Source organism: Ambystoma mexicanum, chromosome 5p, assembly GCF_040938575.1.
Source record: "Ambystoma mexicanum isolate Mex_15411 chromosome 5p, UKY_AmexF1_1, whole genome shotgun sequence".
Taxonomy (NCBI): Eukaryota; Metazoa; Chordata; class Amphibia; order Caudata; family Ambystomatidae; genus Ambystoma; species Ambystoma mexicanum.
The window spans coordinates 1,184,256,707-1,184,328,795 of record NC_090930.1 but is presented as its reverse complement, the minus strand read 5'-3'; positions in this window follow the sequence as shown (position 1 = coordinate 1,184,328,795).

Below are 72,089 nucleotides of genomic sequence, written 5' to 3'. Positions count from 1 at the left end.
GACTTGATCCTTCTGACATCACACCCAAAGTGCTTTGCTCTAGAGGAAGTGGAAGGAGTAGGAAGGAGAGAGAGAGGCAGAAAGAAACAAAACGGTGGAAGTCTCCTTCCACTGAACAGATCACTCATGACTACTCTAACCCAGCCCTACCCTTCCCACTAGGATCAAAGGCCTTTACAAAGGCAGGTGTGAAGCTCCTCCCTGTGAATAGGTGTACTCCTTTGATGCCTGGGCCCAGGACAGCTGCCTGCTGTGTGACTTTACCTGGCAGAGCGTGTTACCTACCCTCACAAAGATATAAAAGAAGTGGCATTGCCATTCAGGCTCCTGTCCTGTCATTTTTCAGGTTCAACCTGTTTGGCCTGAATACACATCACCTCCCACAGCTGAGCCTGACTCACAGAAGCTAACACACTTGTGATAAAAGATTGGATGTGGCTATAATAATTATGGAAATACTATCCACCATACCTTATCTCGGGTATGGTTTATTTTTCCAGAATATTCCATAATATTGGGTTTTGGACATGGGGTGCATATCATAAATGCAGCACTTGCACTGCAGAGACCTGGCTGTCACTACAGCTGTCAAATGGGCACCTGTGACCTCTGAATCTGCTCTGTGCCACTGGTAGGCCAGGCGTAGTAAATTATGATACTGATGCAGCAGACACAAGTACACACTATGCCTTTGACATGGAGCTTATGAAAGCGGAATCTGTTCAGCAGATGTCCCTTTCAGAGATGGAATTACCCGCATCATTCCCAAGTAACCCCAGGACTGCGTCTTTAGAATTTGCTGAAGCACAGACAATGTATCCACTTCTAGAACAAGCCCATAGAAAGCTAGTCTCTGAAGCTGAGAGCCGAATGCTGAAGCCGAATGCTGTGTAATAAAGACTACACTTTATCGAACTGAAGGGGCTCCTTTACAGGGTAGATGTAAACAGCAGGGGAGACAGGGTAAACCTTTAATAGCTGTTGGTTCTAAAGCAGTTCAGAGAAGGCATAATGGAGTTGGCCCACTGAAATCTGAGGACTGGACACCTGGTTGTAGAATAAACTCAGAGAAAAATTCTCAGACAATTTGATTGCCCAGTATACAAGTTCAGGTGAAACAGCACTTGCACCCACATTCCCAGGGCATGGTTAGGTGAAACAGCTCTTCTCTGCCTTGGATGCCTTCTATCTGCACCTCGCTGTTGGAGGACCTTGGAGTGGACTACACTCCCAATGGAAGTCCAGCAAATTATTCTTGTATTTTTGAAAATCTAAATATGAATCAACGAAGAATGTGGGGACCCCTTCCTTATGAAGGCGCAATGACACAGGGTATTGGTCCAAAACAAGCCTGCTGTAAGTGGCCTTCTGATAGCCTACACAGAGTTCCTTGTCTTGCAGGAAATGGAAGGGACAGAAAAGAAGAGAGCCCTTTCAGAAATAAAAGATGGTGAAACACCCTCTCAGGCTTATTTCCCTCTCTGGCTTTTCTAACTCTACCCTTTTCCCATGCCTACTGACTTGAAAGGCCTCATTTCATGCTGCGCCATGCTGCAAGGCTGACTGTTATGTCAGTGCTGCCTTTGATGCAACAACTTGTAGGAGATCAGTTGTTGGGAGTTCCTGGAGGGAATATATTACACCTTCACCATTGTTTCCCCTCACTCTCTAGCCGGCCTCCCTTGGCCCTCCTCCTACCCGTACCTGAAAGGCTAAAGAATCTTGGGTCCATCTTTGACTCCACACTTTCCTTCTCCGCACACATCTCTGACTACTCTAAAAAGTCAAACTTCTTACTGCACCTCCTTAGAGGTACTCTGCCTTTCCTCTCCTTCCCTCAGAAGCTCACTGCCTCCCACACTCTGGTTCTCTCCAGGTTGGACTACTGTAACAGCCTCTTTCTAAATCTACCTGCCTCCACTCTCCGCCCTCTACAACTCATCCAGAACAGGACTGCGAGACTTGTCCTTGGCCTCAAGCCCTCGGATCATATCTCTCCAGCTCTGTAATCCCTTCATTGGCTCCCAGTGGATGCAAGGATTACATTTAAAACCCTCTGCATTGTACACAAGGCTTTCTGGGGCCTGGGTCCTATCCCTCAACAAATACCTCCCCTCTCGAGCCCTTCACTCCTTTACTTCTAACTCCCTCAGGGTCAGTCGTTTTTCAAAGAAACGAGCAGGGGACAGATCTCTGTTTCCGGCTGGGGCCTCCCTTTGGAACAGCCTCCCGGCCACCCTGACACCTGAGGAGAACCATCTCTGGTTCCGGAAGCACCTCAAGACCTTCCTCTTCGCTTCCGCCTTCGCCCCTCTTCTCCCCTGCCGACCTGTTTTTCTCTCTCGGCACTGTGAATCTGTGCACCCTCTGTCCTTCGGGCCCAGGTAACTGCTCACCCTGCCCACCTCCAGCACTGCCTCAGGGCCACCCCTTGCACTGGTTTAGGTATCTGTACCCATACAGTCTCCCTCTCTTCTTCCGCACTTGTCAGATATACACTATCTGACTAATCTTGCACTTGCCACTTGCTGGCTGCACTACCACTTTTCACTGCCTTTATTTATTTTGTGCACTTAACCTTTATTCTGTTCTTTCCTCTGTTCCACACTTTCCACTTCTCTCCCTTCCACGCACTTTCCCTCTTTTTCACTTTTCCATGTACTTGCGCGTTCTTAATGTCATTGGGCCTAGTAAGATTGTTGTTTATTTTGTTCTCCCCGTTCCCCTCCCTTTGCTTGGTTGCGCTCTGAAACACTTGTGTATGAGCGCGATATAAATAAAATATATCATATAATTTCTACCCAGGAATCAATACAGGCAGCTACTGGCTATTTTCTTAGTGGGCTGAGTGGAGAAAAACAGCCTATCCTGAACCTACCTTGCCCCGACATCACTGGACCTTGACTCATATGGTTAACACATACATGCCATCAAATTGGTGTAGCTCTTATAATTACTGCCTCTCAATTGGCCACCATACTATATCCAGGCATAGAGATTACCCTGCCACCACACTGATAAGACACACAATTCTTGTAATGTACAACAATGGTGCAGAAGTAAAAATGCTGCCTCTGGCCCAGGGACATTGGGTCCAGGAGCTGTCAGGGATGCACATGTGCCCGTTGAACCTGCTATGTGCCACTGGAGAGCAGGGAGCTGAAAATGGTGCAGTAAAAGGCACTAAGATGCACTATGCTATGGTTTGGAGTTTTGATGAAAGGGGGGTCTGTTTAGGAGGTGTCACTTTCATAAACCGGATTATCCACATCATTTTCTTTTAAAAGAAAGCTAGTGCACTTGTGCCCTCTACAGATGACATTCTGTCACACAGGCCTTTTACTGCTGTGGATCCTCTGCCTGAAACAAATTACAATTGCAGATAAGTCTGTCCCTCTCCGCCCTAGACATCAGAAAGGACCTGTAGACCCTTATCTTCATATAACGTATCTGCAGTTGCTGATCACTCCACTGAACCCTATTTCTCTGCCTACTCTTCTTCTATCACCCATCCTAGCTCTTCTACTACTACTGCACCCTGCTTGTAACCCTGTATGTCTGTCTTCTAGATATAGAGCTCTGCTGTTTCACAGCTAGGTTTCCGCTTTATATATCACATACATACATAAAAACATTCAATAATATTTGAAACATTTATTCAGGCAAGGAAGCAACTGAGTGGTGTATGTAAGGGAAGCATTCCTGGGGTTACAGGTGTGGTGCAGGAGTAGAAGAGAAGCTGAAATTGGCAGAGGGAACAGTAAAGGGGGAAGCCGTGGATGGGGAGAAGTTGGGTTGAGTGGAGCATTCAGCGATTGGTGAGATATCCTATGAAGTGAAAGATCGTCAAGCAATCTAAGTACAAAATCCATGCCTCCATTGTTAGCATTTTCAGAACTCATGCAAACCTGAATAAAATAAGAGTTTACAAAATAAACATTACCAGTTTAACCAGCACAATTTAACAAGACATTATAACAACCTCCAATGCAACGGACCTTCCCCACTTCATCTCCTTTCCTGGCTCATCTTTTCAAACACTTTCCTCTCACACCCTAATATTCTCTCCTTAGAACCATATCATCCATTGTTTTGTCTTTCTTCCTTTGTCTGGTTGACACCCCTCTCTCATCTACATGCCCAGGTTATATTGATCTTTCTTTCCCAAGATCATCTATTGACCACCCACCACCCCCTCAGCACTGTTGCTTGCCTTTCATTTTACTATGAACACACACAGAATTAACACTCCCTTTGCAGGTCGTGTATTATGATTTTCTTGTTCCCCTTTAATTGGTGTGTGTGGATGATTTTTAAAATAAAATGCTAACACAGCACAGCGGCTGCAAATTAAATACAAAATACTATTTAAATCCAAATTAAATAAAAATCCAATAGGCACAGGCCTCTAAAAGGAGTGGGGCCCAAAGGCCGGTGCCTACTTGGCCTAATGGGTAATCCGCCACTGTTGGAGACAATGGTTTCCAGCTAGCAACTGTATACATTTACAGCAGAGCTAAGCACAAAGTGATAGCCCACATTCAGAAGAATTTCGTGAGACACAGACCACTGGTTTGGAGCTCACAGAACAATGAGGCAGGCAGCACAGAGAGTGGCACGGATGACAGATGTCACGCTGATGCTCTGACACTTCCTGGACCTCAGGGTGCGCAGGGCAGAGTTGAGTGTCTGTTTCACGTGGCCAGGCAGCGCAATGCCATCAATCAAAACGATGGACATTAATACGCCCACCTTCAGGATGCTGCTCTGGGCCTCAGGCAGTCAGGCCTTCTGGAGTAATGATAAATGAAAAATCGGTAGGTTTTGACAGGAATATAGATAGGCAGTAGGACTGCTTAAAAAGCAGTAGACTACCACCTGAATCAGTTGGGTTGGCAGTTATGGAGATGCATGGTGCCGGTTGATTAATGTTTGGCTCAGGATGGAGGTCACCCCATTCCGGGGTGCAGGCAAGCAATATTTTGCACTACTCCTAAGGGGCAGACATCTGGAAATTGGCTCCCACTGGTTTTCCTCACACTGCACTATTTCTACAGTGTACTGGGATGGGGGTTGACTTACACTGTACCTCAGTTCTCCTGCAGGATACACTTTCCATCTCATCCACAATGGAAGAGCCCATTAAGTCAAAAAGAAATAAGAGGAGTCACTTTAATGACACTGCTACAGAACAATGTCCACAAATCTTTCCACCTATCCCCAAAATTGAAATCTGTAAAACTGGGTCTAATACATTGAAGCCAATACAGTATGCATCACATCAATTAAACTAATTTCATTTCATTGTTTCATTCAGCTAGCACTTACAGCTTTAATTATTCTTATTGGTTCAAACACAAGGTTCTCTCTGAGGTACATAATGTCCCATTGGCGACATCTTCCCCCATTCAAGTGTCTCTTGAAAAACAGTCTGCTGTGACAAGAATACATACTGATATTGGGTTTCATTACTTCCTCCTTAATACAATATCCTGTTATATACAAATCAAATCATACCAAATACACAAAACAGTGATCCAACTAACACTGCTCAGACCTCCAGTCCATACCCATAATCTGAATCAAACAGGACTAGGAAAGTTAATGCAACAGCCCAAACACTCACAGGTTTAATCTTCACAATGAGGAGAGACCTAGCTATGGCCACCACTGTCCTTGGAGTGAGAACAGAACATATTGAGGACCAGAGCTACACCATGAAACCTTCACAAAGACATGTTCTACTACAATGGAGTTCTACACAAAGAAAACCAGGGGCTGATCTTATCCTCTACCCCTGGCTCTTCAATATATACCTTGCTCAGCTGGCACTCCTCATCTCCTCCTTCTCCCCCAACATCCAGTGTTATGAAGATGACACTCAACTCTTTTTCAGACTTCCTGTTGACTCACTCTACCTTCCTTCATCTCTGAGTGCCTATCTGCCAGGCATGGTGCATTTTCAACAATCTCTGTCTCAATGCCAGCAAAACTGAGATCCTTTCGATTGGGACCCCTGCTCCCTCATTTTTCCCTTCTCTCTGGCCTCCCACCTTGGGCTCTCCCCTCGCTCCTTCGTCTGAAGCCAGAAACCTTGGAGTCATCTTTGACTTCTCTCTCTCCCTCCTCCCTCACACTCAGGACATTGCTAAGAAGTCCAACTTTCAACTGTTTGTTCTCAAAGGAATTCTCCCTTTCCTCACTTTCCCCCAGAAGCTCAAGATTTCCAGAGGCCTGGTTCTCACTAGGCTTGACTATTGCAACAGCCTCCTGCTCAATCTACCTTCTTCCACTCTGCGACCCCTTCAACTAACCCAAAATAGAGCAATACGATTTATCCTTGGCCTTAAGCCCAAGGTCTGCATCTCTCCTGCCCTAAAAAGTCTCCACTGGCTCCCAGTTGCTGCACGGATCAAATTCAAATCCCTCTGCATCATCTATAAGGTTGTCTGGGGCGGGGGACCAAACCATCTGCAACTCTCTCTTACAAAATACTCTCTTCTAGACCTTGACGTTCCTTTGGCACCTACTCCCTGTGTGTAAAGTGTTTAGTTAAACAGAGAGCAGGAGGTTGTTTGCTTTCCACAGCTGGACCGTCTTAAGTTCTAAAAGCACTTCAAGACTTTCTTCTTTTCCTCCTTCTTAACTTCTTCCCTCCTCTGCTAATCTCAAAGTTGCTGTGATTGGTATCTTGGACCCTTATGCATCCTTGGGGCCCCTAACCACTCATACCCAATCTCCCCAGCTTCTGTCTACCTTTAGCACTTGCCTTGGCACACCCTCCGCACTGGAGACTCACACTTTTCCACCCAACACGGATCCTGGCTGCATAGCACTTACCATATCTTGCACTTCATGTGTGGCTCAGCCTCGAGCAAGGAGACCCCAGCATCTACCCTACTCCCCACTTCCTTGCTGCACTTGCACGTTCTGAATACTCACAAGGCATAGTAGATTCGACTGTCCCTTCTCCCACTGTATTTTTCTGCATATTTTAATTGTACTGCAAACCCATGTTCCCTCCCTGGTTCCCTGTGGGCGCTTTGAAACAGAATGTATTTGCTGTATAAGCGCAGAACAAGCAAACAATAAACTAAATGAAACTAAATGCGAAAGAAATGTATTGAGACCTTAAACGTCGTGCCCATTTCAGTAATATTAACAACACCCCCTCAGCCCTACACAGTGATCAATTCTTACAAACAGGAACAATAAGACTGTTGCTGTTTGTAGACGGCTGCCATTTCTGAAATGCAGAGGACCCGAGCCACATAACGGGCTGTGGCTAAAGCCACTATAAATGCCTGTACTCAACTTTGACAAGTCCCGGGAGAAAAGAAGCCAGCATTTGGCCAGGAGAACCAGGTGGGGGAGGTAGCCAATGGATAGAGAAGGGGAGGATATAAGAAGGAACAGGACGCAGGAAGGTGTGGGTTGTTCAGGTGAGGTTGAGGAAGGAGAAGGAGGCATACTAAGCGAGTAGGTAGAGGAAGGATGGTAGAGAAAGGTGTGGAGAAGTATCCAAGGGGTGTGCAAGGTAAGGTATTGGATAGAGACAGAACATGGTACAGGGTTGTGATTGTGCATGGGAGGTGAGACTGATAGACAAAGGAGTGCATGGTAAGGTGAGTGAAGTGGTGAAAGTCTGGGAATGAAGGTGTGAGCGTAGTAGTAGTTTGGAGACAGGGGTAGTAGTTGAGTGAGATGGTGTCGTAGTAGAGTGGAGATAGGGGTAGTAGTAGAGTGAAAGAGAAGGAGTGGGAGAGAGACGCATCAGAGGGTTGCGGTAGGTAGTTGAAAAAGGAGAGGTGAACATCTGAGGGAGAGAGTAGAAAGTGATAAGGAGAGAGAGGGAGAGATGGTGGGAGGAGGGATGAGGAAGGAGCACAATAGGCAGAGAAACTGATAGTCACAGCAAGAGGTGAAAAAGGGCACAGATGTTAGAGACCAAGTGGTACCTGAGTGTCTGAGAGGCACCTATCTTTATTGCAAACTTCCATGGGGATTCTAGGTTAGGGACTATGGACATTGGTCCCAGAGGGAGTTAGTGATATAAAGTATTTACCTTTAGGCCAACACTGTAAATCAGATAGCTTAAGGTAGTGGAGGACACCAATCTCTAATGGCAAACCTGAGGTTGATGGATACCTGGGCAAGGGAGGGAACTGCCCATAATTAACTTAGGTAGAAAGGTATGGCCCTTCGAGGACCCCTTAAATAAAGATAAAATAAAACCCTTTACCTATTTTTGAGAGTTGGTGTGTTCTTGAGGCCAAGTGGTGTCATTGTGGGATCTTAAGGACCCTGATACAGAGTTCACCCTCAGCCAAGGTGGATGTTGAGTACAGTGAGGTTAACCAAAATAACACATATTCCCTCCACAGCAATGTCTATGGCAGCTGGATGTGATCTTCATGCTGTCTAAAAAGAAATAATTGCACCCCAGGGCAAGGTCCTAGTCAAGACCGTCTTAAAGGTACAAACACCTGTAGATATGGATGGGTAGCGCCAAAATCTGGATTTACTCAAACATTCTATTAGAGTTTTATCATAAATATGAGTTTTTGTTAAGATGCAATGCACATTCTTTCAGACATACTAAACATGTGTCTGTTCAGTGTTTTTTCCTCTCATTTTATTATATGTTATTTTGAATAATGGTTGCAAAACCTGGTCTGTATCAAATACTTGGAGCATACAGTTGATTTCCACAAGTGGTAATTTTCAATTCAGGAGTCAGTGCAGTTAGTGAGGATACCTTTCACAGTTTTACCTAAAAAATAAGGTATGTTCCAGTAACAGATTACTCCTTGAGATCTCATTTGCAACAGAACTGTTAGCTGCAGAACTATTTAGCAAATGGAGTGCATGTGAATAGTGAAATTAATTTCCATTTTACTACTAACATATAATGTAGTGCCTCTCATTTCAGGGAAGTAAACTAATAAGGATAACATGAGACACAATTCTGGAAACTACCTTTTCACTCTTTCCCTGTCTGTTTTGTGCTTTGTGATTTTAAAATATAGGTATTTATGTCACTGTATGTAGGTTGTCAACTGTCTCCAGTCTACATCCTTGTTATCGTAGCAGCTACGCTCCAATGTTTGGACTGTCAGTCTAATCTCAAGTACATATTTAGTTTTTCTAGTGATGAAGCAACCTCTGGCCTGAGCATACAGAATTTCAGGTTCCGAGATATGAATTTGAAGTCTGAGTTAGGATACACTAAAACAAAACAGAATTACAGGATCCAAGTGTTTAATATGAAGTCTTAGTATACACTGAGGAAGGCATTAATTAACCCAAAGTCATGTCTCCAAACTCAGAGTAGAGAATTTACAATTTAAAAATAATTGTGGCCCATGCCTGAGAGCAGAATCAAACTATCTTCATTTCAAGAAACTCTTGAAATCTGCTGGCTTTAGACCAGTATCCATTATGTAGCCTTTGACAAGTTCAGTACTCTGAACGCATCAAATAAAAGTCTTTTGAATCCATTTATATATACTTACACATGCTTAGCTGGGGATTTTACAAGTATTAGTATATTTATTGAGCACAGACCTAGCTTCAAGAAGCAATGTAACACTTTACAATCAAAGGGAAGCAGAGAAAAAGGGAGTGGGAGGGTGGACAATTGACAGCAAGGGATCTACAAGCAACCAGGGGAAGAGACAGTCGGGCACAGATCACAGAGTCTCAGGTAGGGTGTGGAGTGCAGGATGTGTGGACCTAAGTGATTAGGATCAAGGGTGAGGCAGCTTTGAGAATTGTGCTTGTGTGGGTGGGGATCAAACCTTCCATGGAACTTACTTATATTATATTCAGAACCACTTGGCAAAAATCAGGTTCTGAGATCCAGAGATGGTTACTCAATACATTTGCAAGGTGAAAGGCCTCTAATGTGGTTATTTGGAAAGCATTTTCAGTAGGAGTCCCTTCAGTCGATGTCTGTAGAATATCTTAAAACAACGTTTTTCAAACATAGAGAGCTATAGCTCAAGGGTACAGTTCAACAGGAATGGGTTTTTATTTTAAATACTACTTTCATTGTGGTCTACCATACTAGGCCTGGTGACATTTATGGTAGGGCCGGAGAAAACAAAAGGTGAGGGAGAGGGGTGCAGAAACAGAGGGGGGGAACAAAACAAACGACTATCATACTAGGCCTGACGACATTTCAGATAGTGCTGGAGGTGGGGGGGGGGATTCGGAAAAAAACAAGTAAGGGGAGCGGTGAGGAGACAGACAAGGTTGCTATCATACTAGTTCCAGGGACAATTCAGATATAGTAACTGCATAGAAGAAAGTAAGGGGAGGAGGGGAGGAGATAGGAAAAGGGAGAAAGAGAGAGGAGGTGAGAACAGAGAGTAAGCAGTCAAAAAGAGTGGACATGCAAGAGGGGAGAGCAAATACAATTGCAGGAGTCAGTAGTTACACATAATGTTGCAAGCCAGGTTACAAGATGAAGATGGGAACAGCATGAACCAGGGCCACCATGAGTACAAGATGCAAAGGAAGTCCAGCATGAGACTTGAGAAAGGGTGATGCACCGTGAATCTATGAAGTCCATAAAGTTCAAATCCAGCATTGGCCGCCAGACGGTTATGGTGAAACCAGAATGTATCAGGACAGACTCCTGCAGAAGTAGGCTGGAAGGGGGGAGTGGAGCAAGGTAGAAGAATCAAGCAAAACAGGCAACACCTGTGTGCGGGAAGGCGGTGGGGCACACCGGAACATCACGGGGGACGAGAGGGGGTGGGGATTGCCTGTCGTGACGGAGGGAGTAAACACATGTGGGTGCATGCTTACCTGCTGTCTGAGCAGGGGTTCGGGCCCTGGGTCCTCCTAGTCCGAACAGGCTGAAAAACAGGAATTGCCTTTTTCTTTGTCTGATCTTCGCTTCGGACGCCTTATCTCCGAGCTCGCTGCCTAATACAACACCAGAATGGAGTTATTTGAACTATCAATAATTGAAGTCTAGGTTGCAAACATGTTAACAAAATTATATTTACAATAAATAAGGCATTAGGACCCAGCTATAAGAAAGCAGCTCCAAGACCCCTATTTAAAAGATCTGTAGTCAATGACAAGCCTGTAGCTCTGGTGAGGGTACTCCCCTTATCTACCAGAGCCATCAACCTAGCTATCTTGAGAGTCAGGCTGCCATGCGAAGCAAGAAATTTGCTTCCAAGATGGTGGAATGTGAAAAGGGGCGCAGCATGTCAATGGCAGGTGTCCTGTTGCATGCTTTTAAGGTTAGCATGGAACAAAGGGTGACTGACACCAGGTCCCAAACCTCCCCTCACATCAGAAACACCATGGAGAGAACAGCTTCATATCACAGCCCCGGCGCCCAGAGCATTGTAGGAGTATGGGCTCCAAATGTTAGCGATGGCACTCTAAATTTCAATGGTTCATCATTTTAGCATGCATATGTTAGTGTGGTTTGAACTGCAATAGGGGCTCAGGGGGTGAAACTAATTTCTGGACTCAAGAGTGTGAGTCTCAGACAGAATTAAATGGAAGAGAATGCATGGAGCACATGATTGAAATTGCACGTTGCTTCAGCATGATATTTCATTGGACTAAGCAGCACTGAACATAATACTAATATAAATTAACATACTAACCCAACCCCAGTTAACATGTAACTCAATTCCTTAATAACATGTAGTGTGAAAATGTGTCTATGTTGAAATAGGCTGGAGGTAGATTTGGAAAATGCATACTGCTCTTTAAATTGGAAATAAAACGTGCAGGCTGAATTTGCGCTGGGTGATAACCAATGTGAGATCCATTCCATTGAAAACAGGGCATTTTCTTGAGCAGAAAACTCATAGAGAGATATATCTTTTCTCTTCAGCAATGAAATCACTTGCCGTTTCAGTGGAATGATCTGCTCAAGGGTAGGCATTTCCTTCGAGTGGCAGGGGGATTTAATAAAAAGGGCTTTGAGAGGGAGTAGCTTTCAGACATCTTTGGGCACTGGGAGACGAAGTAACCGAGGGCTGGCTCGAGACAGAATTCACTGTTGGCAGGCTGTCTGATACTGAAGCAGTCCTTATCTGAGTGACCCTGTGTGAGGCAGGCAGAAAGATTGATGAAGATTTCAATGCTGAACTGATGTAGAAACATTGCCAACATATCTGGGTACATATGAGTTTAAGTGAGGGGCTGCTGTTTTGAATGAGGTCAGCTAGCCTAGATTAAGTAGGTAATTTCATATTAGGTGCTGTCTATTTTCAACGTGCATGTAATCCTGCGCTTATGGTTGGAAAATCCTGATGTGTTTTTCTTTTCAATGTGTATTTCTCTTGCCAGGTTCCACGTTGCCAAGTACAGTTGACAAGACTTGGCACAGATATAAATCCTGAAAGCTTTCGCAATGTAGTCGCACTATGAAATATAAAGTGGGCATAACTTTTACACTGTGTAACTTGCATATTTTCTATTTTATGATAAAACACAGATTTCAAAGTAACTTGTAGTCTTATTTCATTATTCTACAATTAGTCCCTTTTTTTGACATGCATAAAGAGGCAGAAGTGTGGTAAGAGGTATCTAAAAGAAATAAAGTAGCTGCCATGAACTGTTTAGCTAGAGAGAGATTGAATGAATGTGCGGTATTTCAATTGCATGCTTTACAATTGTTGAAACTCAGCCAAAAGGGCATAACATGGTATTGTAAATGAGATACCCCGAGGAGGCATGAACCATTCATCAAGAGTGTATCAAGTCCAGTATTTTGTTTGTTATTAGTGACCATGGTAAAAATAATTATTAGGCAATAATCAAAATTGTGTCTCACCACTATACCACCATAATAAAAAAATACTGTGAAGTAATAGGTATAACCCCATACTAAATCAAACATATTTGGTGTGTTGGCCATTGGGAAACGTTTTAAAACAGTTACTGGGCATGGCCTTGCATTCTAAAGCATAACCATATTGTGCACTCAATAATTGATTTAGTTCAGTGTGGTAGTGTAGTACTGTGTGCTCATTTGACTCACACAATAGTGTCACCATGTCCCAATCTAGGCTCAGTTTTCTGAATTGGCAAACTATCTTGAGGAAAAGCTTTATGCCCATGCAGTTTGGTCCTCAGAAAATGTGACAATATTGAAAGACAGAATTACCACAGAGGTAGAACGGGAGGCATTTGAAAACATTTTTGATAAAGGAAGCATTGTGCAGATGTGCCTCCTGAGGCTATTCCAAGCACCAGGACGCAAGGAGGAGACAATTGCATCATCAGATTATGCGCACAATTGTGGTTCCTGCTACGTAGGTTCATAAGGATGCAGGGGAATTACAGTGAAGTTATTAGCAATTTACAATCCAGTTTAGACAATGAATGTGATCATCGGGTGCAGCAGTTAGAAGCAGAATTAAAACAGAGGGAGCTATACACAGAATTGCAAGCTAAATGCAGCAATATGGCTACTCAATTGTCTCAGAGAGCGAAAATATTTAATGAGAGTGAGCAAGAATGAACCCACTTAAAAGCAGCTTTAGATAAAATAAGACAAGACAAAGATGTTGCTATTTCGGAAATACAAACCCCCAGGGAAGATAACATGGAGAAAGACAGAGAATTCCATGCTATTGAACAGGAGATATTCAAATTACTGGAAGTAAATGACAAAAAGGACAAAGCGCTTAATCAGTATCAGACACAAATAAATGAATTGCAAGAAATAATCAATAAGATCAGGGATGAGAATTCTGATCTCTGTCATGAGGCAGAACAGCTTCATGGACAGTGCAGGAACTTAGAACAGCAAATATTTTGCCTTAAGTCTCAGGAAAGGCGACAAGGCACTGCATTCAATGAAACTGAACTCAATCACAGTTATGCCCGAAGAAACAATGTACCAAGAGCTATTCCTGTGACCAGACATGGTTATAACCCAATGGTGGTGTCTGAATCACCAGCAAATATTCACAATCGTTCCTGCCCAAAAGAGAACAGAAATGAGCGACAGATTGACACACACACAGAATGCACTATGTAGTCCTATCAAAATTATGAAATCTATCAAGACTTTGATTAAACCATTCAAAAAGGGAGGTGATTGTTGCATGGAAGACCATTTAGAAACTGTTCATGATGTATGTAATGCCCTCCAGATACTTAGGGAACAAGATAGGCAGTACGTTCTCCTAATTCAGCAGCTGCTAGTGTCATTCGTGGTCTCAATGAACAGGAAAATCTGTCATGGGCGGACTCTGCGAAAGAGGTTAGACATCAATTCTCACCTTATCAGTCTATATAGTGTGCCAAAAAAGCAGTTTACACTATGACGGCGAAGTCAGATATGTCCCCTCGCCAATACCTTCCATATATGAAAAGAGTGTTTTCACCCTTTGATCTGGCCTTTAACCCTAACTCTGTAGAATTTAAGACTGCATATTTGTATGGACTCCAAAAAGATATTGTACCCCCGTTAATTTGTGAATTTGACAGGGAAAAACCACTAGAATCGATTATACAACAGGGGACTAAACTATATGAAGTGATATATGGTCAAAGAAATGAAGTACTTAAGAATAAAGAGACGAAACCAAAGTCTAAAGAACCCAAGCGAGCGATTATGGAGGTAAAATCTGTATAGGGGTCTCCCGAGCCCTGGTCCTCTCTAGGTTGGACTATTGTAACAGCCTCTTTCTAAATCTACCTGCCTCTACTCTCAGCCTTTTGCCACTCATCCAGAACAGGATTGCAAGACTTCTCCTTGGCCTCAAGCCCTGGGATCGTATCTCTACAGCCCTGAAATCTCTCCACTGACTTCCAGTGGATGCAAGGATTAAATTCAAAACCCTCTGCATTGTACACAAGGCTTTCTGGGTCCAAAATGCCTTCAACTATCCCTCCGTAAATACCTCCCCTCTCGAGCTCTTCGCTCCTCTACTTCTGACTCCCTCAGGGTAAGTCGTTTTCAAAGAAACAAACTGGGGGCAGATCTCTGTCTTCGGCAGGGCCTCCCTCTCGAACAACCTCCTTGCCACTCTGAAACTTGAGGAGAACCATCTCCAGTTCTGGAAGCACCTCAAGACCTTTCTCTTTGCTCCTGCCTTCACCCTTACTCTCCCCTGCTGATCTTCTCTCTCTCTGGGCACTGTGCACCTGGCCTACCGTCTTTCTTCGGGGCCCAGGTATCTGCTCACCGTGCCACCCACCTGCACTGCCTCCGGGCAATCCCTTGCACTGGGGTCTGTATCTGTAACCATACAGCACCCCCTTTTTTTCCTGCACTTATCAGACATATCCTGTCTGCTGCCTTAACCCAGCACTTGCCACTTGCGGGCTGGACTACCACTGTTTGTTGTCTTTTATTATTTATTTATGTTATTATTTATCTGTTTTCCTTTGCTCCGCACTTTCCACTTCTCCCCCCTGCCATGCACTTTTCCCCTTTCCTTCTCCCATGCACTTGTGCGTTCTCAATGTCACTGGGCCTAGTAAGATCGTTGTTTTTGTTCTCCCTTGTTCCTCTCCCTGACCTTGTTGCACTCTGAAACACTAATATACGAGCATGATACAAATAAAATATAAATATCAATATCAATAAAGATGCTGCTTGAATCAGCCCAAACTCAGGCAGGAAACAACATCACACCTAGCCAAAGGGGCATGCCTCCACAAAGGACATCACCCCAAACTCCTATTTTCCAATCTATATGCCCGCACTTATTATGCCCAGAAGGCTGTCCCAACAATACTAAATGGATTGGAGTAAAAAGAGGTATTTTGGGCAACCTTTTGAGACAAAGTAGAGGGGACATTCTGGAGGAGAGCACTACACCTACCAAATGATGTCCCAGTAGCAATTATCCATTTTGAGCTGGGCCTAATATCCCTGAAAGCCAACAATGCATGGGAAATCTGTGCTCTTTTTAGGAAATGCATGATGGCACTAAGTAACAAAGCGCTACTTGGGACCCTAACAAACTTTCATGCTAAACTCCACTTGCAAATTTGCCACTTCATGGCGATCGACAGCCTTGTCTATCCTAGTCAACGTAGATATCATTATAGATATTTTATTAAACAATCCAGTGAAAGCCAAACTCAAGCTATATCAATATGACTGGATAGCCACCCAGCAAAAATGCAATTCATATCTTGATTGTAAACTTGATCTGTTTGGTGCCAAAAGATTGCGCACTGCGGCTGACTACCTCATTAAAAGCCCCTCTGCTAAATTTAGAAATTCATACATCAGATTTATATTCAGTCTATGGCCAAATAACGAACTACTAGTTAGGGGAGGCCTCATTGACAAAAATGCCGACATATGTAGGTTTTGCAAAATTGATGAATTTGTTGAGACATTACAACATCTGATTACTGAATGCTGCATGTTTAGAGACAAACGGTGTACTTATCTTAAACCTTGTTTTAAAGAGTTAAGAATACTGGACTCCACTTCACTGTGGAGACTTATATTCACCTCTACTCGAATAACTGTTAGAATGGCCACCATTAGATTTTTGGAAGCATTGAATATAGATGTTTAATGTGCTGAAAGACGAAGAATCAATATCCCGCCCTACACGGAGTACTTTTAATATTAATTTATTCTCTTTTGTACCAACCACTTGCTTTATTACGGATTGTCTTTCAGTTGATGTTATCTTCTTCTGGCTGTGTTTGTTTGTCTGATGACTGTACATTTCCCGCAGAGACCTACTTCCGATTGATTGATTAACAACTTTATATGGTTATTGTTTCTTCACATATTCATCTGTCTGTTTATTATTTCTTGTTTTTTTTTGTTCATTCTATTTTGTCATCTTAATTGTTTTAAATTGTTTTAAAAGTGATTTGCCAATTTTGACCTACACTGATGAACAAAATGTCAAACATGCTGACTATGTTGTAAAAAGAGCAACATTGAAAGGTTGAATTCATTTTAATAGGGACACTTACATTAGCCCTAGATATTTTGATAATTCTCCCAGAGTGGGAGTTCGCCACGATATGTCAGGTCTAAATAACAATCAAAATCAAATGTACGATGGCCCATACCAGACACTACGGGCTCAGAGTAGATTTGACCCAAATACAATGGTATATGGCCACCAAGAAAGACCAAGATATGTGGATAGATTAATTGAAAATGGAAACCAGTATAGGGGACAATTCCCACCAAATTAAAGACAAAATATGAATTATGTCCCTTTCCAATATAACTAATCGCCACCACCAGTCGACCATGGTCAAAGGATGGTCACTAGGCGCCTCTTGTGTCACATGTTATTCAGAGGTAACACAAATAGAAATCAATCTCCTGAGAGGTACCAGAATAAGCCAAATAAGGGTGACTTTAATCACTACCGGCCCAGGCCACAAAGAAAATAATTCAGAGAAATTGACAGGTTTCAATGCTTAGAGGCCCAAGTTAAAATGTTGTCTGAACAGATAGGAAAGTTATCTGCAGTTCAAAAACAACAGCCAAGTGAAGGCGCAGAATGTCATAGGAGTGATCCCGTGCGTTTTGACAATAAGTGACTAGTTAATAATCTCTGCAATGAAAAAGAGAGTGTGGTTCAATTTAGAGTTGAACCAGATTATTGAGGTGGGTTAAAATGAAGAACAAAAGGGGGGGAAATAAACAAGAAAAACCCAAAGAATAGAGAATCAGATTTAAAAAGAGCATCCAATGTGAAAATGAAACACAAGCAAAGAATTAGGATCAACAGATAGATTATCCTCATTTGATAGTCAAAATACTATTAAAATCCATACAGAGGAAACAATAGCTCAAAAGGAGGATGCAAGTCAGTTACCTGAGTATTTTGAACCACAGATATTTCAAGGTATAGAAATGACAGGCTCCATGCAAAACACAGATAAGTGTCATGCGTCAGAAGTTGACAGGCTGTCACGTGACACTTGTGAAAATATCCAGTCAAAAGATTGCAGTGTAGAGAATCCAGACAATGAGAAAAGTACAATAAGAAATTGTGGTGTGAACACTAGTGGTTCCAAATCAGAGGGGCAGTCAGTGGATACACTCGAAATGGGTTCTGAGCCCAGGAGAATAGACAAAGAAATCCAAAATGAAGTGGGCAAAAAGGAGGGAAAGATGTCATTTCATATGCCCATTTGTCTAGCAAAGAGTAAAAAAGAGCTAAGGAAAGTAAGTCCTGAAATCAGCAAATATTCACACTTTTTATGTGTACTAGAAGAGGTTGAAGATTGAAGATAGGTACTAAGCTCTTATTACTATTGAAGAAAAATGCACTGTGTTTGCAATGATTGATACAGTTGCCCAAGCAAGGATAATGCCAAAAGAACTAGTGAAAAGTATCAATTAAGGGAGATCCCCACAACATCATATAAAGGTGGAGCAAAATGAAGGCCCTGTGCACAATTTGAATGAGTAAGAAATAGCTATTGAAGGTGTCACTGAGGTTGACATAAAGATAAGGAAGCATCGGATGAGACAGGAAGTATTGATCAATTCCATTAATGAAATACCTTTTCTCACAGGGACTAATTGCCTGAAGAGGTTGTCATCCCTCATTGATGGGGTAAATGGAGTATAGTGATCCTTAGCTAAAAAAAACATTGAGACCTAAGAAAATAAGGACACAAAGCAACAGTGTAAAAGAATGCCATGCCTTTGCTAAATCAGAAGGTTCAGTGGAAGTATATCTTCAGAATGGCTCCGGGTGTCACTGTCATTCTCATATGTAATGATGAAATGAAAGGGGAAAAAGAGAAACAGTCTTTGGAGATTTATTTGGACCCCAAGAAAAAATGGCAAACAGAAACAGATGAAACACATTGCGTTTTTATGTAAATAAAGAAAACGCAAACCAAATGTCATTCCAGAGATAAATAAAGAAAATAACATTTCAACCATCTCAGAAATACACATGGGAGATGGGCTGCCATGGACTCCTGGTAGAGGGAGGGTAACCACAAAATGTGGGCCCCTCGCGTCTCCGGCACACTCTGGGTACTGTCACAGACAGTCAATGTGTGTAGTTCTCTAGATATAAATGTTAACAATCATATAAATATACCACTATGTCGAAAGCTTTATAGATAATTCAATTGTAGGTATTACCAAAAAGATTTATTCACAAATATTTTAGTGGACTTCTCTAATTAACATACATATGATTTACAAACAATAGAGTTGTGTGAAACTTTTAGAAGTCTCTGTAATTTCCTCACACGTGATAAATCATCAAAATTCAAACATAAAAACTCTATGCGTTTCGGGAAAGCTCCCTTACTCGAGTGGATGTTAAAGATTATCAAGAAAAATTTCTGTCCAGTGATTAATCTTCAATATTCTAAACTTCCAAGACGTTAAGTCTGGATATCTACAAGAGAAAACATTATTCTTAGTTGTGATTTTTACTCAATTAATCAAAAACAAGACTTTCTTATTGATTACTATAAGCAGACTAACATAGTGCTTCCTACCTCACACTGGTGCCACGAGGTTGAATCCCTGGGTCTAAGTGGCTGAGATTAACATCTATCAGTCTTCATATGTCAACACTGATAAGTATGTACCCTACAAGACAAGTGTAGGTCTAATAAGTAAAGTATCAAAAAAGTGACTAGCATGAATCATGACAAGTATTCATAAAGGAAAATACAAGAGAATAACAGGGAGATGTACCTTGGATATGAAACTGCATGGAGCTTGGGATTACTTTGCTACATTCTTTCAGTTACCTGTAGTTCAAAAATCTCTAGTCCAAGCCATGCCTTGGTAGGAGTGGCTGGAGTTTCAAAGAAAGAGGGGGTAGTGTAATAGGTCCTCCTTTTGACTACCCCAATGGGGGGTCCAAGATCCTAATGTGAAAAGACAAAAATTCAGACTGAATTTAAATCAGTGTCAGGGCTTTAGTTTGACCTCAAAAATGACATATTTAGGTATTAGGTGGGAAATAGAGAGTGGGCGAATCCCAACAATCTATAATCTCATTCAGATAGCTTACCTATTAATGGTATCTGGTGTGCTGATAGTGAGGCTCCTGCTCATGTGCCGAAGGAAAATTGGCTGCCATTCGCAACGCGTTAGGGAACGAGACTGGCTCGTATATTTAGTTTAGCAGGAAATGACTTCCTGCAACGTTCGTGTCATGTGCGTCAGCGCGTCACGTGCGTGATGACGTCATGCGTGAACGTGCAACGTCATCACGCATCGCGACACGAGCACGAATCATACTGGACCAAATAGTATTCACAATGCTATTAAAAAACAGAGTGCTCGTGCATGCATTCCAGTAAGAACACATTAACTAAAATTGAAATAAGTGAAACTGTGGATATGTTGGGAATGCTGTCCCAAGCTGGCCTTTGAAAAAATTGAAGAAGGTAAATCCTAAATTTGTAAGCAATGGGAATGATTAACGTGTTAAGCACCAGAAGGGTACATTACCCTAGGACATGGTTAGGCAGGGTAAGCATCAGATTGGTGGGGGATGTCTAAATCTGGGGGGTAGCTAGCTTATGCAGGGAATGACATGTGATTAGAGAAAGAGGTCAACCGCGGGGCACCTCTGTTCACAATCTAAAGGCACCAAGTTTGTGCAGTAGTCATTTTCACATCAATCTTTTTGATGACAATAACTCATGATGATTTGGTACAAATATGGATCATTAGATACCTACAAATTGGTAATGTATGTTATTCTCATCATATTATGCTCAACAATACTTGGTCAATAGTGTGATGTCATCTAAGATCTTTAGATTAGGTCACCAATCACCTGATGATTCAACCGTTTTGTGTATATGTTGTGTCCATGTAGCTGGTTTATAGAAAGGCACCTAGATGAAACTCTTCATTCATTCCATAAGGAGTCATACTGTCCAGTTTGTCAATCCAGTATAATTCACGTTGATCAAGTTTTTTGGAATGATTACCTCCTCTTGTTGCCTTTGTGACTACTTCTACTATCTGGTAACGCAATTGGGCTATCGTATGCCTTTTTTCCAAAAAATGTTGTGCCACTGGTGACCGTTCATTCTTCGTCCTGATGTTACTTTTGTGCTCATTGCACTATTTTTCATTTTCCTTCTTGTTTGTCCCACATAATAGATCCCACAGGGGCAACTGAATGCGTAAATAACTGACTTGGTATCGCAGGTGGCATCATTTCTTAGTTTGATCTTCGCACCTGTCCTTGGATGTCTAATGTAGTTTCTTTTGGTAATGTTATTACAGTTCCCGCAATGTAGGCATGTGAAAGTACATTTTTTTTGGGTATGTAATGTTTGTTGTCGCTGTTCCTGGGTACGTTCTGCTTTTACCAGTTGGTCCCGGAAGTTCTTACCTCTCTTGTAAGCAATAAGGGGCGGTTCAGAGAAGAGTTTTTGTAATTGGGTGTCCATCTGTATAATCCTCCAATTCTTTCTTATCAAACGAGTGATATGATGACTTTGGCTAGAGTATTTTAGTGTGTACAGAAAGGGTATCTCCTTGTGTTCTTGTGTTTTCTCCAATATAACTTCTCTTGATTTTAAGGTGGATCTTTAGCTGCTGTAATAATGCTCTCTGGATAACCTCTCTCTCGAGGTATTTGTGAGTCATCTTATCCATTTCCACTGTGAGTGTGTATTCCACAGAGGTAATCTTTTTGGCCCGGAGGAACTGACTGTAGGGTAGGTTGTTTTTTAGATGTCTCGGATGGTGACTTAAGTAATTTAAGCTGTTGTTCACATCGGTAGGTTTTGTGAAGAGGTTTGTGATGATTTCTCAATCCTTCAATTCTAATTCCACATCTAGGTAATGGATTTTCGGGTTCCCTATTTCCATGGTGAATTTGATTCTGTCGTTCAATGTGTTGATATATGTTAAGAACTCATTAAGTGACTCTCTGTTTCCTCTCCAAATGACAACCACGTCATCAATATATCTCATCCAGCATACCAGTTTTGGTCCTCAGTCTGGGTGGGAGGTTATGTTCTCTGTCTCCAAATGATGCATAAATAAGTTGGTGTATGCTGGCACCATGGCTGACCCCATTGAGGTATCGGATGCTTGTAAATAGAATTGTTGATTAAACCGGAAAAAGTTGTTTTGTAAAATGATGGTTACTAGTTCGTGTATAAAGGTTTTTTCTGCTCTACAGTCTTGTTCTTGTAGAAGTGCCCATTCCAATGCTTCTAAATCTTTATCATGGGGAATGGATGTATAAAGACTTTGTACATCCAATGTAACCAATAAGTCATATTGTAGTAGGTCTTGTAGGTTCTGTATGATGTTCAAGAAATGAGTTGTATCTCTCAAATAAGTGGTGGTTTTCTGTACAGTGGGTTGTAGTATCCGATCAACATAAATTGCCAGAGGATGAAATAGGCTGTCAGTTCCTGCTACGATTGGTCTTAGAGGTGGTTGACGTAGATGTTTATGAATTTTTGGCAATCCGCAAAATACTGGTATTATTGGATCTGTTTTGTATAGAAAACATCTTGTTTTCTCAGTTGTCCAACCATTGTCAGTTGCTTTTTCCAAGATTTCCTCAATCATAGATGCTATTCTGGCTGTAGGATTCTCATCAATGGGGATATAGGTGTCTCTGTCTGTCAGTAATGCCAAGCATTGGGAGTTGTAGAAAGTGGTGTCCATAATTACTATGGCTCCACCTTTATCTGCGGGTTTCAATGTTATGGTGCTGTCATCAGCCAGATCTTTAATTATTTAGCTCTGGTGTTTGCGGATGTTGTATTTTCTCACTTTATTATAATCCAGTTTTTTAAGTTGGTTTAGCATCTGTGGGTCTCATCACGAGTTGGGCTGTATTCCCGGCTGTAATACCACCAACTGTAATAGCCCTAGCACCGACCAGTCCGGCTGTATTACCGCCGGATCACGAGTTGGGTGTTAACGGTAAATCACCAATTCCCAATTGGGTCCATTGGATTCAATGGGGTATTTTCAGCGCTAATTATGTGGGCTAATACAGCCGGCGGTAATACAGCCGAAAACAGGAGATTTTCACCTCCAGAGAAAGGCTGGAGGTAAAACAGCCCATTTAGCGCCCAACTCGTGATAGGGCCAGCCCTTAAATGCGGCTGTAATACCGTTACCACCGCATTTAAGGTCTACAGCCCAACTCGTGATGCGGCCCTGTGTCTCAAAGATTTTAAGAGTGGTGTTCTGGATTGGGGGATCAAAAGTACTTTTGGGTTTGATTTCCAAAAATTCTGTCCGTGGGGGATTATCAGATGGTGGTTGTGTGTCAAAGAAGACTTTAAGTCTCATTTTTCTCATGAGTCTATGCAAGTTTATGCATTCTTCCAGATGTGTGGTATTTTGTGTTGGAGTAAATAATAGGCCCAAATTCAATACTTCTAGTTGGTTGTTGGATAGTGGTTTGGATGATAAGTTCACTACTAGGTGTTGTTGGTTTTTTTATTGGACTTTAGTTTTCTTGAGTCCTCTTTGCGCGGCCTTTCGTCTAAAAAATCCTGAGGCGTTAATCCTGATGTGGTAGCTGTCTGGGAATTGTGAAGTATGCCACTTATTGGATTGGTCGTTGTGGAAAGCTCACTTCTGGTGACTTTTCTTCCTCTTACTTCTTCACTGCTTGAGGGAATATCACTACTTTTGTCACTAGTCTCTTGTATTGGTCCTCTTGATGGTGGTCTATTTGGGTGAGGTGGTCGATTTGATTGATAAAATTCTTGCCATGTGTATACAATATCTTGTGAGTAGTCTAAAGTATCCCTCCTGAATTTACGAACCTTTCTCTGCTCAATTTCCTTTTTATACTGTTCAACCGTGAATTTTCCTAGGTTCTCTCAATTTGTGCATTTAATTCTTATTCGGCTTGCCACCTGCCTACGCTTCCTTATCTTGACCTTTCAGAGACAGAATATATATGCTTGGCAATCCCAATGGGGTCCATTGTACATGCTGCTTGCCATGCTAGCATGGCAGGGAGCGTGTACAATTACAGTTAAACCCTGTAGGGGAGGGTTTCATGGTATTTGTGAACACTGCATACAATGCGCGCATGGTAAACAGTGTTCACAATTGAAATGAAATCCTCACCGACATGACGGGTTTAATTGTAATTGTCAACACTGCTTGCCAGGCCAGCATGGCAAGCAGCGGTCACTATAAAAAGTAAACACTGCCTAGCATGCCAGCATGCCAGGCACCGTTTGCTCACTTTGCATTGCGGCGTGCAAATGTGAAGGGCCTTTACATTTGCACCCCACAGTGCAAATGACGAAAATGTGGTGGTTCAGAGCCATTTACATTGCTGTGAAAACGTAACGGCTCACTGCCGTAAAACTACTTATTTTTGGGAAATTAGCTTTTGTGTATTATTACATTAGACAATCCTTTGGCTCTTGAGTTAGGCACGTCCAAGTCACCAGAAGCAATCTTATGGAAGAAATCATCCCCTTTACCACATTATTTTCTTTAAGCATGGCCAAACCTTATCTTGTTTTTTTTTTTAAATCTGCATAATGGTAATTATGCATAAGTCCACTATGTAATTCCTAAATTACATATTGTGTGGCATAGAAACAGATTTGATATTGCCACCTCGATGCGAACTGAATTCCGACGCGTTTTTTCTCATTGCAGTCTGCTTTTTGGTAACATTGAGTACAGTAGGATACGCCTATGGAGATACAAACAATATTTAAATTGATCAGAAAGTAATTGCCTGCCTCGGGCTAAAAAAGCACTTTTAGTTCGTAAATTATTAAACGTTCCTATACGTTCAAGTCGAAAAAAATCTTTCTATCACTAACAAGCATTTCGTAAAAGATTCATCTTGATGCCCTCACTAGATTGTTTGCATCTGGGGCTGAGGTAGAGTTTAAGAAAGATGTACTTTTAAAGCTGACAGCTTAAATTGTTGGACGGGAGCGACTTGGATAATTAAAAGTGATGCCTAGTCAGGGAAGCTTCATGGTGATGGATAGATCCTTTGGAGTGGAAGCAGCTGCCTTCTCGAAACTTCCACAGTCACAGCCGAAGTGTTCATGTACTATGTGCACGTAGGCGACACACACCCGCGAAATATGCAAATTGCAATCCAGCCACATGTCAACTGTCTGCCACGTGCACTGAAGAGGTAGCCCGGTGATGCAAGCAGATGTTGCATTTAAGGTGAGTATCAGGAAGGGCATATGCCAAAGTTAACCAGAGTAGCTGTTTGATGCACATTTGAGCACGGATGGTGGGAAGAGGTTTGCAGTAAGCAGGCGAAAGTAAATTTGCTGCTCGCTCTGTACCCTGCCCCTTCAGGCTCAGTGCTGCCCACATGCGTGCAAATGATCTCCAATTTTGCCATTATCCCTATTTACCTATGACAGTTTCTAGAACAACGTGTTTACCAGACACAGTGCAGTTCGTTTAACATAAGCAGAAACTAGTACATGATCTTGCAGAGGTGATACATTTATTTGGCTAATTCTTCAATAAACGACGTTTGCTACACCAGAGGATTTTTTTCCCAATACATTTTTATTAACAATTTTCAGTGAAACCAGTATCAAGAAACAAACAGGAACAGCAATTCCCCCCCACAATCCCCCCAGATCCAAGAGGTCTGTTGAAAACATATCATAGATATGCGAACTGTACATCTAATTCAAAATTATTTCAAGTTCCTTCAGCCCGGGTGGGTCATTGAGTCACGATCTAGAAGCGGCCTCCTCATAGGGTGGCAGTGGCTAAATGTCTCATGACTTCACAGGTCTGACTCATCCTGAGGGCTAATGATGCCCAGTAGTTCCATTGCTTTGGGACACCATGCCCGTCAGGCTCCCTCTTTTAGGTATGTTAGTAAATTGGCCCAGTCTGATGTGAATCGTATGTGTTGGCCTTGGATAGAATAGGTGAGCCATTCCATGGCTACCAGTGACCACAGCTTGGCGACCCACTCGTGCTCCTGTGGGGGGACCCTCGACTTCCACCTCCGAGCTAGCACCAACGCAGCTGCCATCATCATTATTATGTAAAGTTTGCGGTCCGCTCTTGCGGTCAGTGTTGACAGCATTCCGTTAAGGCCTAATAAGTCCAACCCTCTGTTTTAGGCCAGGTGGACTCCCAGTACCTGCGCAATCGCATCTTGGACCTGTGACCAAAATGTGTCGATTTTGGGACATTCCCACCAGACATGCGCCCAGGAGCCCACACCACCGCACTCCCTCCAACACATCACCGACTCATTGGGGTACAGAGGTTTTTTAATACAACTCCATTCAGCCCTAGCAATCACAGCCAATGTGGATGGATCATGGGAGTTGTAGTCCAAAAGTGCCAAAAATGTGGACAGCTGTTGGTTATAGACCCATCTGCTAAGTGATATTTGTGTTCACTAGCTAAGCTCTGGAAAGGTATCTGTCAAAAATATGAGTTTGCTTAAAAAAAGGTATTATCTCTGCGAGATCCTGTGTTTTGTGTTTTTTTTTTGTTAAATCAAAAAGTGCCCTTTGTAAAATGTTCATTAAATAATTACCATTCACATATAATATGTTTCAGACTCTGACTCAATCAATTTATTGTATAAAGTAGAAAGAGAATCCAAAGCACCAAGGCAAACATGACCATCCTCACCCAGCAACCAGAACAGGCACCGAATGAGTAGCAAGCAGAGTAGTAAACTTCCCTCAGGCACAAACAGGTACAGCAAAGGAGAAGCACTTCTTTAACAATAAACAGGGCCACAGCAGTGCACTTTTTCTTTTCACCCAGATGACGTAGTGTGGGCCACAGCTCATCAAGCTTCCTTCACTACGAACAGAAAAATCACTGGCAGAAGTCCAACTACTTTAGTACTTACAGAACAGACAAAGCATGAGCAGCAGCAGTGCAAATTTCACCTCACAAAAAGAGCAGGTACAAGATGGGCAGCCATTTTGCAAGTTTTGCTCACACACAGGACAGGTTAATCATGCAGGGTCAGGTGAATTTTTAAAGTGGCTGAAATGCTATTTTACGACTCACCATGAGGAAGCAGAAAAAGTGAACTAAAACCAAAACAGGCCTGTTTGAGGGAGGTTTCCCATAGGAAATGTATTAAAATAATGTACCAACATGGTGCATTGTATGACTAAGATTCCAGAAAATGTATGTGAAAAAAGCCATAGAATTTGCAGGCAGTTTTATATGGTGATACATGAAATATTCTGATAGAATCCAGATCACCAACAATAAAACCACAAGGCTCTGTCAAAAGTGGAGAGATTTCCAAGCTTTGCATGCTGTTTTAATGGTGTCATTTGGTGACTGATGACGTAGTCATTCCACTTATTTTCTAATTTATCTGTTTCTTCAATATCTTAAAAGAGAGTTGATAGGGAGATTTTAACTTCATATAAGAAAATAACAATGTCGGCTTAAGCCGTCTTTTTGAACCCAAATTATCTGTTTTTACACTGTTTTTCATTGCATTGTGTCTGATTGAAAACCAAAAAAAGTTCTAAGGCTATAATAAATCATAGGGAGAAAGAGTGCAGCCTTGTGAACTCCTTTGCCTAAGATGGAAGCAAAAGGAGTTACATCCAATTAATCAAACACAGGCAATGGGTTGTTTATACAGCCAGGCAGAGCCATACATTGTTGAATAAACTGGTTGATGAACTTAATTATTTTTAAGGATCCCATTTGTTTGCACTATGCAAGATATGACATAACATGCGAGGAACCTTTGTAGCAACCTAATTGGCTTGGATGAGCAATAGGGATAATGATTTTAGATTGCCCTGTGGCCCTGATTTCTGCATATAATATATATATTGCCTGTAATTTGCAGGGTTTTGAGGATCTTTATTTCTTTTGGTATGTTGAGTATTGAGACTTTGACAGTAGTACCGGATCATTTCTCCTGTGGATGCAATTAATTAAAATAGAGCTAGCAACTGGGGAGTAAGAACACAGGAAAATGTTTTATGGAAGTTGGACGTAAAGGCTTCTGGATCCAGACCCTTATTTTTGAGATAATGGCAGATTGGATTTTCTCTAATTCAGTGAGAGAGACTTTCTGCAACATAGCAAATGTGGAGATGGTTGTTACATTCAGATTTTGTAGATAACAATTCAATGGCTTAGTTCTTGGGTATAATTGGTAATGGGGTAGAGTTTTCTATAAAATGAGCAACGTTTTGCAGCTATTTCCAAGTGTTTAGTAGGGATTGAAATTGTCTTTTTTGGTACAGGCCAGATTTGTTATCGAATTAAAGACTTTGCTTTTTGGGGATTCGAATGCATTCATTAACCTTTCAGCTAACAATTCCTTTATAATTATATTATAATTGTATTCTAATGAATTTAATTCGGAAATGGTGACGTTTGATTCATGAGTGGAGATGGAGGTTATGGGATAATCATGTATTTTAAAATATTCGATTATAAAAGCATCAGTTCTTTTTTGCAATGTTTATAGAAGATACAATGTGAATTAACAACCCCCTATTGGAAGCTTTCAACTAAAGGGTTTCTTGGAAATATAAATCGATATATGTTCATTTTGACAATTATATCTGTTTTTTCTAATCTCCATCGTTTCAGGTTAACTGGTGGTTTGGTGCTCTCTAGTTTTGGACAAATAAACGCGTGTTCCAAAAGTAAAATGTTTACAGTATATGTGCCAGATGTTAAGGAGAGAAATGGTATGTTGATAAGATTATAATGAATTACTGAGGATGGGTGTAGTGTTATAAGTGCAATACTCTCATGATTATGTGATGTTAGCACGTGGCGTGGGCTGTGGCAGCCTCTCAGCCAAAGAGGAGGCTCAGAAAGCGGGTATTACCAGCAGTAATCCCCTCCCCCCGCTCCGAGCCACCTCATGGCTAGAGGCTGCCATCTTCCCACGCTGGGGAATGAGGTAAGTACTCTGCCCCTCTCTCCCCTCCACTAACCTGTTTGTTTGCTCCTCTTGAGGAGCAGAAGCGCTGGAAACACTTCTGCCTCCAGAGAATCTGCTCCCGATCTGCAACACGTTGCCATTGATGGGAAGAATATGGCCCCACCTCTGAAGCCAGGAATACCGGAGTCATCTTCGACTCATCCCTTTCCTAAAAAACTCTTATCCATCCTCCCTCAAGCACCCCTCCTTTAAAGACCTTCTGCAGACCCCTCTTGCCCAGCAAACTACCACTGTATTTCCATCACACCCTTCATCAGGAAACTGCTTGAGAAATTGGCCCTCCCCCAACTCAACTCTTATACCGAACTTGTTGGCGGCCTAAACGACCACCAGTCTGGATTCCGAGCATCCAGAAGCACAGAAACTGCTCCTCTGAACACCCGTGAAGAACTGCTTACATTTCTGGATTCCAACTCCCCTGCTGTCCTCTTCCTTTTTGATCTGTCTTCTGCATTTGACACAGTGAACCATTCCATCCTCATAAAAAGGCTCTGAAATACCATTGGTATCTCGGAGCAGGCACTGAACTGGCTAACCTCCTTCCTAACTGACCGTTCATCCAAAATCATTCTGGGCTCTTTCTCCTCCCCTTCTTCCTCCTCTACCTGTGGTGTCCCCCAGGGCTCCATTCTTTTGCCCTGGCTCTTTAACATATACCTTTGTCTACTGGCAAACCTCGTTTCCTCTTTCTCCCCCAACTTCCAGTGCTACGCTGATGACACACATCACTTCTTCAAACTTTGTACTGATGCCCTTGCACCTTCCTTCATCCCTGACGGCCTCTCTGCCACCCAGGCCTGGTGCACTGCTAATGCCCTCGGCATCAATACCAGAAAAACAGAGAGTGTCCCTAATGGGTCCCCAGCACCATACTTCTTCCCTTCACTCTGGCCTTCCAAAAAGGGCCGCACCCTCTGCCCCATCCTCTGTAGCCAGGAATCTCTGAGTCATCTTCGACTCATCCCTTTCCTTCATACCTCATATTCAGGACATCGTCAAGAAGTCCCACTTTCAGCTCTTTCTTCTCAAAGGAACTCTACCCTTCCTCACCTTCCTCCAGAGACTCAATGGTGCCCATGCTCTGGTCATCTCCAGGCTAGACTATTACAATAGCCTATTCCTTGATCTTCCTACGTCCACCCTCTGACCCCTCTATCTAACCCAGAATAGGGCAGCAAGACTTATCCTTGGCCTCAAGCCCAGGGACCACATCTCTCTCCTGCCCTACAAATCAAAATCCCTCTGTATCATCCACAAGGCTATCGGGGTCGGGGACCACTATATCTTCAACGCTTCCTCACCAAGTACTCCCCTTCTAGATCCCTACCTTCCTCTGGCACCAACTCCCTTAGTGTGAAGCATTTTGCTAAACAGAGAGCTGGTGGTCGATCACTTTCCTCGGTGGGCTCCCTTCTGTGGAATAGCCTCCCTTTCCCTCTGCGTCTTCAGCAGGGCCTCCTTATGTTCTGAAAATGGCTCAAGACCTTTCTCTTTACCTCTTCCTTCTCCTCCTCTCCTCCCTGCTAATCATACAGTAGCGAGACTGATGTTTAGGGCCCTTATGTATCCTCGGGGTCCTGACCCCCCTGACATTTCTCATCCCAGCCGCTGTCTATTTTTACTGCAGTTACTTAGGCTGCCACAGGAGGTTGTACTGATGTTCTTCTCTTCTTAAGCACTTCACGCCAAGCACTTATCCATGATCACCACAGCACCTATCCCTTACCCCCCCTGCTCTTGCACAATCTGAACACTCACAAGGCGTAGTAGGTTTGTCTCCCCTCCATTTTATTGTCTTTATTTGTTAGAAATATTATTTCAATTATTTATTATCTTTGTTTTAATTCATTATCTACCTATTATCTTTGTTTTAATTCATTATCTACCTTCCCCTGTTCCTACCCTGTTGCCATGCGGGCACTTTGAAACCGTTTTTGCTAATTGCCTAACAAATTACCAATAAATAAATAAACAAATAAATAAATAAATAAGAAGGGAGTCCCTTCTGCTTTCCATGGCAGCCATTTTTTTTTTCTTTACATCTTTTCCTTTTTTTTAATGGCGACAATTTTGTGTTTACATGTTTTCCTTTTTTTTAATGGCCACCATGGGAAGGGAGAAGGGACTGCCTGTAGTCTCTTCTCCCTTTCCACCTTTCCATGGTAGCCATTTTGTTAGTTTACTTTTAAAAATGATTTTAAATGGCCGCCATGGAAAGGGAAATATTGACCGGTTGGGTAATGCATTCCTCATATGAATTTAAGGTTAATTTTTTAGCGCAGATTTTCAAGTATTTTTAGGGATATTGTAATTTGGAAGTTATAGCGTGCTTGTCTGTCTTAAATAGGATCTATAGGTAGATAAATCCCCAGCTACAATTAAAATGTCGGGTGGTAAATTGGTGCATAGATTTCTCCTCAAAGGTAGGAGAGGCTGAGTTTTGAACATATATTTTCACAATGTGTATATTGGCACCAATAAGTGACAGGTGGCAAAGGACCATCTTTCCTCCATATCTTGCTCTTTGTCTATTATGGGAGATGAGGGTGATGACAACATTGCTTTTACCTACAGCTTCTGAAAAGAGTGAGGATTTCATCCAACCTTCTGCTATCTTAATTAGTTTGTGTTTGCTAACCAAGGATCTTTTTCCGCTTGACTAGGTAATTCAATATTTTTTTTCCTTTTTTACTATACAGTTTAGTACAAACCTTTAATAATTTCATTCCATCCTTTCATTATTCCACATCAAGGCATTCCTTTAAAACACTAACATTTTTACACTAAAAATTTGAGTAACCTCATAAAAATACACAATTCATCAATACATCTTGTTGTATCGTGCTTGTTGTGAATGCAGGTGTTAGGGAATGCATGAGAGAATGTTGGTGTGTCTGAGTGAGAGAATGTTTGGTTGTATGTGTAGGAATGCCTGTCGTGAAGGTTCCAGAGTATGTCAGTTGGAGAGGCCCATCCTGGGTGATGGGACCCAGTGGTTCATGTTTACCATCTTAAAGAGAGTGTGTGTAATATGCAATAAAGCCTACTTATGGACCCATACACAAGATGACTAAGGATCTTTGATCATTACACTGGCGACAAGTTTGTCTTTCAAGTAAAGAAAAAGAACCTGCGAGGCAAAAGTGAAGATTATGGTGACCAGTCTACTGCGGCGGGTGCAGAGAAGAAGGGAAGGAACCACTACCCCCCACACAAGTAAGTCCCATCACCCAGGGCCAAGTAAAGGGACAGCTGCTCCCTCATAATACCTCAGAGAAAAAAAAAAAGAAGGGAGAGCTGCAGAGTAGGAGCCTGAGCACCCAGGGCTAAGTAAGGGGAAGCTGGCCATCACTTGGACAGTGAGAAGATAAGGGATTCACCCCTGTATGTGAGCTCGCCCAATAGGAATTTTACAGAGTTTGGGAACCAAGGGGAATTTCCAAGAGAGGAAGCTGAGCAAGTGTCATGACCCATAGAACACAACCCTTCTGGACTACCTGGTCCTTATCGCGGCGGGGATTGTATTCATTACTACTCCCAACATGGCCGTGACACATGACTCGCCTCGCACCGGCCTTACGTCGAACACAGCACGTTCCATAAATATGTCACGCCCCCGTGGGCCTGCGCGTCTCAATGCTATCAACAGGTAGTGACTAAACGTGTTTGCTGCCCGAGGAATTCTCTATTTCCTAGTTCTTGGTCCCTAATTCTTCTCTTTCCACTCTTCCCTTTCAAATTGCTCCTGGAATCCTCGCATATTAGCGACCATTACCTCCTTCCTGGACATACTGTACCCGCGAGTATCCTGGAACTCTGAACGCACGCTGGAGTCGGACGAGACTCGTGCGAGCCTATACAAGACCCGATCCGCCCGCAAGAAGAATCTTCCCGCGGACCTGAGCAAGAAGCGCTCTCAGGTGAGACGGGGGGTGATTTACGACAGCAAGGGGCTAATCGATGTTGTTTTAGCACATACCCAGCCCCATGACATGTCGTTTGTTGTAGAGGAGAGGCATATCCGAGTGAGAAAGATGTGCAAGCTGTTAAGTGGAGGCCCTCAGAGATAAAGAAGGTCACTGCGAATAGTGTGCTGAACGGTGATGAAATATCAAGTTCATGAAATACAGCGGTGAAGTAAAATATCCTAATGGGCGGAGAAGTAAAGGTGCAATGTAGCACGCGCAGAGTCCCAAACGTGGATCCCTGTGGGATGGTAGCCTTTGCCTGGAAAACATAATGTGGAACAGAGGGGCAGTAGGGGCGGACTTACTGGTGCTATATCTAGGTGCTGCACGATTTTGAGTGCTGTGTAACAGTTTGGCTGCAGCAGGTCATTAGTGCACGCCTTAGCTTCACGGCTGGTGACGTCACGTTGGGTGCTCGGGGAGATGGAGACTGTGCAGAATTTTATGTACGTGACATTCCGTATGAGCGGAGATGAAGAGTGCCCTAGAGTCGGTGTAAAGGACCCTGCGACATGGAGCGTTAAGTTGTGTTCCAACGCAAGTTACTGAGAAGTGTATCCTAGAGTTGGAGTAAAGAACCCCAGGACATGAAGCGTTATGTTTCGTTCCGATGCATTACAGGGACATACAGTGGTTGGGCACTGCTGTGGCTTGCTAAGCTATACTGGAGCAAGATAAGAGTTTATGTTGCCTGTGCCCTGGATTGGCAGAAATGCGGCCAGGAACTTCCAATGTATGGAAATGATAAGAATGTGGGTACGATATGCAAGAGGATCAATGGGTAACAATGTAGATGCGTCGTTGGTTTGCAGGGTGCTGCTGTTCTGGCGCATGGTGGCTGAATCCACAAAAACAATCAGAGAATCAGTTATTGTCACCGGGATATTAAGAGTAAGGTCTGACATGCAGAGTGAATGTACCGTTTGAGGATGCCGTTCTGGCTTCAAAATGCAGAATGTGTTGAAGTCCATCTTTCTTCAAGAGCAGTAAAAAAACCAATTGGTGTAGTTTTTGTCACGCAGCCTTGGCAGAGCAGACCGGTTAACTTAGTAGAAGAGAGTGTGGGTGCTGTACACTGCAACAAACAATCTATATCCTTTTATGTGAAGTACTAATGGAAAAAAAATGGAAAACTTTTTGTTGTGTTAGAGTGGCACGTGTGCTTTAAGGGAAAGTCTGTTTTAATTTATGGATGATAGCTTAATAGTTACACTGATAGGGCAAAAGGTGAGTGGGACTGAAGTGAGAGTGGTAAGTGTGAGTGCATTAGTTTAACACTTTTTTTTTTAAACTTCCGTTTTTATTGGCATTTTAAATTTTACAAACAAACAAACCAGGAAAAAAAACAGTGAAAACCCCCACCCTCCCCCCCCACCCACCCGCCCCACCCCTGGATTCCCCCCCCCTTCCCCGTGTCCAGTTAAGAGTGCTCTTCTTGGGAGACTCACGGAGATGCCTCCGTCTCCCTTGTCACAGAGTTGTTGCGATGCATAACCACGACATCAGTTGGCTGGCTTCTGCCATTCCCCGGGTCCTAGGGTCCCAAATTTGGCTGATCTGCAAGATAGAGTCAATCCCGTCGTTTTTTTTGTGCTTTTTTGAATCAAGTGTAAATACGTCGGCGACGTGGAATATTCGAAGATTGGTTTAGCTTGACTGAAGATTTGTTGTATGCAGGGACGACTATTCCTCGAGCTCTTCGGGGGCCTTTCGGTGGGTTCAGTGCACATCCCATCCACAGGATTGCTGGACACCCGACCAGTCCGTGAGGAATGAGCTCATATTGTTGTTTACCATGGCTGTCAATTTGTCCATCAAAAACATATTTTTGATCTTTTTCAGCCAGTCCTCCTTCGAAGGGGCCTCCGGACTTTTCCATTTTTGGGCCAAAGCCACTCTTCCAGCCCTTAACATTGTTTCCCACATCCTAGGGTATCGGTGCACCTCTGTGTACTCTGGGGGGAGGCCCAGCAGCATTGTCAGGGGATTAAGTGGTAAACGGACCTCGGTCACTTCCTCCATCCAATTTTGCGGGGTCTCTGTGCCATGCCTGCAGTATCTTGAAGTTATGCTCCATGTCAGCAGTGAAAAGATTTCCGTGAAATGCAATTTTAAATATCCTGGCCCAATCATCTTCAGAGTTTTCGGCACCTGCCAGGCCTTCCCAGAACAAGCGAAAACTCCTCCTGCCCTGAAGGTAGTACATGCTTAGGACCCTGTACAAGCTTGAGACCGCCCCCTTCCTGGAGGCCGCCAAATCGAGGAGCTTCTCAAAGGGGGTCAGCTGTCTTCGGAGATTGGTGCCCCATGATGGGTCGCAGAGGATGCCCTTCAGGCGGAGGTATTCGAAGATAGATATTGAGTCACGACCCAGTGCCTCCCTGAGCTACTCGTAGGGTAAGAATTCACCGTCCCTGAACATCTGCCCCACCCATTCCATCCCCTTGTCTGACCAGATCTGGGAGTGCCTGAACCCTCTTCCTCCCAGGTTGATGGGGTGTCCCCAGAGAGATGACATTGGAGACGGCCATGTGGTGAGGTGAGCGGTCTGAGGGCCTTCCTTCCAGATGTCCCATAGGACTCCCAGGGTCGGGTGAGTCCGTAAGCGCCTTGGGATTTCCCTGCGAGGCGTCCACAGGAGGTCGCTGACTTTGTGGGGATGGGCATCCAAATCCTCCAGGTAGGACCAGTATGTTCTCAGCCCCTCCTTCATGTGTTCCAGAAGGACACGCAGCTGGGCAGCACAGAAGTAGAGATGAAAGTCTGGCAGCCCAAATCCCCCCTTCTCCCTAGGTAGGGTCAGGACGGCCCTTCCAGTTCTCGGGGTCTTGCCTTGCCACACAAAGTCACGGACCCCCGATTGTAGGTCTTTGAAGTTCTGTGCCGGGACCCTGGTCGGGAGTGCTGTGAATAGGTACAGGAGTCGTGGCAGGACATTCATTTTGACGGCCGTCATTCGGCCGTACCACGAGAGGATCATTTTACCCCATCTCCTCAAGTCTGCAGTGATCTCCTTCATCATGGGACCATAGTTGGCAGGGCCCAGATTCGACATATCTCTGGTGAGGAGAACCCCCAAGTACCGTATAGCGACCTTCTCCACCTTGATCCCGTGGAACCTGTTCAGGGGGTCGAGTACCGGGTCCATTATTCGCATTGGGAGCAGGACTGATTTTGCAGTGTTTATTTTTAGGCCCGAGAATCGACCAAATGCTGACACCAGGGCCAGGAGGGGGAGGGGGGGGGGGGGAGCCCGGGTCCACTAGGTAGGCCAAAATGTCATCCGCAAACAGGGAAAGCTTGAACTCGATCTCTCCCCTTCTTATTCCCCTAATGCTCGGGTGCGCTCTAACCGTGATTGCCAGGGCCTCCATGGTGAGGACATAGATCAGGGGGGAGTGTGGACAGCCCTGCCTTGTCCCTCGGGAGAGGGGGAATGACCCAGACAGTGTCCCGTTAACCTGTACCCTCGCTGTGGGGGCTCTATAGAGTGCAGTTACCCATCTCATGATGTGGGTCCCAAAGCCCATTCTTTGAAGGAGAAGCTCCATATAACGCCACTCGACCCGGTCGAAGGCCTTCTCCGAGTCTAGTGAGAGGACACAAGCGTCAAGTCCCGATGTTTGGGCAAAGTGGAGCAGGTCTAGGGTCTTGCGGATGTTATCTGAGCCCTGCCTCCCGCTTATGAAGCCCACCTGATCCCCGTGGATTAACTTCGGCATTATGCCTTCCAGCCTATTCCCCACCACCTTGGCCAGGATCTTCACATCAACATTTAACAATGATATGGGCCGATAGGAGGAGCATTCCAAGGGGTCCTTCCCCTCCTTGGGCAGGACTGCTATCACGGCACCCATCATGGACTCGGGGAGTATGCCCCCATCCAGCACTTCGTTAAAGACCCGCACCAAGTATGGGATCAAAGAGGACCAGAACTTTTTGTAAAAGAAAACTGTGAAGCCATCCTCCCCGGGGGAGGTTCCCACCTTCATCCCAGAGATCACCTTGTCCACCTCTTCCTCAGTGACCAGGCCCTCTATCCCTTCTGCCATTTCCCTTGAGAGGGATGCAATCTGTATTGAATCAAGGAAGGTTTCTATCTGTCCATCATCTCCATCATATTCTGAGGAATAGAGGGCTGTGTAATATTGGCGGAAAGCCTCACCGATATGGGGGGAGTCGTTGCCAATGCGCCCCTGAGCGTCCTTCACCTCCCTCACCCTTCTATTCCTCTGAACCTCCCTCAACTTCCAGGCTAGGATTCGGTCCGCCCTGTCCCCCTTCTCATAGTATTTTTGTTTAGTTAGTTGGAAGCACCTTTCTGTTTTATGTAGGAGCAGATCTTTAAGCTGTAGCCTACAGTCTTCGAGGGCGGCCACCCGGTCACCCTCTAATGGGCGCCCCGGAGAGCTTGCCGGTTGGAGGCGGGATATCCTAACTCTCAGGGCCTTCTCCTGTACCTCCCTCTCCCTTTTCTTCTGGGCCCCCAGTTTTATGAGGACCCCTCGCAGGGTCGACTTGAAGGCATCCCAGAGCGTGTGTGTAGCGACCTCCCCGTTGTCGTTTAGGTCAAATAACTCTGTTATGGAGTCCAACACCTCCTGAAAGAGGGCCCCATCCTTTAACAGAGCGTTGTTGCACTTCCAACGCCCTCTGCGCTCCCTACACCACCCCAACGCAATTGTAACTTTAACCAAATCATGGTCTGACCAGGGTACAGGGTCTATTCTGTAGCCTGACACATATGGACTGAGTGTCTCCTCTACCAGGACGTAGTCTATTCGGGAGAAGGAGTTGTGTACGGCTGAATAATAGGTGAAGGAAGGGATTCCCCCTCTGGGAAGAGGAATTGTGTCTGTTAGGCCCAGTTCCTCGTTTACCCTCTGGAAGGATTTCGCCATGGCTTCATCTGCAGTTCTGGGAGTGAGGGGGTCTACCCTTCTCCTATCCATAGTCGGGTCAAGGACCATGTTGAAGTCTCCCCCTACCACTAGCGGGCCTTGCACAAATAATCTGATCCTATCTCTCACAGTTTCCCAAAATAGGGCCTGTCCTTCATTGGGGCCATACACTACAGCCAGGGTGAGGGGGGAGCCCCGTAGGGTGCCCCTGACCAACAGGTATCTTCCCTCCGGGTCTTTAAGGATGTCTTCCTTCTCAAACCCTGCATCTCTAGCTACCAAGATGGCCACCCCTCTCTTTTTGGCCATATGGGACGCATGGAAGACCTCCTCGATTCCCCCCCCCGCAACCTGGGCTCCTTTCCCCTTGCCCAGTGGGTTTCCTGCACAAACAAAAGGTCTAGTTTAGCCCTCCTAAACTCCCTGCAGATCAGGGACCTCTTCGATGGGGTATTCAAGCCCCGAACATTCAGGGTGCCCACCCCCAGGGCCGGCACACCATCAGCCATTGTCTATGAATTCTATTCTAACGGATGGTTGCCTCGCAACAATTCTCCTCTCTAGCTCCCCATAAATTGACTTATGGACACTCCTGACATATTTCCCCAACTGACCCCCAAACCCCTCCCTTAACAAACAATCCCCAACTTGTTTCCGTCCGCCCACCCCGTGCCCCGGCGTCCAGCCAGATAGTTCAGCCATCACTGGCAGTTTGGCCGGACCACCAGCCTGCCCCTCTCGGCCAGGCGATCATTAGCAAGCACATTATCATGAGCCCCCCCCTCAATCCCCACCCCGCCTTTACCCACCCAACTTGCTTTGCGTGGGGCTTCTAGTTTCCTGCTCTTCTCCTTTCTTTTGCCGGACTTCTCACCCTCAAGTAAACCCGTGTCCCCTGGGGAGCTCCAGAGGCCACGTTCACACCAGGACTGCCCAGCTACTGCCCCTCAGAGTCGTTCTGCTGTCCCTCTTTCACTGGGGAGGGTGTATTTATTCTCCTGAATTTTCTCGCTCCTGACTTTTTCCGTCTTTCTCTCGGTGGGCCCGGACCTCCAGCTCCGACCCCGGACCGCCCCCGTGGCTCCCGATGGGGCGCTGGATCGGAGACATAGTCCTGGATAGCCCCCTTAATATCTTCCTCCGAGATCAATGTCGTTCTCTGGCCCAGGTACTCGAATGTTAGGGAGAAGGGGAAGCCCCATCTGTATCGCACTCCCTTCTCCTTCAGCAACTGCGTAAGGGGGCGGAACATCCTCCGTTTGGCCAGGGTGTACGCTGAGAGGTCCTGGAAAATGGAGATCTGGGAGTTGTTGTATGTGATCTCCTGGGCCCTCCTGGCGGCCTCCAACACCCGCGTATTTTCCTGATAGTAGTGGAACCGCACCAGAATCGACCGGGGGCCCCCTGCTCGGCCTCCCGCTCTATGTATCCGATCGAATATGGGTTCTGTAGTCATCTCTTCTTCAAAGAGGAGGGCAATTATATTACGCACCACACGGGTCAGCTCCCTCTCCGTCTCCCCCTCCGTCTCCGGGACCCCAAAGATCCTGAGGTTGTTCCTCCGCTCCCTGTTCTCGAAGTCGTCCATCTGTCTTGAGCTCTCCTCCTCCCTTTTCTCCAGGGCAGCTAGCCTCATGTTTACCTCTACTTCCAGGGTGGCCGCTGAAGATTGGTTGGATTCGACCTGAAGGAGTCTGTCCTCAACTTTATCGACCCGGTGGTCCATTTTTTCAAATTTTTGGGCAATGTCCGCCCGCATATCTCGGATCTCTTGCAATATGGAGGCGAAGCCCCGCTCCATTGCGGCCGTGGAGGGTGCAGGAGGTTCCAGATGGGCCATTCCCTCACCGCGGGGTCGTCCTGTAACGGGGAGGTCCGGGTCTCGGTACCGATATTTTTGCAGGTTCTGCTGCCAGTCCATTAGGTTGAACCCCCGGCACCTCGATTTTCTTTATTAGGAAGTTAATTTCCCTCTAGTGTGGGGGAGGGGTGCTATTGCCTCCGCGGGGTGGTATGCTGTCTTCATTCCGTTGGGGGTCTCTCCCGGCAAGGTATACCCTCCTCACCCCTTCCGAGCGGTCTTACTGGTCCTTGATTGATGACCCCAGGCGGGCACTCGCCCCACCAGCCTCGGGCGGGGGCCTCACACCCAGGGTGGCCTCCGCTTTACCACCGCGATACCTCCCGTACTCCTCGATTGTATTTTCGCAAGACGATACTTCCCCTCTGGAATGGGCGAGGGGTGCTTTTGCCTCTGGTGTGGTGACGTTATTTCGTTGGGGGCCTCTCCTGGGGGGTTATACCTTCCCCCACCCCTCCTGGGTGTTCAAGTTGCTCCTTAAGAGTCACCCCCGGGCGGGCACACGCCCCGTCTGCCCACTGCGGGGGCCACACACCCGGGGGGGGCGATAGCGGGTCCTGTAGTGTCCCTTAGGCGCCCACTGGAGAGGGGGGGAGGGGCGCTCTGTGCGACCACGAGGCGGCGGGTCACGGCCCTCAATGGGACGGCGTAGGCCTCTGGTGTCCCACCCGCGGCCCGCGCAGTGTCCCGCTGGCGGTGGAAAAAGAAGCCCGGCCGCCCCCCCTCCGTGTCTCGTACCTGTCAGGCCGCGGCTTCCCCAGCGGCCTCGCGGCTTCCCTCGGCGCTCCCGTTGAGGCTGGGGGGGCCACTCCGGGGTCTGTTCCGAGCGGATGTCTTCTCACCCCGAGGCGTCCCTGAAGGGGGAGGTGAAGGCCAGCGCCGGCGGGTCCGCTCGCTTCTCTCCAGGCTCCGCACAGGGCTGTGCTCTCGGCCTCCTGCGACGGTCCCGCTGCCGCCGCGTCCGTGGATCTCCGTCGTCCGACGGTTCCCAGGCCCCGTTGTTTCGCTCTGCGGGAGCGCTGGGGGGTCTCCGCTCCAATCGACCCGCTTGCGCTCCGTGGGGGGGTCTCGGGGGGGCTTAGACCCCGTTCCGACCCGACCTCAGGAGGAGCTCGCAAATCAGGCTGCCATTGCCTGTGCGCCCCCTGGTGGCCTCCAGTTTAACACTTTTGAGGACATTTTAGCTTTATGGTTGCTGCCCGCAGCATGGACTGTTAGGTTGCAGGGGCAACATGGACTGTCAGGTTTCAAGTTCCACAGTGTCTGCTATGGTAATCCTAATGTAAGCAGGTGCAGTGGAAACTGTTAGATGTTATGTGAAAATGTAAGGGGCGAACACGTTTTGAGAATTCTCAGGTTAGAGCTGATTTCAGGTTATTTAGGATGTAATCCTCATCTCGTTAAAGGTAGGGTATTTCGACCTTTTCAGTAAAAATGTGTCTGTTGAAAGTATGGGTAATTTGACCTGTGTAAGGAGGTTCAGGTCAACAGATATTTCCGTTGGGGACTGTTTGGGGTAATGTCAAAATGTTAAAATGTAATTGTGCAAGTATAGTAGAGTACGGTTATTTGAGTGAGGTAAGGTTTGTGGCAACACTGCGCCAACACCATTGTGTGTATAGGAATGGAATAGGATGTCTCATCCGGTGTGAGGTTTGGTCAGTGGGTATTTTGTTGACATGCAGAGTTAAAAGTGTAGTGAGGAATGGGTATTTTGTAGGCATGCAGAGTGAAAGTAAAGTGAGGAATGGGTCAGATGTGCAAGTGAGTAAGGGGGGAGGCCTTCCCATTCACGTGACTGAGAGATGTAGACTATGGGTAGGAAGGGGGGACACTTTCCATAAGAATGAGAGGCTGTTGGTAGAGGCACAGTCAGTATGTTGGGGCGGACGCCCTTCACCTTTATTCTGAGTTGCATCTGTCACAAAAAAGATGCCCCGTATGACTGTGTCCCTGTATGTTTACTTTTGTGGATCTGTGTGTGTGTGAAGAAGGGAGATATGTTGTATCGTGCTTGTTGTGAATGCAGGTGCTAGGGAATGCATGAGAGAATGTTGGTGTGTCTGAGTGAGAGAATGTTTGGTTGTATGTGTAGGAATGCCTGTCGTGAAGGTTCCAGAGTATGTCAGTTGGAGAGGCCCAGCCTGGTTGATGGGACCCAGTGGTTCATGTTTACCATCCTAAAGAGACTGTGTGTAATATGGAATAAAGCCTACTTATGGAACCATATACAAGATGACTAAGGATCTTTGATTATTACACATCTTAATACTCCTTCACATTTTTCCCTCACTTATTCCATCACTTGAGTTTATTTTACATGTTAATCCCTTTTTTTGGGGGATGGGAAGAAAGCTGATACCTTCCAAAAATCGTATTAGGGCATAAGTCACCCTAAAATGTGTGCCCCCACATAGGATTTCCCACCATTCTTCACCCCCATCCAATGGGTGTTCCAATCTAAAATCACCAAAGCATGTATTTCTCCACTTCTTTAACACTAGACAGTCCATGACTGAATGTTTCAGCGATTCAGTCTGTTTCTTACGGCATCTACACACATTGTTACTGTCATACATTCCCACGTTCCTATATCTCAGTATTTCCTTAGTGGGTAATAGATTCATGTGAAAGAAAATGAATGTGTCACGATGATATCTACTATGGTACTTTTCCAAATATTTTAGCAACCTGTTTAAATGTTTTACATCCTCGCTCAGATGTGCAAACTCATTTTACTTATTCTTTCTCTCCCAGGTGTTTCTCCAATCATCTGCCCACAATCCCCTTTTCACAGAATCTATATTTGCTTTCAATTGTTCTTCCGACACTCGCAAATTTGTTAAGCTATTCTCGCATGCATTGCACCACAATCTCAACGTTCCGCCCCTTTCTTGCCCCCCTTTCAAGATTTCAAATTTAATTTTTCTATCTTCCCAGATTATTTTCCTGAATAGTGATAACATTGACCATACCCCTCTCGCATGCAATGACACCAGCCCTAGTTCAAATCTAGTGACTGCCATCGGGACACAGTTTGGGAATCCTAAAACTCTACGCCGAAAGATTCCCTCTGGTGTCTCCCAAGTCTTCCAGGGTACACCCAGCAAAGCCTCTGTTCCAATAAAAATTATAGGGGCCGCTTTTTGTTTGTAGAACATTACTACGGAACCATTGAGAAACTTGCAAATTTAATGTGGATCTTTCTACCCCAGGCTGCCAGGCTTTTTGTCTTCGACTTAAGCTCCCTGATCCTCATAAGGTCACCTGCACAGCCATTCATGTTCATTCCCATGCACTTTAATGACTCTGATGGTCAAATTGTTGCATCTCGCAGTGTCCATCTCAGTGATACTTTTCTCTTTGTCCTCGCCAGTTGGATAACTAGTTTCTATGACTTTGCTGAGTTTATTTTAAGGCCATTTCGATCTACATACTCCTGCAGAATTACCAATTTCCACTGCAGCTCGATTTGGGACAAGGGGCGCCCCTGCTATTCTAGGCCAGAAAGTACCAGATTCTTTCATTGCCTCTTTCAGGTTGAGATAAATAGGCTAAATATCACCAGTGCTAGGGGACATCCCTGTTGCAGGCCTCTTGCTCTGCCGATTTCTTTTGTTATGAGCCCTGACTGACTTAGGGTTTGATTCATGTAACGTTTTCCTATGGGATTGCACCATTATAAAACACTTCCATGAATCAGGTCCTTTGTCTCACCTGAATTGATGTGTTTCCATACAATCCTTCCATGGCTCTAATTAGGCCATTTGGGCATCCCCAACCTGTTAGTTTTCTCCAAAGTAATTCTCGATGTATTCCGTCAAAAGCCGGATCTACATCAATAAATGCAAGGTGAATTTCTTCCCCTCCCACAGCGCTTTAGTTTTTAATAGATTAATCAGGAATAAATTCAGGGCACAGCCTACGCCTTTGGTAAACCCCGCCTGTCTTTTGTCTATATGTCCTGCTTTTATTGCCCAGCACGTTCAAAAGTGCGATTGGTCGATAGTTTCTTGCCTCGAGTCTATTACCCTTTTTGAAAATAGGCACCACGACTGCCTTTTCGCAAGAAGAGGGGATCATATTTGTTTTTACCACTTCTTTAAATAGTGCCACTGCAAAATCCGCTCACTCATCAGGGGCTGATTCCATCATACTATTCGTTAGTCCATCTGGTCCTGGGGCCCGGGAGCTGCTGGCCTTTCCAATCAATACTACCAGCTCTTTCTTTTCAAAGAATATATTCCAGTCAGTGTTGTCTAGACTAGTTGTTTTCTCTCCTTTTTAAACAACTCTCCAAAGTGTTAAGCCCACATAACTTCTGATATTAGATTTAGTTGATTTGTCTGCTGGTTTTGCCCTTCCTCATTTAACAACTTCCACAATTCTCTAATATTACTGGAGGCCATTGCTCTCAGCATTGTCTCTGCATCTTTTTGCATCATTGTACTTTATTGGGAGATCAGCAGGTTTTTGTATTGCTATTTACAAGCTTGACTGCGCTTTAATCCTATTACAGCCGGTAGCTTTTTTAGTTTTCTAATTTCCTTCCTTAATAGCATTTTTTGTATCGCAATCATATGCATCCCTGTACATGCGATTACAGTTCCGGGGTTTCCCCTTTTTTCCATTAAACTTGTCAACAAAGGTAGGTAGTCCATGGGACTCTTATGCACGTTTACCCTCTTGTTAAAGTTTTTGTTAACCCATTAACTGCCTCTGGGTTAACACGCAGCCTGATCTTATTCACTTCAACTTCTACCCTTAGCCAGTTTATTAGATCTTTCTCATATGGAGCATTCCAAGTCAACTTTGCATGTGTACTACTTCTAAAGATCGTGCTACATTGTACACATTATGTGATACAAAGTAGTAATCCAAAACTGAGATTTTCTCCCCTCTACGCCACATTGGGGCGTATGGAATGTCACCAGCTATTTGGCCATTTAACATCCGCAGATTTCTAATTTGAGTTTCCTTTATTCACCATTCCTCTCTTGCTTTTTTTCCACCCACTACATCCTTTATTTTACCAACTTCCTGCCTCCCTAGCTTTCCACATTCAATGTTCAGATCCCCACACAGAATCAACCACACATTCTCATATTTGCAGTAAATATTGTCGATCACTTTCATCACAAACTCACACATTTTTCAGTTTTACATCTTTAGTCATTCCAATAGATGTTAATTAAACACAAGAAGTGCTTCCCTCTGCCCTCGGGTCCTGTTAGACCAATGATTGTTGATTGAATATAGGGGTTTGGTGAAAACACTGCCATAATCTCCAGTCCCATTCCATTTTTGATAATCGTTATTAGGCCAGCCATTTGCGTCCTTTTTGCCCCTTTATTGCGTTATTTGAGAGTATCCTATACCCATCTATTACGGGGCTGTGCGTTATCCAGGTTTCCTGCATGCATAATATGTCATAATCCCCGGTTTCTATCTCCATCATATTAAATAAATGGGAGAAACCTCTTGTGTTCAAGGTACCCATCACAATCTTATTACCCTTGGTTTGGCATTAACAGTTGCTTTTTCCCCACCACCAATGCACCTGCCAGCAAATCCCAAGATGTGTCCTCTTGTACATCGCAATTTGTTTTTTTTTAAATAATCCTCAATTCTTCTTTTACTTCCACCTGTTTGATCAATTTTTATTTTTAAGTGACCTGGTTCACACCTATCCTCATGGTTTTTCTCATTATCCAATACCCCAATGCCATTTGGCCTTGTACACATTTGATGGTTTTCCTCCCTCCTTATCCCCTTCCCTTTTTTAGTGTGGGATCTTAATAATACCTTCTCTTCAAGTCCCTCTATCCTTTCCCCATTCACAGAAGCTACTGAGATGTCAAACCCTAATAGTCTCAGGCTAGGGGCAGCTTCAATGAGTAATTTATTGGATTATATTAGACTTAATGTGGAAGCACACCAAGTCATGTTTTCTCTCCTCGTGGAATTCTACAATCGAAATATCCTCAGATTCAATTGCTCTTAAGTTTGGAATGTTGTGTAAAAGCCTCATCACATTATTGCGGTTCAAAATTAATTATCATTTGCCATCAAAACCCTTTCTAAAATTACAAAAAGAAATTCTCTTTCCTTATGGCTGTATTTTTGTTCGCTTTTCTATTTTTTTAAATATTTTAAGCCATGTGAATTTGATCGCACTTCACCCATCAATTCACTGTTTGATTCCTGGCTCTTTGCTTCAGGCACTGTAGTTTCACTTATTTTCATGTATCTAGAGGTCTGATTACCACCATGTGTTGCTTCATTCCACTTCATACGGTGAGCAATGTCTACTAGTATTCTTTTTTCAGCCATGGTTTTAAAATGTGACTTTAAGGGCTCCTTTACCATTTTTTGGTGGTCGTCCTTTATAATGTGCATTTCATCATGCCTTGAGTCCACTCTTGGCGGTTTTGGGGAGGCCTTTAAATCACCTATGACTTTAATATCCTCATCATCATAAACTGAGGTGTTCCATAGTTCAGGATTTATAGGGCTTCTGGCTTCATTGTCATGCTCTGAATGCTCTGATATTCTTGCTGCCACGGGTACTACCCTCTCTTCTACATGGTTTCGCTCTTTGATATTTTTTGAGTTAGCCTCCTCCACACTCAATAGACTTTCTTTCATGTTTCTTAGGAATTTCCTTGACCCATTTGATTTCATTGTTTTGTTCTGTGGCTCATTATTGCTCTTCTTTGTTTGCAAGCCCTTGTTTTCTCAGGCCTGTTGCTTTTTATTCTTTCGTGGGCTAAATATTTCAAAGTTTACTTTATCATCTGGTCTTTTCTTGCCTGTTTCTATTGGGAAATATATTTCTTTGTCATCTTCTACCAGAAATACTTCTTGTCTTTCGTCCAAACAACTTTTCTCCTTGCTTTCACTGGGGTCTTGGGTCATTGGCCTCGCTACACATTCTTGACTCTCTTTATTGCCTGACTCCAACATCAGCCAGGGGTCAAGTATCACCCCCTCGATCATGGGTACCTCCTTTGGCCATCCTCTTGATCTTTGCTGTACTTCTGGATTTGACACTATACTTGTCTCCTGGGCTATGTTGGAGTCCTTTAAGTCTCCATCTTCATTGTCTGATCATCTGGGCCATTCATCTGGCACACTTTTTATCACCAGGCCATCCGTTAGATATTTAAATGCTTTGGCTTAGATTTGGTTTTCTCTTAAGCCCTCAGTGATGAGCTCAAATCTTTGTTGATCTCTTAGGTGACCTTCAGTTCTGGTATTCTCCATTGATTCCGCTCTTGCTGTCACATAATCTTCTAAATATATAAGTTTAGAGTGCATCATAGCAGTCATAGTAGCCTGATCCTTAAAACTCTCATGTATGGTTTCATATAACTTTAGGAAAGAGGAAAGTGAAATCGGCAATGCAGACATTAGAATCGCTTTGACCTCCGGTTCCATTTTGTTTTTCCTGATTTCTATTGGACCCAGGCCGCTTCTGGGACTCTCGTTGTTGTTTCGGCCTAAGACCTTCTTTCTCGACTTTAGAGTCCAAGGAGACAGTTGATTCTGAGTCACTTTCCGTATAACTTGTAATTCTGCTCAATTTTATTAATTCTTCTTTTTGTACACCTTTGTGGGGCAATCTGATTGGGATTATTTTTGGGGGTATTTCTAATTCCTTAATAAGATCTGTGGCTCAGTACCCCAGCTGTTGATTACATGCCACTAGGGCAGGGGTTCCCTTTTCCTGGGGATCACTTGATGTTATTTCCATTATCGTCCTTAAGCCCCCGCCCGGGACACTTTTCATGTCACGTGCGATTTTTGATAGATCTTCTTTACATTTTTTGGCCATGGTCCAACTGGCTGAAATTTGGTCCTGGATAGGGTCGTGGATCATAGCTGAAATGTACAAATACCACATCGAATGGCCTGCTACTGGGCGGGCCTTTATTCAGTGCTAAAAGGGCTATCAGCAGTCCCGGGGGGGCTATTTCTCCCAAATATTTGGCATTTTTATTTGATGCCACTGTCACCCTCTTCAACAATTCCATTTCCATTTCAGGCTCTTCACTATTTGGGCAAGCTGCCCAGTCCTAATGTGCCCCTTCACTTTTTGACATCAAATCCACCCCCTCAATTGGTGCTCCACTCCTCACACTCTCCGTCCCCTCTTCTGCCTCTGATTCCCGTTCTACTGAGGGTAGCTTAACCAATCTCCACGCCGGGCCACAGTCCCTCATAATATTAATACCTGTGGTGATGACAACTTCATTATTAGCCTCACTGGTCTTCAGTGCGATAGGAGCAGCCTCACTGGTCTTCAGTGCAAATGGAGCTGTTAGCAATATAGTGCGGGCCCATGCTCCGTCATTTGCGACATTCGTGGCCTGTACCCCCCTTTACATGGCACATAACGGGTTCATGCAAAGCACCCTGGCATTCAGTTGGACATACCTGGGGAGAGGTGAGGGTCAGTTCAGGCCACGGCTGTGACACTTGGGTCGGGGGAGCCGATTGTAACAATTTGGGTGTGATATGTGAACACTCAGGATTTCGGAGCACACATACCTTGCTCCGGCGTTCATCCTTGCACCAGCTCCATAGTTCTTGGGAGGGGGGGGTAGTAAGCGACATACTCACCAGGAATTGGAATCTCACCTGGCGCCTCGTCCGCTGTAGCACCTATTTCACCGGGACTCCTCCTTGCTCCATTACAGTATTGCGTGGATTGGCTTGTGATTAAAAGTCTTGGAAGGCAGACAGCCGTAGGGATTCTGAATTTGTGGGGGAAAGGAGAGCAGTAGTTTACCCGATGAACTTTAATACGTCACAGCTCACAGGCTTCATGGAAAACACAGAAAACTCTCCAGGCTCCAGCTCCAGGGTCTCCACACGGAAAACACACTCACCACACTCTAATACTGAGAAACATGGTTTGTAGTCCATTATTGTTCATGTTGCGTGGGTTTTCACAGATTTAAAGTGTCTAGAAGGCCTACTTGAATAGTATCTTAAATAGGCTGGGTCTCATTGAGGGACACTAGGTTTTTGTCAAGAACACTGATAAGGACTGGCTTATTTATTTTTCACATTTATTTAGCACAGACGAGATAAAGTCATCATTGTTTTCACACATTCTCCAGAAAGGGTCCCCCAACCTCAACAGCTTGAGATGGCCTTGTAACTGAGCCCCCTTGCCCTCACGGGCAGACCAAGCAAACTACCAGACCTCCAATGAAGTAGAGAGGAGGTGGCCGGCAGAGGTGGCACTGATTGTGCGCATACAGTGAAGGAAGATGGCCATGCAGCCATCAGCATTAGCGCCATCCTCAGGATGAGACCAAAGAGTTCCTGCGGAGAAGGGAAAAGCTGCCCACACTGGGGCGAGTGCAGCAAAGCGATATCCAGGTGAAAACCCCAAGACCCCTCTGGGGGGTAGAGCAGAGAGGCGAGAACAGAAGGCCAAGGCAGGTAGCAGTGGCCTAGCCACTGTCAACATCAGGAAGTAGCAGAATGCCTACATTTGGAGGAGATGGGCAAACAAGGTGCAGTGTTTTCACAGCTTCTCCAGAAAAGGTCCCGCCCAACCTCAACAGGTTAAGGTGGCATTGTAACTAAGCCCCCTTGCCCTCGCAGGCAGACCAAGCAAACTAATGGACCGCCAATGAAGTAGAGAGGAGGTGGCCGGCAGAGATGGCACTGATTGTGCGCATACAGTGAAGGACGATAGGCCCTGCAGGACTCAGCATCAGCGCCATCCTGAAGATGAGACTGAAAAGTTCCTGCGGAGAAGGAAAACCTACCCAGATGAGGCGAGTGCAGCAAAGCAATATCCTGGTGAAGACCCCAAAACACCCCTGGGGGTAGAGCAGAGTGACGAGAACAGAAGGCCAGCGCAGGTAGCAGTGGCCTAGCTGCTGTCAACATCAGGCCGTAGCAGAGTGCCTCCATTTGGAGGAGATGGGCATACAAGGTGGGGGACCCAGCAGAGGCTGCACGGAAGATAGTGGCCAGGAAGCAGCAGATTGCACATGCACTGCAAGGGAAGACAGTGGAAATGAATACCGTAGCTGCTCTCCCACAGAAGAGGAGGTGGAAGGAGTGGCAGAACCACTAGTAGGGGGGTGACAAGTGATGAGCCGGGGCATGGAATTGCCTCTGAGAAGATAGCCACCCCATGAGGGTGAAGCACAGGAATGTGCAGAGTAAGAGGGAAGCAGTGAGCTAACAGTCATTTAAACCCTGTGGCTACAAAACGGCCTGTAACAGTGGAAAGATGACACAGTTTGAAAGAGGAAAGTAAGAGGCAAAAGTTAATTCTGCTGTCAATAGAGAGACCAACAACAAAACGAGGCGAGCAGATCAAGGAGGTTGAATCATTAAGGGCTTTCCCACACAGAAGAGTGGCATAAGACTAGATTTAAAATCATGTTTTTCTTAAATGAAGAAGGCGGAAGGAACCCCCTCCCCGCCCCCCCCTGTTTTAAAACCTAATCGTGATGTGGGCTAGACATTGAAAAAAACAGCAGCCAAAAACTGGGCTTATAGCACAAACCCCAGCATACATTTCGGGAGTATTGCATTGATATATAAAACCAATTTAAATGATTGACAACTCAATTTTTAAGAAATGATTGGATTGTAATGAATAATTGGATGAATTGTTTTAAATAGAACTGAATTATGCACAGGAACTTTAATATTTGAGTTCTATTTGGCACTTCAGGTAAGATGTAAGGTCTTGAAGTTTATTAAGGATGGCTAGTTAATTATTTGGTAGAATTCAATGGATTATAATTATGTGAAATATATTAATTCTAAATGTTCATGATGTATATTATTGTGTACTGGTTGTTGTTATAATAGGGAAACAATTTTACTAAAATCTTATGTCTTGATACAAACTGTTATTCGTGCACTGTTGTATTGCTTTTGTGGAGGGTTAACTTGGTTAACCATACCACAATAGAAAATAGCATATAAAAAGGTACCGCAGACATTGTTTGACTGACTCTTTAAAGCCACGTTATCAGTGACATATGCTGAGCATAAGGTGCACTGTTAACATGCGTCCCTTAAACCCTGAGCTGGCAGGAGAGCGGATGAAGAATAAACCAAAGAGAGTGAATGTCAGAACAAGGGCAACACAGTGAAAGGAGGGTTAGTTTGCAAGGTTTTGTCAGCATCCAGGAAACTCCAGCACACGAGTAAGGGATGCAGTCCTTAGCGGACGTTGGTGCCGAATTGACAAGTAAACAGAAGGAAATGCTTACCAAACATCAGATTAAAGATATATTAGATGAAATCAAAGCCATGAGATCAGAAATTCAAGCCCTTTAGCACAGAGTTTAAGAACAGGCTAGAAAAGGTAGAGGATAAGCGGGCGGCCTTAGAAAATAACCAGCTATCTGTTGACCTCATAGGGCTCAAAACAGATATGAAACTAATGGAGGTGGAGCAAATGACAAGGTCCCTGGAGTCAAAGATGGATGCTATTGAGATCAGAGAAAGGAGGTGCAACCTCCACACCTTTGGGCAGTCAGAAGCTGATGAGGAGTCCCATCGATCAATGTAGAGGGAGCTTAAGGAGATAGTATAGATGCTCTTCAAATTTGAGACTCTGTTCAATCTTCAGCTGTACAGAGCACACCGCAGAGGGCAGATGGTAACAGGTCCTAGATCAATAGCGATATGAGTCCACAGCTACAGTGATAAGGAGCTTATCATGCGAAAGACCAAAGAGGTGAGATGCATTGAGTATAAGGGCTCCAAGATTCAAATATATCAGGACCTATCAGCCCTCACACTAGCAAGGAGGAGAGAATGTCAACCGCTCACAGAATGGCTGAGGTGAAAAAAGTGGCCAAGTACAGATGGGCCGGTTCGCATTAATCTTTGAGCTGGATGGGAAATCTTACCAGCTGTCACACAGGGATGAAATACAGCAAGTAGTAGAAGAAGCATTACTGACTGAAGATCCCCAGCAGTCAATGTTTGCCAGTCCAGGAACAGATTAGTCAAAATACAAGACAGAAAGAGTGAAAAGTCCAGGAAGTTTCAGAAAATGAATGCTCTATCGCAAAAGCTTAAAAGAAAAAGATTATGGTTTATGACAAAGGAGGTTTTGATGGGATGGAGGGCCTATTAATGAAGTTCGAGCAGTTTAATGCAAAAATACTACTTAATGAGATAAGTGGAAAGAGGTATAGGGGGGAACTAGAAGACAAAGTAACTGATCGATGGGAAAGGAAGGAAGGGAGTTAGTTTGATTGATGGTGCCCTGCGTTTTGAAGATTTAACAGGGGTGTCTTGTAAGGACACAGATGTTACTTTCAGCAGAACGGAGGAGGGAGGCAACAGAGGATACCAACAATAGAAACAGAAATGTTAAAGGCGTGTGTGGTTGCTCTATTCTCTTTAGAATGTTATTGGTTCACAAAGTTGTGGAGGGAACGTAGTGGGGGTGTGCAATGTTGATCCTGTGCTACCAAGAAAAGGATACATGTTACTGGAAAGTATGTATTTATTCTGTACTGTATGAAGGAGAGTAGGCTCCCCTGGGCTTGTGGCAGCAGTTGTGAAAATTGATGGAGGAATTACCCAGAGATGCTGGGAGAAGGTCAGATGGACGTGCAATGGAAAGTAGCCACTCTCAATGGCAAAGGGCTAAACCCGCCAAACCAATGCACACTATTACGTGGAGAATTCAGAAGGAGAAATCTAGACATACTGATGATCCAAACGACACATTATAAAAAAGGGGGGGGGGAGAAGTATTAAGTGGGCATTCATAGGACAGGTCTTTTGGGCATCTCAGGGGGTTAAGAAAGCAGGAGTGGGTATAATACTCCCAAAGAATCTTAAATTAGAAGAAAGTAAGATGAGAGACTTGCTGGAGGGAAGGTCCTGAAAGGAATATTGCATGTAATCCAACTCATCTTGGGCTGCTGCTACGCACCAAATGTGGGTTCTTTCAGGCTTTAACATGGCAGTTAAAAATACAGATTAAATAAGGTTTTTTAGTAACAGATCTGGAGATATAGCTGGTAACAGGAAGTTACTGTGCAACTTTTTCATAATTAACCATTACTATATTTATTGCAAATGTAGACGTCTTCTCTTTTTGATCACTAACGAATACTTAATAATTGGACATGAAAAATAACACTAGAACTACGTTTGAACTAAAGCCTATCCATAGGTGATTTTGTCAAGGCACATATTTGAAAAGATGCTTTCTTAAACGGCAAAGCATTGTCATTAAAGCCGTTTGTAATATTTCTCAATATTTTTGAAAAAGCGGTGGAGCGTTTCTTCGCATTCAATTTTTTCAAAACATACGAACAATATGCATTGTAAATCCTAAATCCAATAATGCTAGAAATAACATCATAGCATAGACGTTGACATCATTAAATAAGATAATGTTTAATAAAACAACATTGGTTGCAAATACATTTCGATTGCACTGTCGAATACAGCAGCAATCCAAAACTTTTTTACCTACTCAAGATGGCGTCTTCACGTAATGTGACCATTTAACAATGGAACGCTCAACGTCATCGCGCTAAATGCCGCGCAGAAGCATGCGTAATTTTAAAATTGGAATACATTTACAAATATAAGCATCACAATAAGGATGCACAGATATTTTATTTAAAATTAAGATTCGCAAAAACAAAGAAGATTTCGTTCTTTATTCACACATCCAAACACCTTAAAGCATTATCAAAATGGCGTCCTCGCGCAACGTGATCATCACATGATGATACGCGTTACGTCATCACGTCTCCGCACTTATAGAAATAGCGGCCATCTTAGATGCTGAATTGTAGCAGTTCCACAATTCGATCAGAATCCGATGCAATCCAGTAGCTACAAACATCCAGGTAGGATTTTTTCGTTTACAGCTAGTTAATATAGGATCTTGTATTTCACCTAGGAAGTTCATTTTTCGATTCTTTAATGGCAGAAGACTTTTTGAGGGTATCTAACTTAGAAACTCTTTTTCATGTCTATAGGGACTGCACAAATATTAACTCAGAAGCAAAGACTTCAAACTCTAAAAAGAAAATCTTGATACAGATCACAGGAAACCTATTTCATAAGAACAGATTTTTCTAAAAGACAAGATCACTCAAAAAAGTAAGCATTTATACGATAATATTACGAAGGCCATAAATTTGATCAGTGCAGCAGATGCCATGCCAGCGGACCCTGTCATTTTTCCTTTAGACGTTGAGTAGGTGTTTTATTGGGTCAGCTGGGGTTTCCTTTTCAGCACACTGAAGACATTTGGGTTTGGGCTGCACTGGCTGCAATGGATCAGACGGCTATATTCCACGCCAAAGGCAGTGTTTAGGGTTAATGGGTAAACATCAGAAATGTTTAAACTATTTAGAGGCACTAGACAGGGCTGCCCCCCTGTCCCCTATGTTATTTGCCCTGTTCATCGTACCACTTGATGAAGTCATCAGGCTGAGCCTAGAAATACACGGTTTTAGATTCGGCTACAAAGAGTACAAATTAGCATTATTTGTTTTTGATGTCCTTCTGTTTATCGTAAAGCTTTAACGGAAGTCTTAGATGTAGAGTAAACATTTAGGATTTCAGGACATAGAGGTAATGCTGATAAATCCCAGATATTACTGTTGAGGGCGAAAGTAGAAGACGCGGCAACAGCAGTAAGGGAATTCTCATTTCAGCTCCGCAAATCAAAACTAAAATATCTTGGAGTCTGGCTCTCAAATGACTTGCAATCTCAATACCATATTCGCTACCCCCGCTATGGAAGTCTATATGATCAAACTTAGTAAGATGGAAAAGTATCCCCATGGAATGGAGGAGGACATTGAATACAATTAAAAGGAATGTTTTAGCATGGTTAATATTCTTGCTCACTATGTTTCCGATAAATGTCCCCAAGCAGTATCTGACATAAGTCTGATTGGCCCTCCTCCAATCTTATGAACGACGCACAAGCCATGGTCCCCTAGAGTCGGTGTTATCTGTGAAAAAGGAGGGCGTAGGCCTAACGGATATATAAGTATGCTTTTTGGTCGCACAACACAGAGTTTTATATGATCTCCTGAGACCCAAGGAGGGGGTGGGGTGCAGTGGGTGGCTTTAGAAATCTATTGGCTGAGACCAGTCACTGTTGGGAATGGTATGGCACCCACTGGCCACCATACCTAAAGAAGTGAGGGAACACCCTGTGTTTTGAGTGATATGGGATATATGGAGAAAAGGAGGGGGCTTGGAAGCTCACCCCATGGGCGTTACCAATGAGTTGTGTTTAGCCCCCCAACATTTATTAAGTGAAGATCTAATCCTCAGATCTGGTTTGAAGCAGGCCTTGAAGCGGTAGAGCAAATGTGGTAAGGGGGTATATGCATCGATCTTCAAACCATAGAACATGCTTCTAGCATGGGGAAGCTCTCAGTTTTCCACCACCTGCAAATTAGAGTGCTCCTATCACAGGGGAAGTGGTAAGATTCAATCTCCAGGACACCAACACATTTTGAAAGAATCTTGGATACCTATTTGGGCAATAGAGGACTAATCTCAGCAAGGTTTAAGGGTATCCAGCACTCAATAAAAGCAGATGCCAGAACCCTTAATGAAAAGTAGGAGAGTGCTTTGGGATGTCCCATTTCAGATGAACTCTGGAAGAAGATTTGCTTGAACTCATATAAAAGGTTGCAAGCAGCTCAATTTAAGCTGCACAGCATAAAACCGCTGAATATATGGCAACTACATCCAGAAGAACTCTCTAGGATGTACCTAGAGATGAGCGAGGAGTGGTGGAGGGGCTGTGATTAGAAAGAAAGGCACCCATTATCACATGTGGTGGTCATGTAGGTTTACCTCGGTGTATTGGACAGAGGTACTCTCTTGGATTACATGAAGTGAGAAGGTAGAGAGAACCAGATAACCCCTTGTTGTTCTATTTGGGCTTAATTGTGTGGGAAACACTGGAAGAGGTTTGAGGCATATGACACTACTAGTTGCTGGCGGCGAGAGAATGCTTAGCATGCTTAGCTCAAACCTGGAAAACCCTCCCATCAAAGGCGGAATGGCTGAGGAAAGCAAAAGAGTTATACTCAATGGAAAAGATAGCACTATGTTTACAAGCAGATGCAAGGGATAAGGAGATGGAATGGTTCACATTCTGGTCACTACATGCTGCATGAAAATGTGAGTAGAAAGATTGAGAGGGAATGGAATGGGGTTATCCAGGCATCTTCCATCACTGTATTGGTAAAGTTAAAGGCAAGTCGGAAGCATACAGTGGGGGGACTAATTATGTTAAGGATGAACCGGATTCCAGGGAACCAACAGACCGTGGGAGGTGGGAGGGATAAGCGTATGTTTTACAGGGAATACATATAGTGAAGCGTTAGAGATGCTTGTTATCTATTAGCATTACAAGTACAAGTTGAATATGCTTCTGTTGGAGGATACAAATGTGGGAAACATTGAGATTTTAGTTTTGAAATACTGTTCAGCTAACTATAAGTTGAACCTTGTGATGAAGGGGGGGGGTGAATGGTGAACATATTTCCCATTATCCAATATATTTCTTCGGAAAAACTAATAAAGGTGAATTTGAAAAAAAAGAATATTGTCAATAAATAAAATGTGTTTGCTGCCAGACAGTGACAGTCAGTGAAATGCTGTTGTGTTGGACTTCTCTGCGGTCATCAAAAAACAGCATTGAGGCTATTGTCAACCCCTGCAGCAGGATGCACACCCCTGTACAGCTATATTGTTATGTTTGTACAAAAGCGGGTGATCTAAATGTGTGTAGGATTATGGATAAAAAGTATGAAGCAACAAAAGCACAGCACTATGCTATGTCCCCTGAGCCGAACCCCTCAGATGATCTGACACAACTGCTGGTAAAATGCAATGTGCATCATGTTATAAAGTATGGAGACAAAATAAAGAAGTACATGGAAGCTGATAATCTTGTTTATGTGTTCTCCTCTTAGAAGCACAAGGGGACCAGATTCCTGTATACATATGTTATGTAATGTTGAATTATGCTGTGCACCGCTACCACCCAATGTCAGTCTCCAGGCGCTCTATATGCTAAAATGATAGAAGGGTGGCTGGTTTAATAATGGTACATTCTTTAATGCTCAATGGGAAACTGTTCAAGTCAGGGCTCCAATCTCCAACATTGCTGCTTATGGAACATTCTGAACTGACCGACAGGAAGATTTTCTAAACGTTGGGGAAGCATGTTATGATATGATATGATATTTTATTTATATCGCGCTCATACACGGGTGTTTCAGAGCGCGACCAGGCAAGGGAGGGGAAGAGTGGAGAGAACAAAAACAACGATCTTACTAGGCCCAGTGACATTGAGAACGTGCAAGTGCATGGGAAAGGGAGAAGGGGGGAAAGTGCATTGGAAGGGGGAGAAATTGGAAAGTGCAGAGCATAAGAGAGGACAAATAAATAGGAAGTGGATAAAATAAATAAATAAGGTGAGTCAAAAACAGTGGTAGTGCATCCTGTGAGTGCCAAGTGCAAGGTTAATCAGAATAGGGAGTAACCGATCAGTGCAGACAGAGTGGGGAGACCTGTATGGGTTCAGATACAGGCCCCAGTGCAAGGGGTGCCAGGGGGGCAGTGCAGGAGGATGGCAGGGTGAGCAGGTACCTGGGCCTAAAGGCAGAGGCTGGCCAGGATGCGGCATTGCTGAGCGAGAAATCAGATCAGCAGGGGAGAAGAAGGGAGAAGGCAGAGGCGAAGAGGAAGGTCTTGAGGAGCTTCCGGAACCGTAGGTGGTTCTCCTCAAGTTTCAAAGTGGCAGGGAGGGAATTCCAGAGGGAAGCCCCCGCAGAAGACAAAGATCTACCACCAACTCGTTTCTTAGAAAAACGACTGACCCTGAGGGAGTTGGAGGTAGAGGAGCGAAGGCCTCTAGAAGGGAGGTATTTGCGGAGGGACGGTTGAAGGTAAAGAGGACCCAGACCCCAGAAAGCCTTGTGGACAATGCAAAGGGTTTTAAATGTGATCCTTGCAGCCACAGGGAGCCAATGGCCAAGGGCAAGTCTCGCAGTTCTGTTCTGGTTTAGTTGTAGAGGGCAGAGAGTGGAGGCAGGTAGATTTAGAAAGAGGCTGTTACAGTAGTCCAACCTGGGGAGAATCAGAGCTTGGGATACACGGAGCTTCTGGGGGAAGGAGAGGAAAGGAAGAGTGCCTTTAAGGAGGTGTAGTATGAAGTTAGACTTTTTGGAGACATCCGAGATGTGTGAAGAGAAGGAAAGTTGGAGTCAAAGATAACCCTGAGGTTCTTAGCTTCGCTGGTGAGGGCAGGAGGAGGGCCAAGGGAGGCCGGCCAGAGAGAGAGAGGGGAAAGGATGGAGTGGATGTACCAATGAGGAGGATCTCAATCTTGTTAGCGTTTAAACAAAGATCATTTGCAGCACACCAATTTTGAATGGCGATTAGGCAGTCAGAGATGAGGGTGGAAGAGGAGGTAGCTGAGGGAAGCCTGAAAATGAGTTGGGTGTCGTCAGCATAGCACTGGAAATTTGAGCAGAAGATGGAAATGCAGTAGGCGAGAGTTGCCAGTAATTGATTGAAAAGCCAGGGTGATAGTTTTGACTCCTAGGGAACACTGCAGGTAGAGAGGGAGATAGAGGATAGGAAGGACCCAAGTTGGACCTGGGAGGGTCGATCAGAGAGAAAAGAGGTCAGCCAGGCCAGAGCCTGATCGGTGATACCCAGGTTGTCACGGAGATGATAGAAGGATGGTATGGTTGCCTGGCAGGGAGAGTGTGGCCCTGGGAAGTCCTCTCCTGCCTAGAACCCTCTCCCTGATTCTCAACATAGGTCCCTGCATCCCAGCTGGCAACCCCCTTGAAGTAGTCCCTCGGGCGACCTGTGCAGTCCAATTATTCGGACTTCAGATCCTTCACCCTGTGATCAACCAGTGAAGCTATGAGAAACAATAACACCAGACAATGAAATCCTTCTAGCTGTAGCGGTAGAGTCATGCTGTCATGTACTTTAGAACACATTTAAGCCCAGCGATTCCCGACTGTACGTCCATCTGCTCCCATGAGCATGTCAGAGCTCCCTAGGAACCTGCCGGAGGTTATCTGAGGAGATTTGTCACTTTGGGACAGCTTCGCTGATGCATGTGGCAATGTCGAGGTGCAACTGTATAAACCATGTCTTGAAGTAATGTGAAACCTATTGTGTAAAGTAATATTTTGAAGTTTGCACAGTCCATTTTTTATTTTGCTGGAAATCATTAACCCTGCATGTGCCCCATCTAACTTTTGGGTTCAGAGCTCATTTTCATTCCATATGGGAGTTGTAGTTCTAGAAAAGAACTGCAGAAAATGAATCTGTGAGGGTTTTAGTAAGATCCTCAGTCATCCTGAAGGGAACCTTTGTATTTGTTTATAGTTGTGCTCCACCTTGTTTCTTGTTCATGGATGTGATATAAACCAATAATAAAATGTGTTTCTAAACAACATTTCTGAGTAAGAGTATTTTTGAGTCATAAAGAGTCTGTGGGCTTCCTTACGAGTGTGGCGGTCTAAAATAAAGGGTGCCAGTAGCAACATACCAGCACCCACTCCGGACCGCCACACTACAAGTCTGACCTGCCAGGTGCAACAGCGCCCGCTTGCAGAGTTTTCACGGAATCACCAGCATGTTAGAAACAGTGCCGGTGCTTCTGTCTCCCCAATCCCATGAAGTCATATGGGGCTCTGTGAGAATGGGGATTAGCATTTAACAGCGCCTGACCTCCCGGTCCGCCTGGACTTGTAATGTCCCGGTGGCACATGGAAGTCAGGCGTCGGTAAAGTTTTGCGAGTCTGGCGGCAATCCGCCAGAAGCACTGGCAGGGTTATCGCCAGACTCGTAATGTCGTGTCTAAGGGTTATTTGGTGACCCACTTAATGCTCCAAGTGGAGGCATGCCATACAGTCATCCTGGGGTTTCTGATAAACAAAAAGGATTCAGGTGGTATACCACAAGTGGCAATAGCAGTCTCTCTCTCCTGTACAAGTGCATCATTATACTACATGCCAACCACTATCTAGAGATAGTCAAAGTGGGGTGGTTTGAACAAACTAAAAGAAATGCAGACTTGCACATGCTCGAGAGGATTAGGTTGGAGAAGAAGCATTCCTTAACCTTATAGGTGAGGACATTTGAGGGTAGCTTTCAGACTAACAGCAATTTACACCAGGTAGATTTGAAAGTTACTTTCTTAGGCCTTTACTATCTGATATTAACCAAAGGGGGGCAACTTGCCTTTGTTTGGCTCTTCTTTAGGGCAGAAAGGGTGTTGCACGCTTTGGTCATGTGTAAAGCCTGCAGACAAGTAAGCATGAACTGGATACATTATACTGTAACCCCAGCAGGAAGGAATGCAAGTTATATGACTATGGGCCCTGTGAAGAAGAAATGTTTGCAAGGCACAATGTAAGGAAGATGGTAATTCAATAGTCTTTACATAAAAAGGGACATGACTCATTTAAAAGGTGCAATAGTAGAGCAAATAATTAAAGTGTATGTTTGACAGTGCTGGCAATTTTACATTTAATGTGACAATGCCAAAAATTGTTTCTGCAAATAGTAATTGTTTGCATCTCACATTGGTGTCAATTGAACATATCTTGTGCACAATGAGAAAATAGGACTACACATAGTGATTGTTAGCATCTCGCAGTGCTGTCAATTGAAAATTTCTTGTGTACACTGACAAAAGAACAAGGGAGGCAGTATGAAGCATAATCTTTTCCTTTTAAAGTTTAACAATATGGTTCTGTTTTCTAACGTTTTCATGCAGTAAAAGAAAATTGCATTTTGAAAATTAAGTTTAACAGTTGTAACATTCATACCACACACTTTTCAAATGGTATATGTAAAAGATTACTCTACATTGGAACCTAAATTAAAAAAGGTTCTGCTCCCTGTTCAGATAAAGACCTTTGACTATTGACAAAGACTTGACCCTAGCCTCTGACTGAAACCTATATGTTATCTGTTTTCTTGTAGCCTGTTCGTTTAAAGTCCATTGTGTTCATGTCTTGGCGCCAAGATGCCTGCAGGCTTTTGGCGCGGTTAAAGTAAATAAATACATTTAAAAAATAAAACATGTGGAAACCCACTCAATTTTACAGAAAAAGAGAAGAACAAGCGTGCAAAGTAGATGCACTAGAAAATTATTAGCAATTGGCAGTGTACAGATTTTGTCACCCTTTAACATGGTATGTCCAGTAAACATTTTGCAGAAAGTGCAATCTAAGCATACGTCAAATGATAATGCAATTTGAAATCACATTCTTTTTTTTGGTCTGCCATGCGCTCTCCACCCTGGGTTGTGTTCCACAACACACATTACTTGGTCCACCTGTCAGGCCACATTCTTCCTCTGCAGACTTTGTTTGTGGTTGCATGGGCTTATCACGCTGCACGGTTGTACGGGCATCACCTGGGACCCTCATGACTGCTGCAGGGAGATTGCATTCCTTCTCTTGTGACTCGAGGAGTGCTGTCAGCCATTTCACACACTAGCTATTATACTGCATGACTGCTGTAATGCACACGCTTTTCTTAATTGTATCTTTGTTGTGGACAGCTTCCACATGAAACTGTATATGACTGGTAACAACTGTGAGTTTCTCAAATGACTCTGTGAGCTTGGCCACACTTTCTCGTATCCCTCTTATCTCTTCAACCACAGAGAATGTCACACTTTCAAGACAGCTCGACATTTTGAAATGTGTGCCCTGTTTTGACAGTAGGGACTAGAAGCCCCTCATTGACTTGTGTTCTTCGGTACTAGTGATTAGCTGTAACTGTGTGTAATCAGGGTCTACTGTCCCTTTGCCTGGGCTATTTTTAACTTGTGTAGATGAATAGTACTTTTCTGATTCTCAATAGACTCCTCTATGGTGACCGGTTTGTTCACAATGCTCTAAACCACTGCTATGCTCGATAGTACATGGCCCATGTCAACCTTAACCTGCAGCAACTCAATTCCTCTGCATATAATATGTTTCTTTGAGAGTGGACTCTACACAATGTACCTCAGGCACCACACTGGTGTCCTCTTCCATGACTTCTTCAGTGTCACTGCACAGTGTTGTACTGGGATGGCAAGAAACATTCATAATATGTGTCATTTGAAGACAGATCACAATTGCCATGCTACTCTATTTTGTTTGATGTGCATAGCCGCTCACCCAAATGCACAATTCTATACTTAAGGGTACATTGTGATGTGATGGGTCTCAAACATACATGACAAAAAGCATATTTGTGTGCACATCATGGACCCACATGCATGTTGCTATCTATGAGTGCATTGCGATATTCTACTTCTCATACACACACATGACAACATGCATTTTGTACTCGGCATCATGACCTCATTGTCCTATTTGTATGGGATTTTGCATTTAGTCCACATTTCACTGGATTTGTCATTGGTGGTGTTGATACCAACCAGACCTCTATAATTCATTATCTTTGACACCTTCTTTTCTGCACTACTATTGTGAAGCTGGTAAGGGAGTTCTATACCTGTACCTTTGGCATGCACCTTGCCCTGTAGGTATTTTGCACGTTCTAGGCAGAGGAGGTAATAACATCTTTGTTCATGTCTTCTACAGACCTCTGCATATTTCCATTTGCACTAAAGTTGTTAGTAATGCCCCCTCAAAACAACTGCTTTTACTGTATACGTTGTGTGGTTTGAACATGCTCCAAAATGAACCGCAGCATGACAAATCACCTCCCCGACCATCAAAGGCCTGCTCTGCAAACTTCTCCTGGCACTTCTGATATGCATAATTCTCGGTTGCTGCAGCCATGTTGTGCCAATTCCCAAAACAGCTGGTTTACATATTTATGTTAATACATTTTTATTAAGATTATTAGAAAGTAGAACAACAAGGTATAACAAGCAGTAGTATGAAATGTATGTGTAACTTGACTTAGAGTGCGTGAAATGGATATGGTTAACGGACTAAGTTAATGTTACAATAAACAGGATCATGACTACCAAGAGATACTAATACGCAATACATAGATAGGAAACATTATAAACAAATGGCAACTGAGACAACTGCAATATATGAGCACTAACCAAATAACACAAACAGGGGGTAAACATAGAAAAGGGGGACAAGCATGAAGGGGGAAATAGTGTGGATGGAAGAGTTTTCAGTTATATATGACACAGCAAGGTATTGATTCAAACAACATGTTTTGGAAAGAACAATTGGCAAAAATATCCCGTGAACAATGTGTAGACAAGTTATGAAAATGTAGGTAATTGGTCAAATAAAACTATTTTGACTCATGCTTTTCTAATAGATTAATATGCATGGCCATACAAAGCTCGAGTCTGTGAACATGACAAATATTATTCCACCAACGTTTAACAGATAGATTTTTAAAATGTTTTCAGTTAGCTGTAATACATTTAATGGTAATGGCACTAAAAAAATCAGAAACAATACTAGGCCCATAATAGTATCAGTATTAAGTGCACAATAAGATGTTTGTGAAGGACAAGGGTGTGTTCAATTCTAAAAATGTTTCTTAAATGTGCCCAAATATCCGGCCAAAACGTATAAACATATGAACATTCATAAAACATATGTTTCAAGGAGCCCAACAAGCTCTTACCTGATCAACAAATCCCATCAAATCCAGGATTAGACCTATGTATTGTCATTGGTGTGATGAATGCTCTATGCAAAAAGTAAAATATATTTTGAGTGATGTTGGCCGAGGAAGAACTATGTTTGACTTAAGGCCAAATCCTTAACCAAGTCTTGCAATCAAACACCAACCCACAGTCCGCCTCCCATTGAGCTTCAGAAGCCCACTTCTGCTTTGCAATAACAGTATATGTAACTTTTATATAGCTCTAGCGTAGGAACCTGTCACCAAGAATTACAATCTCATCAGATCAGGTATTAGTCCCTTATTTACCTAAACATCAAAACCATCAAGGCAGGCGTAAACTAATTTATTGTAGAAGACAAGGGGCCTCATTACGACCCAGGCGGTGAGTTACCGCCTGGGCCGTGACTTTACCACCATGGCGTAAACTACGTTTACGCCATGGTGGTTGGCGGACTTACCGCCCCATTCCGAGGTTGGCGGGGCGGTAAGTTCCCAATCCCCATTTACCCTTCCCCATTCCCATTTTTGCCCCATAGGGCATAATGGGAGTGGGGAAGGCGTTAATTACGCCACCGTAAATTACGGTGGCGTAATTAACTCCATGGTCCCTTAGCGCCATGGATTTTAACACCTGCTAAAAGCAGGTGTTAAATCCGCCATGGCGCTAAGGGACCTCGTACTCAGGCGGTAAGGGTCGGCGCTGTTTACGCCGTCGTAAAAGCCTTACCGCCTGAGTCGTAATGAGGCCCAAGGTCTCTAACAGGAAGAAAGAATTTGTCACTGAGGTGATGAAACGAAATTATATTCAGACGAGGACAAATTTGGTGGATATAACTGATACCTTTGCTTAGCCATGACTTACTACACAGAGTTCTTCAAATTGATAGAGATTGACTTATTATGCTACAAGTACGGTGAGAAGCAATGAGAGGGAGACTTTGTAAGACGGAAAAGGAACCCTTGTAGGGCACTATAGGAGGCCTTAATGGAGCTAGAATAATTTACATTTATTGGGGAAACCATGTGCTTTTCTAGGCTGAACAATGTAGGGATATGACTAGTATCTGTAGAAGAGAACCAGACATGAACTTGATTCAATAAAAAAAGCATTGTGGTAACATTTAAAGTCAGGAAAGCAAACCACCAACCCTTCATTTTTGAATGACACCTTAATTAATCTAACTAATTGCAATTATTTTTGTTTTCTTTGTTCCCCAAAGAAAGGTATCCAGGTATGAGTTAACAGATTTAAAGAAGGAAGAGGAAAAGGTTACAGGGAGCATCTATAAATAATAAAGAGCAACATGTGATAGCATAATTTGAATCATTTGGAAGCATCCACACCAGGACAGAGAAAGACGGGACCAAGCAGACATCAGGTCTTTTGGCCTCTCGTGCAGGACCTCCATGTTCAATTTAATTGTGCTGCTAACTGTTGAGGTAAATTGTAGTCCTAAATATTGAAGGGATCCATTGCACCTTTTGAGACCATAGGGGTCCATCTTATGTTTGATACAAAATAAATTAAGGGGCAGGAGCTCACATGTTTCCTTGTTAAGCTTATACACGGCTACAGAGGAGAAAAGATGCAGTTTATTCAAAAAGTAGATTTGTTTTTGATACAAAATAAATTAAGGGGCAGGAGCTCACATGTTTCCTTGTTAAGCTTATACACGGCTACAGAGGAGAAAAGATGCAGTTTATTCAAAAAGTAGATTTGTTTTTTTTTTTTAAAGAATAAGTATGTCATCTGCATAAGCTGCAATTTTGGTCTCATGCTTGCCACTTTTAATACCAGGAATATGTATATAATTTCTAATCAGTTCCAGTAGGGGCTCGAGAGACAAGACATACAGGATAGGGGATAATGGGCACCCTTGTCTAGTTCTCGTTTTGAGACAGAAAAATGATGAGGCCTGTCTATTAATAAAAATCGAGTTTCTAGGATCCAAGTGGAGGAGTTTGACAGGGGATATAAAGCCTTTCCCACAGCCGTGCCATTCAAGAGGATGGAAAAGATAATTTCAATCAACTCAGTCAAAGACCATCTCTGTCTTTTTCATCATTTTTGAGAAGATGCATGTCATTGCATAAAAGTCTACCATTAGATGCAATATGTCTTTCCTTGTTTCCTTGTTAAACCCAACCTGATCTGGTTTGATTAACTTGTGGAGGAAGGCTGCAATTCTGTTTCACAGAATTTTTGCAAAAGTCTTCCATTCATCATTGATAAGGGCGATAGGCCTGACATTCTTAGGGAGACTAACGACTTTCTGGGATTTTGGAAAGGGAATTAATAGTGCTTCAACAAAGGAGCCAGAAGAAAAGCTATGGAAATATGGGGGGTATTCTTTATCATCCACAGAAGCATTATGGAGACAGGACAGCACTGGAAGATCAGTGTTGCCAGCGGCATTGTCAAAATGATCACTCAAGCAGTTGCATTACGCCGTGCATATAACCCGAGAACCTCTTGCTGCCACCATTGCAGAAGGCTTGTTCCCAATTGGAACACATTGCACAGTTCATTGTGATTTGCATTGCATGTCAGACATTTACAGCTGGGCATACACTGAGAACAATCAGAGGAGTAATACCTCGACCAAATGGTTCATTTCAATATTTGCATATCTATTACGTAGGTATGCTGCAGACATTTAATGGATATAGGTATCTATTAGTGGTGGTGTGTCCCTTTTTTAGGTGGATTGGAGCCTGTACTTGTACACACCCTGATGCCACTTGTGTAGCGAAGTTTCTAGTACACAAAGTATTTCTGAGATAAGGTGTGTGCGAAGTATTGAGGTCCGATAATGGGCCATACTTTGTAAATGAGTTATTTGAACAAATAGGCCTTTTGTTAAGCATAAAGCATAGGTTATCTTCTGCTTATCACCCACAAGCAAATGGGATATGTGAGGGACTCAACGGCCTCCTAAAGGAAAAGATAGTCAAGATCAGATTAACCTTGAAAAGGGGATGGCTATATTGCCTACCCCCTGCTTTGTATGCCCTGGCTCAGACATCATCTTATGCCCCATGAGTTAGTGACAGGGTGTCACATGAGGACACCGCTTATGCCCCCATCTAGAGTCAGGAGTGCTTCTCAGAGTGTGACTACCAGTGTTTCTTTCATTGCAGATGAAGTCAGGCATCGGAGGGAGGGGTTCAGGAACACGGAAGAGGACAGCCCAGTAACTGAACCAAGCAAATTATTGCCTCAACCAAAGTTGTATGATGGAGACCAAGTGCTTATAAAGAACTTTACCCGTAAATGGCATGAACCGAGATTTAATGGTCCTTTCAATGTTGAGGAGTTTCCCCTACTGCAGTTAGGGTATCAGGAAATAGAGGTTGGTTACATTTGGGCAATATAAAGATCTACAAAGGCGAGACCCTCCCCCCAGTACCCGCAGACTGGGAAGCAAGACAAGAATAATTGCTGCATGTTCACACTCGATCAATGACCAGGAAAAAGGATGATAGAAAAGTGTGTGGTGAGCACACATTTCTTTTGCACTAACATTAATTGGACACGTCCTAACAATTCTTAGCAGGAAATGCATGGACTTGCAGAGAATTCCAGAGGCTAAACATACTTTCTAGAGACTCTTTAAATAAATAAAAATTGCATTGGTACTATACCCAGATGTCAGTTCCGGATTAGAAATTGGAAGAGAATTCAATATCCAGATTCCTTTTTGGGAAACTATCTATTTTAAAAATAATATGTTACCATCCATTAGCAATATACATCGGATTGTAGTTGCAATTTTTGTGTTTATACTTCAGTCATACCCCACTCTCGTTAGGAGAGATGTTAATATTCATACCTTTCTCCATGACCCAAATTGGTCCATTTATAAGAAGACTTCTGATTGTGATGATTGAGCAGAATGTGCAACTACGAATGTAAATTGAGCATTTGTATTAAAAAGGTTCGGAAGAAGATAATGTGGTTATAGAAGTTTGCAAGTTCAACGAGTATTGGCATGTAACACAAGTAACACAAAATGTGTTTCTAGATTTCTATGCCTAATATATATATTACATGGCCACGGTAGTGGCCATGTAGTTATGGTTAAGTTGGTGTTTCCATAGGAAGAGCACTTTTTGGGCGGCTTATAACTTCGCTCCCCCTGGACGAATCCTCACCAAACTTTGCAAAAAAAGTATATGACCCACTCTGATTTTTTTTTTTTTTGCAAAGTGTGGTGAGCATTCGTCCAGGGGGGAAAAATATAGGGGGGGTCCCAAAACTTAGACATAATGGGAAAAAACGTTGCTCACACCTACAGCCCAAACCGCTGGACGGATTTACACCAAATGTGCGGCAGGAGCGGCGGCTTGGTCTCGAAAGTGTGCTTTGCTTTATTTGGTGTAAATCCGTCCAGTAGTTTTTTAAAAAATGACAAAAATGTAAGTGAAATAAATTAGTGATATCTGTGTTCGCTTCGTGGACACACGTCCCTGTTCGCTCCGCGGACAGGACAGTGATTGGGCAAGCAGCTTGCGCGATGTCCGTGGACATCTCATGTCCTCTCTCATTGGATGCGGTGAAAGCGTGCAGTGCGTCTGGCTTCAGAGACACCCGCCATCTTTGTTCCTCACATGAGAGGCTTTGTCAGCAGGAGCGGGATCTGCCGCCTGCACAGTAAGTCCCCCCGCCCGTGTCTGTCTCCAGTTCCTCCCACCCCCGTTCATGCCCCGTGTGTCCTTCTTGTCCCCCCACCCCCACTCATGCTCTGTGTCTTCCCTGTTCCTCCAGCCCCCCACTCACGCCATCGGCACATGATGGCCAGCAGAGGGCCGAGGAGCGGGATCTGCCGCCTGCACACAAACTCCATGTGTCTTTCTCCTTCCCCGCCACCCCCGCTCATGCCCCGTGTGTCTCCCTCCCCCCACCCCCTGCTCATGCCCCGTGTGTCTCTCTCCCTCCCCCCCTGCTCATGCCCCGTGTGTCTCTCTCCCTCCCTCCACCCCCCTCTCATGCCCTGTGTGTCCCTCAAACCTCCCCCGACCCCTGCTCATGCCCCGTGTGTCTCTCTCCCTCCCTCCCACCTCGCTCATGCCCCGTGTGTCTCTCCCTCTCCACCCCAACCCCGCTCATGCCCCGTGTGTCTCTCCCCCTCCCACCCCACCACTCATGCCCTGTGTGTCTCTCTCCCCCCCACCCCCCGCTCATGCCCTGTGTGTCTCTCTCCTTCCCCCCCACTCCCCGCTCATGCCCCGAATGTCTCTCTTCCTCCCCCAGACCCACACTCATGCGCCGTGTGTCTCTCTCCCTCCCCCCACCCCCGCTCATGCCCCGTTTGTCTCTCCCCCTCTCCCCCACCCCCAGCTCATTCCCCGTGTCTGTTATTCCCCCCACGCCCCGCTCATGCCCCTTGTCTGTCTCCTGTTCCCCCACCCCCGTTCATGCCCTGTGTCTGTCTCCTGTTCTCCCCATCCCCGCTCATGCCCCATGGCTCTCTCCTGTTGGCCCCACCCCCCCACTCATGCCCCGTGTCTGTCTCCTGTTGCCCCCCACCCCCCGCTCATGCCCCGTGTCTGTCTCCTGTTCTCCCCACCCCCAGCTCATGCCCGGTGTCTGTCTCCCTCCTTTTCCCCCGCTCATGGCCCGTGTCTCCCCTGTTCACCCCCACCCGCGCTCATGCCCTGTGTCTGTCTCCTGTTCCCCCACCCGCTCATGCCCCGTGTCTCTCTCTTGTTGCCCCCCACCCCCTGCTCATGCCCCGTGTTTGTCTCCTGTTCTCCCCACCCCTGCTCATGCCCCGTGTCTGTCTCCTGTTCCTCCCACCCCCCGCTCATGCCCCGTGTCTGTCTCCTGTTCTCCCCAAACCCAGCTCATGCCCCGTGTCTGTTGTTCCCCCCACGCCCCGCTCATGCCCCGTGACTGTCTCCTGTTCCCCCGCCCCCTGCTCATGCCCTGTGTCTGTCTCCTGTTGCCCCCACCCCCCGCGTCTCTCTCCTGTTGCCCCCCACCCCCGCTCATGCCCCGTATCTGTCTCCTGTATCCCCCACCCCCTGCTCATGCCCCGTGTCTGTCTCCTGTTCCCCCCACCGGCTCATGCCCTGTGTCTCTCTCCTGTTGCCCCGCCCCTTGCCCCGTGTCTGTCTCCCTCCTTTTCCCCCGCTCATGGCCCGTGTCTGTCTCCTGTTCCCCCCACCCGCTCATGCCTCATGTCTCTCTCCTGTTGCCCCCCACCCCCTGCTCATGCCCCGTGTCTGTCTCCTGTACCCCCCACCCACTGCTCATGCCCCATGTCTCTCCTGTTGCCCCCCACTCCTCCGCTCAAGCCCCGTGTCTGTCATCTGTTCCCCCCACTCATGCCCCGTGTCTGTCTCCTGTTCTCCCCACCCCCCGCTCATGCCCTGTGTCTCTCTCCTGTTGGCCCCACCCCCCCACTCATGTCCCACCCATGTCTGTCTCCTGTTGCCCCACTCCCCGCTCATGCCCCGTGTCTCTCTCCTGTTGCCCCCCCACCCCCGCTCATGCCCCGTGTCTGTCTCCTGTTCTCCCCACCCCCGCTCATGCCCTATGTCTCTCTCCTGTTGGCCCCCCCGCTCATGCCCCGTGTCTGTCTCCTTTTGCCCCCCACCCCTGGCTCATGCCCCGTGTCTCTCTTCTGTTGCCCCCCACCCCCCACTCATGCCCCGTGTCTGTCTCATGTACCCCCCACCCCCCGCTCATGCCCTGTGTCTCTCTCCTGTTGCCCCCACCACCGCTCATGCCCCGTGTCTTCCTCTTTTTCCCCCCAACCCCTGCTCATGCTCTGTGTCTTCCTCCTGCCCCCCCACCCCCGCTCATGCCCCGTGTCTTCCTCCTGTTCCCTCCACCCGCTCATGCCCCGTGTCTTCCTCCTGCCCCCCCACCCCCGCTCATGCCCCGTGTCTTCCTCCTGTTCCCTCCACCCGCTCATGCCCCGTGTCTTTCTCCTGTTCCCCCACCCCCTGCTCATGGCCTGTATCTGTCTCCTGTTCCTCCCACGCCCCGCTCATGCCCCGTGTCTGTCTCCTGTTGCCCCTACCCCCCGCTCATGTCACGTGTCTGTCTCCTGTTCTCCCCACCCCCAGCTCATTCCCCGTGTCTGTTATTCCCCCACGCCCCGCTCATGCCTCGTGTCTGTCTCCTGTTCCCCCACCCCCCGCTCATGCCCTGTGTCTGTCTCCTGTTGCCCCCACCCCCCGCGTCTCTCTCCTGTTGCCCCCCACCCACTCATGCCCCATGTCTCTCTCCTGTTGCCCACCACCCCCTGCTCATGCCCCGTGTCTGTCTCCTGTACCCCCCACCCCCCGCTCATACCCCGTGTCTGTCTTCTGTTGCCCCTCTCCCATGCCCCGTGTCTGTCTCCTGTACCCCCCGCCCCCCGCTCATACCCCGTGTCTCTCTCCTGTTGCCCCCACCCCCCGCTCATGCCCTGCGTCTGTCTCCTATTGTCCCCCACACCCCCGCTCATGCCCTGTGTGTCTCATGTAACCCCTACCCCCTGCTCATGCCCCGTGTCTGTCTCCTGTTGCCCTCCGACCCCCGCTCATGCCCCGTGTCTCTCTCCTGTTGCCCCCACCCCCCGCTCATGCCCTGTGTCTGTCTCCTGTACCCCCACCTCCGCTCATGCCCCGTGTCTCTCTCCTGTTGCCCCCCACCACCGCTCATGCCCCGTGTCTTCCTCTTGTCCCCCCTCCTATGTTGCCCCTTGTTGTCCTCTTGTTCTCCCCACCCCCCCGCTCATTCCCTGTGTCTTCCTCCCGTCCCCCCACTCCTCGCTGATGCCCTTTGTCTTCCTCCCGTTCCCTCCCACCCCCTGCTCATGCTCCGTGTCTTCCTCTTGTCCCCCCTCCTATGATGCCTTTTGTTGACCTCTTTTTCCACCCACCCCCCGCTCATGCCCCATGTCTCCCTTCTCCCCCCTCGACCCCCCGCTCATGCCCCGTGTCTTCCTTCCCCCCACTCCCCTCTCGTGCCCCGTGTCTCCCTTCTTCCCCTCCCACCCCCGCTCATGCCCCATGTCTGCACTGTTGGAACAGGGTAGACACAGGGCATGAGCGGGGGTGGGGGTCCCACCTTGCCCTACCCCCGCTCATGCCTTGTGTCTCTCCTGTTCACCCCCGCTCATGCTCTGTGTCTGTCTCCCTCCTTTTCCCCCGCTCATGGCCCGTGTCTCCCCTGTTCACCCCCACCCCCGCTCATGCCCTGTGTCTGTCTCCTGTTCCCCCACCAGCTCATGCCCCATGTCTGTCTCCTGTTCCCCCACCCGCTCATGCCCCGTGTCTCTCTCTTGTTGCCCCCCAGCCCCCGCTCATGCCCCGTGTTTGTCTCCTGTTCTCCCCACCCCCCGCTCATGCCCCGTGTCTGCTGTCTCCTGTTCCTCCCACCCCCCGCTCATGCCCTGTGTCTGTCTCCTGTTGCCCCCACCCCCCCGCTCATGCCCTTTGTCTGTCTCCTGTTCTCCCCACCCCCAGCTCATGCCCCGTGTCTGTTGTTCCCCCCACGCCCCGTTCATGCCCCTTGTCTGTCTCCTGTTCCCCCGCCTCCCGCTCATGCCCTGTGTCTGTCTCCTGTTGCCCCCACCCCCCGCCTCTCTCTCCTGTTGCCCCCCACCCACTCATGCCCCATGTCTCTCTCCTGTTCTCCCCACCCCCAGCTCATGCCCCGTGTCTGCTGTCTCCTGTTCCTCCCACCCCCCGCTCATGCCCTGTGTCTGTCTCCTGTTGCCCCCACCCCCCGCTCATGCCCTTTGTCTGTCTCCTGTTCTCCCCACCCCCAGCTCATGCCCCGTGTCTGTTGTTCCCCCCACGCCCC